At 47.0% G+C, this 71,350-nt stretch overlaps 2 protein-coding genes across 2 annotated transcripts; one reads left to right on the top strand and one right to left on the bottom strand.

Annotated features, from left to right (window-relative positions):
- Positions 1-30,397: 30,397 nt before the first annotated feature.
- DMBX1 (diencephalon/mesencephalon homeobox 1) lies at positions 30,398-37,233 on the top strand. Its single transcript, XM_031969186.1, is given in 5 exon segments — positions 30,398-30,549; positions 34,443-34,638; positions 35,238-35,604; positions 36,628-36,990; positions 36,993-37,233. Coding segments are annotated over 5 exon segments (1,263 nt in total). The 3' UTR covers positions 37,178-37,233.
- Positions 37,234-61,353: 24,120 nt separating this feature from the next.
- Positions 61,354-67,394, bottom strand: TMEM275 (transmembrane protein 275). Its single transcript, XM_031969185.1, has one exon. The coding sequence runs from the start codon at positions 67,331-67,333 to the stop codon at positions 66,788-66,790; it is 546 nt and encodes a 181-aa protein (XP_031825045.1). The 5' UTR covers positions 67,334-67,394; the 3' UTR covers positions 61,354-66,787.
- Positions 67,395-71,350: the final 3,956 nt, after the last annotated feature.

Raw genomic sequence — 71,350 nt, 5'->3', positions numbered from 1 at the left:
TGGAGTTCCTGCGTCCTGAGCTTCTGCCCAGGGTAGCCTGGGGAAGGGCCGTGAGTTCAACAGAGCCGCGTCTTTCTTTAGAGGAACCGGGTGGGGGGACTGGGAGAAGGGGCAGGGAGTGGGGACATATAATTCGGAGACGTGAGGTCCAGGAGGAGAGAGATTCGTCCAGATGTTTTGTGGAGGGAGGGGATGGAAGTGAGAGGTAGACGGTCTGAACTGGCTCGTAGTCTGCGTGCTTGCGCCTGCCTCTAGCCTTTGGAGTCCCATGCGGGCGAGAGGTAGCAGCCCTATCCGCCGGTGTAGACCAAGCTCGGTTCGTTTCAGGCAGAGCTCTGTTCCTCCTCCCGCCGTCCCTCCTTAGCCAGGAGAGCAACCGTAGGGCTGGCACGGAGTTTGGCTCTTTCCCTGGTCGTACGAATAATCCAGTCGGTAAGCTGCTCGCGTCGCCCATGGCGACCTGCGTAGATGTGCCCGGAGTTGAGGGCCGCCAAGCTGCCAGTTTGTGGCCAGTTAGCCCGAGCTTCCGGAATTCGTTAGCTTCTTGACCGGCCTGGACCCGGGTCAGACGAGGTGCGGACGCCGCCCTTAGCTGCGACCTTTCCTCGCTTCCAGCTCTCGGTTTCGGAGTCGGGTTCTTTTTTGCAGGTTCCCCCCGTACTCCGGACGGTCCCCATCAGCCACAGACTCTCCCCAACACAGCCGCGGCTGGAGGTCTGGGGCCGAGCTGGGGATAGGGACGGGAATCCCGGGGCCCGCATAGGAAATGAGGTTGGGGGGGTCTGGGAATAGGGGGCTCAAAATTGAGTCGAGAGGGGGAAAGAGAACAACTCCTGAGGCTGAGACCAGACTGAAGATAGGCAAAGCGAGGGACACTCCAAACAGGGGAACGGAGTCGGGACTCTCCTTGGATACCGGCCCGCTCCAAGGCTAGAGCTGGGGCCCGTTCGAACCTGAGGAAAGGAAAAGAAATCTGGGAAATGGGCCGTTCCAGAACTCCGGCTGGACCTCGACTGACCTGAGGAAAGGGACGGAACCGGAGTCCCAGGGGCGTTCCGAGTCGTCCTGAGCTCGAGGAAGGGAAGGAGGTGGCGATCAGGAGACGGGACCCACGACGGGGTTGAGGGATATGAGACCCGTTTCACTCCGTTATGGGACTGGCTTAGGGAAAGTGACAACAGTCAGTCGGGAGTAAAGTCCGCGGGCGGGAACGTGGCGCAGGGACCAGAACGGAGGCCCCAGATGAGGTCACGGCTTCGGAGTTCAGCCACCTAGCCTGGGGCTGGGGCAGGGCTCAGTGTGACCTAAGGGCCAGGAGTTCCTAGAAATCGGGGCCGAGCTTGGGCTGAAGGGAGAACAAGCCGGGGGGAAAGCAGCGGAAAAGCGGGGGCTCGAGGACAAGGCAGAAGGTCGAGCAGGACTCGGGCGGGGGGGTGGGGGGGGGGGAAATGGAAGTCCCCGTGACGAGGGACGCTGGCCTCTCAGGCCTATAGAAGTTTTTCAGAAATGCTGCATCCTGAATGAAAGATAGGGAAGGGATTCCCGGTCCTGACTGGGGCCCGAGGATTGAGGCCCGGGGTGGAGTGGGGCCGGGCCTCCTTCCCCTCTCTAACCCCGGAATGCTCCCGAGACCGTGGATCACTCCAGATTTCCCTAGTTTTCAGCTGAACTCTGCGAAGAAGGGGCCAGGGGCTTAGACTCAGGTTGGCAGCAGCTCCAGGCCGGCAATCGGGGTGAAGGGATAAGGGGCCTATTCCATTTTCCCTAAAAAAATCAAGATAGAACCTATGGAGGGAGTGCTAAGGGGTCACGGCAGACAGTGATTTCCTGGGGAGGAAACGGGGTTCGCTTAGCTCCGGGGGTCAGAGCCGGGGTGACTTTCGCTTTACCCAAGCGTGCGTGACCAGCGGGTTTGCTTTCCTCCAAGAGACTCCCCCGAGCCTCCCTTCTCAGGAACCGAAATTAGACATCAGGCAGTTGTGGACTGAGGGAGGCCTTTAGCCCTGACCGTTCTCGGATGTGTGCCAGTGAGTGAGTGTGTGAGTGTGTGTGTGTGTGTGTGTGTGTGTGAGTGTGAGTGTGTGTGTGTGTGTGTGTGTGTGTGTGTGTGTGTGTGTGTGTGTGTGTAGCAGGGCTGCCTCCTTCGGCCGGAAGGAACGAAGGCTACTCAGGGCTGTTCCGGGGGAGAGCGGAGCTTCGCAGGTTCCGAGCCCCATTCCTACGGGGCGCAGAGAGCGAATGAACTGGGGTTCAAGACTCGCAGCGAGAGGAGGGCGCAGAGGCGCTACGGCCGGGAACGGACTCCAGAGGTCTCCCGGCTTTCCCAGACTGCTTGGTGCACTCCGGCTCCCCAGGAAAGCCTGCGGGGGAGCTCCAGCCGGTTTGCGGAGTCTGCGTTTTCTCCTCCCGAGTTTGTTTCTCTTCAGACTCCACCGATCCGAGTTCCAGGTCGCCAAGAATTCCCGCCCTTCGTGAGCGGACCCCGGGTGGGTTCAAGTCCAAGTCTGGGGGCTGACCAGGGACGCTTCGGCGGAACGAGCTTCTTATTCTCCCTGCACCCCCGCCTCGGTGGGATCCCTTCGGACGTCGGGGACTGCGGCAAAGACCACACCTGGATAATCTCGGCCGCTGAAATCCAGCAGAGAACGCAGTACGAAATTTCTCCCAACTAAAGTAGCTACTGCGCGGAGACGGGAGGGGGTGTCACATTCTCTTGGCTGGGACTCCGACTGGACCGAAAGGTCCCGAGAATAGGCCCAACTCATCTCTCCAGTATCCGTCTGCTGAAAGTGCCTCCCAGGGTCCCCTTTAGTCTCGAAGGCTAGAGCTAGGGAGGGGGCCGAGGGAGCGGAAGAGCGCGATTGCGCAGAGACCCTGAAAACGAATTTTCTTCTCTGCCCTTCCTCAATTCCTAATTTCCCGTCTGCGGTTTTCCATCGCCCCATAGCCAGAACTTCGCCCCCCAAGGCACGTCCTCGGGTCAGCCTGCCCAGGAGGCAAGAGGAGAAGCAGGTTGAGGTTCCTCGCCCTCCCTGGAACCCATAGAAAAATTGGCCCCTTCTTCCCAATGTCTCTTCTTCACTCAAGAGTCTTGGGGTGAAGAGAGGTCCCCCGTATGTTCACACCCCAAATCATAGCAGGTCCCCTCCCCAACACACAAAACACAATCTACAACACTGGAGGTACAAAAAAGTACCACAGATAGCTGGTACTTTATATACCACGCCACACGCAATTATATACCACGCCACACGCAATACAGTCTTACATATTCAATACCCACAGGAGCTCACAGACTCACAAGGACTCACACGGTCCCAAAGCCACTTTCCTCCCAACAGACGGACCTTTTTACTCAGCCTACATCTCTCTCTCTCTCTCTCTCTCTCTCTCACACACACACACACACACGGCAAGTCCAGCTAAAACCAAAAACTTTTTTCTAGGTTTCTTTGCGTCCACCTTGTGCCGGAGTCGCCCTGTGGGTTTAGTCTGCCCTGCGTTTGGGAACTTCGGAACCTGGCCAGAGGCTGGGGGTGGTTTGTAGGTAGGGAGGAGGGTCAGGTGATCGGCGGCGGATCCCTCTGAAACCTCTCACCATTCTGACCTTTATTTTATTACTTCAAACCCTCGGAAGAACTGCCCGCGCAGCGTGGGTGAGCGCCACAGCCGCCCCCGTCCGGCTGGGCTCAGTGCGCAGCGCCTGCCTACGTCCGAGCCCAGACCGAGACTGCTTCGAGACCCGAGAAGTCATCCTCCCGCGCCAAGCCGGCACCGCCGCAGCGCAGGTCTCCTAACGGAGAACCCCCGAGAGCGTGCGTGGCGGCGGCTGCCGCTGAGATGTCCCGGCTGAGCCGGGCTGGGCGTTTGACCTTAGGTGGTTGTCGAGGCTGGGCCTCTAGGTGCTGAGTGAGGGGGAGGGCGCCGCTATCTAGGTGTTAAGCGGCCCTGGGCCTCTGACCCCCAATGTCCGGCACGGCCGAACCTCTTATTACTGAGCTGGGCTAGGCCCGGGGCGTTAGAGTATACTGGCAGTCGGGCCCAAACTGCCTCTCGGAGCTGGGAGCTGTCGGAAAGCTCTGGTTGAGAGAATGCAGCCTTCAAAAGAGAATTCGAAATCCACGTGGTCCCGTCACGAAGAGGGGTCGGGAGAGAACCTTAGCTGAGGCCACCCCGAACCTCCAAATAAGAGATCCGGAGATCCGACTGATTCCCGGTGGCAGGGTCACCCCCTCCCAGTCCAAGATTCCCAAGAAGCCCGAGTCTGCCGGTGCGTTCTAATAACAGTCCCACTGTTCGTCCGATAATCCTTTGCAGGGAGGAGACTTTTCCCACGGACAGAGCTTGCGACCGGTCGGGGTGGTGGGACTGAGGTGTCCGAAAGTGCACACAGTAGGACATTTGGTGCTCCAGCCTTTCGGGGAGCCAGAGCTGCGAACCATCCACCGAGAGTTAGGGGACATGAAGGAAGCAGTTGTGGGGATCCAGAGTGAGAGATTGAGGGTCACGGACGGGGAATGAATTTTGAGTGGCGAGAAGCAGACCGGGTTTTGGGAGGAGGGAGGTCTAGGCCGCCTCCTCCGACCCGACCACCGGCGGTCAGAGGGATTTGATGGACTATTGAACTGTAGCCCCACGCACTGCCTCAGATAGATCGCGGAGGCTCAGCCTGTCGGGAAATGCTGTTTCCCAGGCCAGAGGAGGAAGCCCAGCGGCCCAGCCTCCGAAGCTACACAATAATTCCTTGTCACGCACGTAAATCTGCTCACACGTCGCGCTCAGATCCGGACACAAATTCGTACGCTCCCAGGTCTCCAGTCTGATTCCCTCAAGTATGCTCTCGCATACACTTCCACGTACGGGAAGCAGCCCTCGACACTCCTGTGGACACACACAGACAGGCGCACACACAAACCCACGCAGGCAACACTTCGTTTCATACGCATACACCCAGACAGATAGACTCGGCCTCCCCGCCCTGCCCCCTTTCCCGGCCCGCAGGCCAGACCTTCCAGAGACATCTCTTTTTGGCGGTGGCTGAGCCACCGAGGCTTGGGATTCAGTCCTTTTCCCTTCCCTTCTTCCCCCACCCCCTCGTGCCTAGGCGCCCTGCCCTGGGGGCCCCCATGTAAATGACCGCAATAAATATCTAATCAGGGCCCGGGGCGATGCGGACTAGGTCTGGGAGTGTGGGAGCAAACCCATTAATAGAGGCAGTGAAAGCAGTTGGAGAGGGGCGGGGGAGATGCGGGGAGGTTGGACACCTGAGTCCCGGTCTTAGCTCCGTCCCTGACCTGCTGTGAGAGCCGCCTCCTCTCTCAGTCCTCAGTTTCTCCTTCACTGGGACTTCCACCTTCAGCTCTGAGCTACATGTTGAAAGCTGCGGGACGGTTGGGTGGGGTAGGGATGAAGAAAACACCCAGTCTTCGTGACAAGGGTCCCCACCCCGTGCACCGCCAGAGAGGCGGCATCCTCCGCAGAGCCCCCAATCTGTCCTCCACTCACCATCTCCATCTTTTCATCTCAGGTACATTACTTATCTCTACCCGTTTCCCTCTCTCCTGTCTTTCTCTCAGTGATTGCCTCAAATAGTAGGTGGTTAATAAGTGCCTAGTGTTGCCCTGATGACCTATTTCTGCTTGTCTGTGACTTTCAGCCCCTGTCTCCGTCTCTGGCTTTCGGAGTCTGGGTCCCTGTGACTGTCTCGATATCTCTCTGCTGATAATTTCTGCTCGATCTCTTCCTCCCCGGCGGTCTCTGTTCCCGTCTCTGCCGTATTCTGAGTCTTTTTCCAGTCCTCTTGGCTCCGCCTCCTGCTTCTGTGTCCACTCTCAAGTGACTGGCTGACCCCAAATCTCAGCGGCGGGAAGGATGGGATTGGGGTCCCTCGATGCCCCCTTAATCGTCCCGGGCCCTCGGCGGTCAAGGTGAAAAGCGGCTGCAGTCCTCTGGCTCTCCGGGTCCCTCTCATCCCACACTGAGCCGGGTGGGGCGGAGGGGATGTGATCTTCCCCCCCCTCCCGCGGCTCCATTGCTCATTTCATCTCTGTCTACGTTCTTACTGTCTCCCTGCCTCGGATTTGGTTCTTTCAACTGTTCTCTCCATTTCTGCCTCTCCAGCTCTCTGAACCTGTGGTCCCGAACCTCCCTGAACCTGGGTCCCTGGCTGTCTCTTGGTTTTTCCGTGTCTCTCGGGGCGATTCCCAGCCCCTTTCCCTAATGTCTCCAAGGAAGGGTCTTGACCAGTGGACGCTTTTTCTCCCGGGGTCTCTCTTAAAACGAGTCCGGGCCCCTCCCTTTGGCCCGCTGTTTCTGCTTCCGTTTCCCTGGGAATCTCCTGGTCTGTATCTCTGCTCCTCTCTGTTGGGGTCTCTGTATCGGGTGGGAGGTGACTGTCTCTCTCCTCCCAGTCGCTGAACTTCAGCTTTCTTTCCATCTCCCTCTCTCTGTCTGCCTCTCGCTTTCTCCCCGAGGCTCGTCTCCTCCCCTCAGTCCGTGTCTCTCTTCTCGTCCCCTCAATCTGTGTCTCTGCATCTCTCTTTTTCTCTCTCTGTGTGTGTCTTGGTTCCCTTCCATTACTCTCTGTCTCTTGCCACTGGCTGGTTTCTTCAAGCTCAGTCTCTGTCTCTGTTTCTGTGTCTCTGCATGTGTTTCTGCAGTGAAGAGGGGAATCAGGCAGCGACCCAGTTAATCCGGTGTGCGTAGACAGGGGGTCTGATCAGCTCGCCCCAGGAAGGTTGGGATGGACATTATCCGGCTAATTAGCTCAGTCTCCCCCTCCCCCATCCCTCCGTATTTCGCTGTTTTTTCTAAATACGCCGCGGGTTTTCCCCGGCAGGCGTAGGGGAGGTCCACACACCCAGGCTTCCTTCCCTTTTAACACCTAAAACTGGGGACCGAATAATCGAGAGCGGGGCAGGGTGGGAAAAGGGACTGGGCTAGAGGGAGAGCAGAGACTGGGCCCAGTCAGCACCCCGCCATCCACCCCACTGGCCCGCCCCATTAGCCGCGGGGTGCTAATTACCCCAATTAGGAGGCTGATTTATAATTAATGGCTCGGACCGAGTGATAATTGGATGTTAATGGATAACTGGCCCTGTGGGGGAGGGGCGCTCCAAGGCTCTAAGCCCAGAGCGGAATCGGCCTCAAGCCAGAGCTGCCCACTCCCGCGGCAGCCCCCGGACTGGCCCCAAGCCGCCCCCAGCCGAAAGAAAATGAATCTGTCATTAGAGGGTGCAGGAGGGGAAGACTGCCAAGAGAAGGGAATGGCTGTTTCAGCAGGGGAGCGTAGCCCGGAGGGCGCCCAGCCCAGCTGGGGTTTTGGCCAAACCTTTTACGACAGTCTCTCCTCACCTTGGGAGCCGGGGGTCTCGCTCCCTTTCTCACCCACACAACCCCTAAGTGCTCATTTGTGGCAGGTCAGGTAGTCAAGTGGGGAGAGCACGGCCCCTGGAAGCAGAAGCTCTGGGTTCGAATCACGTCCCTAATTCTAGCTCCTCTTGCCATTTTGGACAAATTATATAGCCTTCGTTTCCTCTTCTGTAAACGAGAGGAAGTAGATGGCTTCTTCTGTTTCTTCCAGGTCTAAATCATGGGGCCTCCCATCATTCTCTCCGTCTGAGCCCTGACATAGCACCCCTTTTTCTTCCTCCCAACCTACCTCCTCCCCAACCACAGATTACCTCACTATGAAGTATTTCTCACGGCCGGCCTCTGGCTACGGCACGCTGCAGCTGCGCTGCCGCATCCCCCACCCCGCCCGTTCAGACAATGCCCGAGTCCTTCCTCCCTCCCTCACCTTTGTCGTTTGGACACGACTCCTAGAGTCTCCGTCCTTTCTGAGCTTTCGTGTGTGAGCTCAGGGAAGGCGGACTCCGAGGACACTAGTCAGAAGGTGACCTGTTTGTTCTGATTATATAATATCAGGCCCGGGGCTGGGATTTCATTGATGTAGGGAACTCCCAGGTGAAGAGACACCCTTCACTAATGCAGGGAGTCACCTTCTCTACAATCTGGCTTCCTAGACAGTTGGCCCGGGGCTTGTGGGGCTTTTCCGATTCACCCAGAGTCACACCGCCAGAATGTCCGCAGTCAGCCCCTTCTGGCCCCTCGGTGATTCTACCTCTATTAGATATATTGTAACACGGGCAAACATAAAAGCAATAGCAATGATTATTCTTAATAGTCACGCTAAAGCCACACTGCAACATGTCCCCCATTTCTTAGATAGAGATTCAGGCTCTCCCTGTATTTGCCCAAACATAATCTGTGAGGGAAGTCAGGCAGATAGAACCTAGTTCTTCTGAATGAGGGAGCTGAAGAGTTATTGGATCCCAGTAGGCTTTAATAGGGACCTGTTCAGGGTCTCACAGCTAATCTGTTTCTGCGCCAGGGTTTGAATTCTGAATTCTGCCATTTCCTCAGGTGCTCCCCAAAGTCTGATAGACTCCAAGGAGAGGGCAGTGAGCAGAGAAAAGGATCTTAAAATCCTGTTATCCGATGCTCTGGCTTGACCTCTTCTGGAGTGAGATTTCTTCTGCTTGCTACATTTTAGAAGGAATATTGGCAGACTGCCTCACCCAAAGTCCTCCAGTGACAACTGAGACCTGGGCTCTTTCAGACTAAGCCAGCAACCTACGTGGTAGGAAGGCTTTAAGAATAGGCCCAGGGACAGGCAGAGTGTGTCTGTCATTCAGTGACCCAAAGTACTAATCAAAAGTAGGTTGATCACTGAGTCCAAATTCTATGGCAGTGTTAATCCACAATGGCAGCTAAGAGGCCGATGCTTCTAAGAAATCCACACTGTTTAGATTGCTTGAACGTGTTAATTTAATTAGTGCTATTCAAAGTGAGAGAGTTTGGTCGGGCGATCAGTTTTTGGGTGAAGTGAACTGCACAAATATTGACATTCTTACCATAAATATAGATTCTGAATGTGGACTACAAGAAAAGTGACTCCCGTATCCCTGGCATATCTGAGGGGTCTATATATTCACTCAAAAGTATAGCTTTTGAGGACCTTTTCATAGATTTTTCTTATTTTCACTCTCAGTCAGAGGTCACAAATAGATCAAAGAAAAGACATTTAATGATCCAGAGAAGTAGTCAACATGGTACTAGACTTTTCTTCCTGGGTCCTCAGATCTGGGTCGTATTCTCCCACGGATAAACACACCATCAATTGAAAGAGAGAATATGGGGGTCCCATAGGGGACCCAAACGTGGAACACACGTGTAGGAATATCTTTGGTGATTCATGCTGATAATGCTTTTGGATAGATTCATTGTGCTGCTCTTTTTCAGCTTGCTGCCCCAGTGGACGTCCCATTGCTGCTATCCCAGATGGCTATAAGATTGTTAGTTTCAGCTATACTGGTGGATCATCAGCGAGCAAAAGGGTTACCTATTCCCCTGTAAGAGGACTTGTCTCTGACATTTATTTTCTTTCAGTTTTTAAAAAAAGTGTAGTCAAGAAACTAAGCTTCAATTCATTTATTTTTAATATGTTTTGGGGTATTTTTTTCCTTTTTATAAAACATTATTATCACTTTCCAATGACTCCTCCCCCACTCTTTCTTGTACAAATTTGTACACACTTAGACAAAACAGATCATCACCATGACCAGCTCACATTTGAAACAGTATGCCTCATTTTGTACCTGTAGTTCATCACTTCTTTGTCAAGAGATATCCTTGTTCTGAAATCAATTAGTCATCACATCGATGAAAGTTTTTGAAGACTTTCCATATTGCTTTCCATTGCATTATTCTGTACATCATACCCACTGTTCTAGTAGTTCTGTTTTCTTCACTATGCATCATGTAAAGCTGTCTCAGAAATTTTTTATTTTTGTCAGTTTTAACAATGTATTAATATTCCATTGTGTTCTTATACTATGATTTCCTTAATCATTTCCATGTTGTTGGGGCATCTTCTTTGAGTATTTACTCCTTTAAAATAGGTTTCTTATAAGTATTTTTTATACATATGGGACCTTTTCCTTTGTTCTTGACTTACTTGAGGTACGTACTTAGCTATGGCATTGAAGGGTCAAAGAGCAGGAGCTGTTCATTTTTTTTAAAAAAGGATATTAAGCTCTTCCCCCCCGCCCCCCAAAGATCCTTTCATACCTAGTCAGTTAACTAGAGAAAGGCAGTTTTCTTTCCATAAGGAATAAAGCCTGTCATATTTCAGAAGTTAAATATATTTGCAACACAAAACAATCATCTAGCTAATTAGCTATATATTGACCTTTAGTCTATCTTTTGAATTTATTTCCTTCTGCCAGCAATATACATATCCTCATTCCAAGTTCCTCTCTGACTTATAGTTGGAAAAAACTCATGTTTGTCAATCTGAATTTCCTCTCAAAATATTTAATGGAGACTGCATACCCATAAAATAATAAAGGACTGGGTGGATCTGAAACATTGCATCTTCCTTCACCTGTCAAGATAATCTTTGAATTTGCCTTGGAAACGAACTAAAAGAATTAAAAAGGTATTATCCTCTACTTCAAAACTTTTCTCCTTCTAAATTCCCATCTTTCCCTTGCCAGAGTGATCATCTACATGGGACTGAGGTCTTGAGCTGCTCTTCATAACTGAAAGAAAATGTATAGAAGGTGCAATCAAGTGAAAGGATGGTCTACAAGTAAAGGACTTGGAGGAGCCATATTTCTTTACGTAAAGGCAACCAGAAAACATTGATTCATGGGCTCCTTGGTTGTTTTTTCTTACAGTGCCTAGCATGAGCAAAAAGACTGCCATGAAGATGACTGTACTAGTCCTGAGGGCTGATATCTGATGTAAAGGGTCAAGAAGGTGAGAAATGGGAAAAAGAACTTGAAAATAGCCTTCAAAATATAGAAAAGTACTACTTGGGAACAAGAAATCAAAGAGTCCAGAAACTTATAGGTTATTGGTGATAGGTACTTTCTTAAAGAGAATCAGAAGGTGTTAGCCCTAGTGAATGCCATCATCAGTGACATTTATTAACTACCTACTCTGTGTTAGGTACTATTTTGGATGCTAGAGATAAAAGTTCACAGCATGAAGGAATCTCAATTGATAAGCATCTTAAAGTCTAATGAAAAAAGACTACAAGGGCAGGTAGAGACAACCCAAATATACCCAGATAGCATCACTTCAATATTACAACTAATTAAAGTCACTGAGATACGATCTCAGTGATTACCTCTTTAAATGTGTCTCAATGTGTGATTCTTGTTAATTAGTCAGCACACATTTATCAAATGCCTAGTGTGTATCAGTCATTTTCCGAGTAGCTGAGGTTAGTAGGTCTATGTTTTTCTAAATGTCCTTCACAGAAAATCTCTGATAATGTTTGGGACTTTCTTTAAAGTTTTTCTACATTTTGTAGTTGTCAGTGATGCATGTAGATGACTCATCAATGATCAAATCTTCTCACCACGTGCCTGGTCCTCTTCTTGTTCTCATCATATGTGACTTTAGCATGTCCTTATTTCATTTCTGACCAAACAAGTGATTTCTCTGGGCCACTTCCTCTTAGGGTCACCCATAACTTTGATTCTTTACTAATAGAAGTGTCCAAGATGAATGAATGAATGGGAAAAATTTATTAAAGGCTTCTGTGACAAGATTCATAGCAAATCACCATTACAGGAAGAACATTTGTGTGGAAAAAAATAGGTCTTTGTGCTGTGGGGACAGAGGAGGGTGGGCAATTTGAGATCCTGAAAAGTGCCGAGTAATTTCTTCAGTGTAATCCAGTCTCCTATGTTCCTCTTAATCATTTCTTGTTTCTTAGTAGTATTTCTCTTAGATATATGTATTGATAGACTAACAAATAGCTTGACCATTCAACTGCATATCATTGTTTGGATGGCTGACATTCTTCATCCCAATGGATTCTGGGTCTTCTTGCCCTCAGCATCAGAGGTCCTTATCACTGATAGAGAATTCCTCTTTGCTTTGTACACTGTAGGAAGTATCCAGGATCAAACTGAACATCTTTATCATATTACATCTCCCTGTTTTGTGCCTTGTCTGATGATAGTTAGAGAATTGCTTAGCCCAGTTATCTTTCCTCTTTTTTCATTTTTATTTCTCTCTAATTCTTTCCTTTCATTTCAATGAGTTCTGCTTAATTTTAATACATGCGGGAAAGGCTCCTTATTGGACAAAAGCTTTAAAGCCAGAATTTTATTCTATAAAGTCCAATGTTATGTTTTTATTTTGCAGTCAATGAACAGAAAGTACAATTGAGTTATATTCTTTAGATTTTTCTATCAATCATGTGACTGTAGTAACAAGGCCTGCTCTAGAGAATTATTTTCAAGAACCTGACTTTCTATCATCAAGAATTCTCATACTTTCATCAAGGAGGCCTTTGATACTTGTGTAGATCATTCTCAAAAAGATTTTATGATGATCTTGGGAGGCAATAAGTAATGGGTTCCTTTATTGAAGTTTTCAAATAAGTGCTGAATAATCAGTCATTTTGTTTCGTGAATATTCTCTTTTGGTTATGGGATTAGAAGATTGCTAAAATCCCTTAGAACTCTGACATTAGTTCTGAAGTGAAAAGTTCGCAGGTTGATAGATAATGTCATTATCCTCTCAATTAATCTTTTTGAAGAGTAACATTATCTGTATTTCCACTCTTTCTTTTGGCACCTTCTTATCCCTAATAAAATTTGTAAGATAATCTCTCAACATTTGTAGGTCCTGTGCCAAACTTCCCGTGGACCTTCTGGCTTCTAGCTCTTTTCTTAGTTTTCATAAACTATCTTTATAGATATATTGCTAATAATTTCCTCCACAGTGTTTTGCACACTGATTAATTTGTACCTTAAATTGATGTTGGCCTTGAATGTCTTATCTCTCTTGGCAGGTGGATCAATGTCTACTGACAAAAAAAAAATTCTAGATTTGACTTTTTCAGAAGATGGCAATTATTAAGATCAATATTTTTGCCTTTCCCCCATTTTGCAGTTGTTATTTTGCACCAGTTGTTCATTTCAATAGATTAGATTGAAGTCGTTGGAATGGTTTGCAATATCTTATTTTGTTCCAATTTGTTGTTGATCGTGATGCTTGTTCTAACTAGCTGCGTTTCACCATGATACAATTCCCACAGCCATTTTCTGTCAGCTAAGTTATAGTCAATTTGATTTCCGGTTATGTAGAATGCTTACCCTGCTTATAACATTAGGCTTCTTTTCTGACTGTAAGCATCCATGATCTAGAGGCTGGAATCTGCTGAATAGCTGACATGGCTCTGATTTCCTTGATTTTTCAACTCTGAGACATATTTTCCAACATATAATATCATTGTTTTCCCCTATAACCACCTTGGATTGAGATCACTCAGTAATAACTTGGTTTGGAGAATCTTCTCAAGTATTTCCATAGGATTTCTCTGTCTCTTTACTTCTGCAACAGAGGTTAGTAGCCTTTGGGCATATGATAAAGACAATTTGGACAGCTCCTTCATTTGCTTTAGTTTAATGATCTTCTAATCAATATATAGCATGAGGTTGTGTTCACCAAAGATGTTTGTCTCTGTCATGGAGAATGTCCAGCCTGGAGTACAAAGAGCTGAGAGAATCTCATGGATAGTGAGGTGTTTGGAGATACGATTGTTCTGGATATCCCAAAGGCTGAGATTCACTTGGTTTTCTGATAACACCTGAGCTACTTGATGGCATCAAAATCCATCTCCTCACCTCCCCATTTCTTCCAGTGATGCCAGATATGAAGTATCATGATCTAAAAAGAATTGGAATTATGGGTAATTTCAAAGGATCAGGGAGAGATGCATTGTAGACAAGAAACTGGCTTCGACTGATGATCCAGGTTCCAGGAGGATTATAAGAAAGAATGTCAAGGACTTGATTAGAAAAGGTGGACCCAGCAGATGGGTAGCTTTCTTTTTGTGTTTTTTAGTGGCAATCACATTGCATGGAACAGTAAATAGCAGGCACAGATGAGTTGCAATCTGCTCTGGTGGGAGGAAATTTCCTCACTGATGAGGTCATAGGCCCATCGAAATTTATTGCCAAGGTGGAGTGTTTAAATGGATTAATCAGGATGATGAGAGATGAATCTGTATAAAGATAGGCTAAATCAACTAATTAATCAACAAACATTTATTAAGGCAACTGGGTGGTTCAGTGGATAGAACAATGACCCAAGAAGATCTAAATTCAAATCAAGCCTCAGATACTTTCTAGCTACGTGGGTAAGTCACTTAACTACTCTCTGCCTCAATTTTCTTAACTGTAAAATGGGATTATTGTGAGAATCAAATGAGATGATAATTGTAATGTACTTAGCACAGTGCATGGTACATGCTTTATAACTTATTGCTTCCTTTCCCTTTCCCCTGTGTGCTAGGTGCTAGGGATACAGAGATAAAAATGAATCAGTGTCCTGCCTTCAAGGAGCTTACATTCTACTACGAGAGACAACATGTATGTATCTAACGATATAAAGATAAAACACAAGATAATTTTAGTGAGACACTAACAGCTGAGGGATAAGAAAAGACTTCATGTAGAAGATGATGTTGGAGATGAACTTTGATAAGATAAGACTTCCTGTGCAACAATCATTTTATTAAGCACTTACAATGTGCAAATCCCTAAGCCAGGCTTCAGGGATATAAAAATATGACACAATTCCTGCCCTTGAGACATTTGCTTTCTGCCCAGGGGAGGTTGGGATACACATGAGATAGGTTCTTAAGTCAGCTTACCACAAGGTGTCAAGTTATAGAGACACAGGAGAATGGCATACAAGGCTTTTAGGGTAATCTGAAGAGAGAAAGCCTCTTTGCAGTGGAGAAATCAGGGAAGACTCCCTTGTAGAGGCAACCTCAGAGATGAGAATTGAGAAAGGGAGAGCTGAGAAATGATTGTGTTAGAGACAGGTAGGAACAGTGTAGTAAAATGATACCTTTTCAGCCAAGTCTTCCCTGGTTCTTGAAGCTGAAAATGCCCTTCCCCTGGACTAAAAGACTTACTCTCAGAATCCTGGGAGACATTGTCTCCACCCTTTCCTTCCTCCCTATCTTATATTTGTCTGTGCTCAAGACATACACTTCACCACTCCCCTTCCTCCAATTCCCCAGTAAGAGCAGAAAACAGCACATCACATACAGGGAATAATTGATCACAGTCCAGATTGGCTGAGTTATTAAAAGCATAAAATAATGGGAGTCATGGGAAATGGGCCTGAAGATGGAAATTGGAGCCTAATTGTGACAAATGCCAGATGAAGACATTGTAGTTTCTCCTCAAGGCAATGTTGAGCTAGCAAAGATTTTTGGTCAAGGGGGAAACGCGGTCAGACTCATGCCTTAGGAAGATGGCTTTGGCAGTTGTGCTCTGGAGAAACATTTGACAGTTTGAGTTCGAGAGGTGGGAGAGAAGAAAGAAAGGAATTTCTCCAAGGTTTTGAACTTGAGTGACTAGAATAATGATGGTGCCCTCAATGGAAATATGGAAATTAGGAGAAAGAATAATTTTGGGGGAAAGGTGATGAGTTTTGTTTTAGACTTACTGAGTGTGAGATGACTCTGGTAGATCCTGGCGAAGATATCCAGCAAGCACTGAAAATGGGCGACTAGCACTGAGGGAGAGATGAGGACTGAAGGGGTAGATCTGGGAGGGATCTATCTAGGAAAAAAATTGAAGCCATAAAAATGAGTGAAATCATGGAGAGAGCAGGAGATAGAAGATACAAAAGGTCAGGACCCTGTGAATGGTGGTGGTGTGGAGGGAGACATGACCCCATTTCCAAGAATCTAAAGAATTGGAGAAGAGAAGGGGGCTCAGCTTTGTTCTGTTTATCCCTAGGGGGCAGAGCCAAGAGGAAGGGGCAGAGTCTGGGACAGGGAGTACTTATGGGGAGGTTAATTTAGGTTGAAATCAGGAAAAATTCCTCAACAATTAGAGCTGTCACAAAATGGCAGTGATGGTTCTTGTATTTGTGGACTCCCCCATTAGAATCTAAGATTGTTTCAATCTTTGTTTGTATCTTCAGTGTTAGCCTTCTGCCTGGCACAAAGCAGGTGATTAATCAGTGCTTGTTGCATCAGTAACTGATTGATTCAGGCAAAGACAGCCATTTGTCAGAGATGTTGTGAAAGAGTCTCTTGTGGGCTGAATTAGGGTACCTATGAGGTTCTCCTCTAGCTCTGAGATTCTGGGAACCCCTGATTTTGGAGAGAGTTTTCCCATTCATTTCTTGTCAGTACTCAAGTCCTGTGGGGGCAGGATCTTTACCCCCATTTTATAGAGGAGCAAACTGAGTGCCCGAGAAGGAAATTGCATTGCCCAAGGACATAGAACAAATCAGAAGCCAGGTCCAAGAATCATTTCTGTGACATTATGAGTCTCTTTCCCATTCAATGGGCCAGGTTCCTCACTGGCACAGGGTTAGGCCAGTGTGACTTCTGGGGTCATTTCCATCTGTGTTCTATGATCCTAGAGGAAGGAGTGGAATAAGACTGGGGAGGATTAGTCAATGAGAGGAGTTCAGGAACAGCGTTCAACCCCAGCCGAAAGAGAAGTAGGGCTGTAGTATCCCCCAGAGTTCCCTTCCAAGAAGATTTGGGTCCATTGTAGGCTCAGAAATGTGAATATTCAGCTTAAGTTCAGGGCAGCTAGGTGTTGTAGTAGATAGACCAGAGACAGAAAGCTAGGTGTTGTAGTAGATAGACCAGAGACAGAAAGGGCTGAAGTCACTCCGTCTTTGCATTTATAAAATGTGATAATAATACCATCTTTCTCCCAGAGTTAATGAGGATCAAATGGAATAATGTTTGTAAAATGCTTTACAAACTTTATATAAATTCTAACTAGTTTCATTTTTATTATTATAAAATAGTGAACTCGTATGCTATAATGGGACATCCCCCTCACCCCCAAGCCCCTGCCCTAAAAACATCTTCCCTTCTTTTCCCTGCCTTGGGACCTGAACTTCCCTCATTACCTATGCATCCTCCCTAACTCCTCAGTCCTTCCCATTTGAGTCAATATGCAGGGGTGGGGGGGTGGAGTGGGGTGGGGTGGGTGGGATGGAGGAGGAGAAAGAAGGGCAGGGCAGCTTGTAGCTGTTTACCTGAAGCATGACCATGTGGTAAAGTTTAACCTTATTGTCTATTGTCTCATGTGAATTATCTGTCTGAGGTGTTTATCAGGTCTGTGGGGATTACTCCTGATACAGTGGAGGGGAAACAGGGAAGTAGGGAAAGAGAAAGAGACACATGGAGAGACAGAGAGAAGAGGGGAGGGAGAGAGGAATAGAGAGAGGGGGGAGGGAGGAAGAAAGATAGAAAGGGAAAGGGAGAGAGGGAAGGAAGCAGAGAGAGGAGGGGAGGAGGAGGAAGGGAGGGGGACAGAAAGAAAGAGGAAGGGAAAGAAGACTGGGGAGAGAGAAAAAAGAGTGAAGAGGAGAGAGGTGGAGAAGGAGGAGAAGAGAGGAAGAAAACGGGGAAACTGAAAAATCGTTTGACATAAGAAATTTTCAGTTTGAAGGCTTGGCCTGCCTCTTCCTAGTCATGTGACCCTGGTTATGTTGCCCTCTCTGGAGCTCAGTTTCCTCCTCTATAAAATAAGAGAAGTGGACTAAATGATCTCTTTTCCAACTGACATTTTGTGCCTGTGATTCTATCTGTGGCGCTAAGTCCTTGTGGTATCTATTAGGTTTGATGTTTAGTAGCTGAGTGACCTTAGAAAAACATTTCACCTGCCCAGGACTCAGTTTCCTCCCCTATAAAAAGGGACTACTTGCACTCTTGGCTTGCCACATTGTTGTGGAGGGAGCTCACAGTGCTAAGGAGCTGGGACCTGCCATTCTTTTTTTAAATGTGGTAAAAATATATATATTAAATTCAATATATGCATACATATTCATACAATTATCTTGTTGCACATGAAAAATCAAATCAAAAAAGGAAAAAAAAAGAAAAAGAAAACAAGATGCAAGCAAACAATAACAAAAAGTGAAAATGCTATGTTGTGATCTACTCTCAGTTCCCGCAGTCCTTTCTCTGGGTGTAGATGGCTCTTTTCATCACAAGATCATTGGAACTGACCTGGATCATCTCATTGTTGAAAAAGAGCCCCATCTATCAGGATTGATCATCATATAATTTTGTTGTTGCCGTGTACAATGATTCACTCAGCATCAGTTTCTGTCAGTCTCTCCAGGCCTTTCTGAAATCCTCCTGCTGGTCATTTCTTACAGAACAATAATATTCCATAACATTCATACACCATAACTTATCTAGTCTTTCTCCAACTGCTGGGCAGCCACTCAGTCTCCAGTTTCTTGCTAAAGCTGCTAAAAACATTTTTGCACATGTAGGTGGGACTGTCATTCTTGAACCTTGCTTCTGCTCAGGGCATGGCTGATCTGCTTAAGGGCTAGCCCATCTTGGTGCTGCCAACTGGTGAAGAGCAGCCAGAGTTATACCAATACTGGCTGGCTTGGAGGTACTGTCTGATCCTGGAGGGATTGGAAGCTGAGGGCAAGGGCAGGGTTACTTACAGTAGGGTCATTTCCTGGACAGGTTTCACTTCAGAGCCTGATTTCCCTAGCCTTGCTCTCCTTTCTGGCTTCTTTCAAAATTCAACACTAAATCTGTTCACCTACCTACTCACCCACCCCTTGCAGGAGGTCTTACCCGTTTCTTCCGGCTTCAATTGTCTTCCTCTCTGAACGAACTTTCCATCTAATCTGTCTATATCCTATATGCAATTAGATTCCATTCTATCTTCTCTTTCTCATTTGTCACATTTTCAAATGAGAGCTCCTGGACCAACAGGGATTTTTCTCCTTTTTCTAAATGAATGAATGAATGTGTGAGCAGGATTAATACGTGCAAACATATGACAAACTGCTCAGAACAGTATTTTGCATACAGTAATCACTTAATGAATGCTCATTCATTCATCCACTCAATCAGAGAAAAACTTGAATGGTCCCTGCTTTCAGGGAGCTCACATTTGAATGGGAGAGATAACATCTGGGGAGTCGGTGGTGATTTAGATAAAAAAGGCCCCAGGGAGCTGGGTACAGGTACCCATACAGGTACAGCATTCTCTTTGATACTGCTTCCATGGGTGAAGCCATATTAGTTTCTGATGTTGGTGATAGTTGGTTTTGGTGATAGCTCAGTGGTAACTACAGTGGTTTCTCCTTTCAATGGTGGTTCTGGGGTTGGGACTGGAAGCATGGCCTATGATTTGGAGTTGTGGGAGGCTAGCAGTGAGAAATATTGGAATAGGGATGTCCCAGACTCCTCAGATATCCTGAGGACCTCTTAAGAGTATTCTGGGATCTTGATGTAGAGTTGACCTAGGTTCTTCATACTCATGAATTATGGGAACCATCAGTACCACACTTCTCAATTATAATTAGGTGACGTGGAACTCTCCCCCAAAAAACAAATCCTCCTAGAATTTCTGGGGCTGCCACCCAACCAGTAGAACATACAAAATGACTCTCACTCCCCCATCCCTTCAAAGAGAGAAGAGGTGCATGGGTGGGCTTTCCACGTCTTCCTGTAGGAGGCAGACAATGAGGAAGGAAAACATTTCAGGTATAGGGGAGAGCTAATGAGAATGTGTGGAGCTGAGAGATGGAGCATCTTGTTGGTGGGAGATCAAGGAGGTTCTGAATAAGGATCTTCAAGGCTTCTTTTGGTAACTGGAGTGGATCCTTTCATCCTAAGCTTCTTCCTCATTTTATTTGGGATGATAGCAGTCACTGTGTCAATCAGCAAACATTTATGAGGCAACTGCTTTGTTCAGGGCACTAGGGAGACAATGACACGAATGGAGCAATTTGTAGAGCACTTTTAGAATGTTGGGAGCGTCTTGCTTCTTCCTTCTCCCTCATCCCTCACAGTTTGTTTATTAAATCATCCCTGAGGTGGAAGGGGTCTAAGAGGCATCTAGCTAACCCACATGCAGCTGATGGCTCAGGAAAACCTGAGTTTGAATCCTACCTGAGACAGTAGCTGTATGACCCTTGGTAACTCACAAACTCTCAGGCTCCCTTTCCTTTTCTACTAAATGGGATAACAATAGTGGGAGTTGCTGTAAGGCTCCAGTGACATGATGTATGCAAAACGTTTTGCAAATTGTAAAGTGATTTATAAATATGTCAGTCCAACTAGAATCCTTGCCACAACAGCCCAACACGTGGTCACTCAGGCTTTTGGTAAAGATGCCCCACTCCAGTGAGGGGAGCCCCCCTGTCTCCCCCAAGGAACTCCATTCATGTCTAGGGAGTTCTCATTGTGAAGGACTTTCTCCTGTCCAGATTCCTGGATTTGATTCTTTACAACCTCCCCCCAATGCTCCTGGCTTGTTCCTCTGGGGCCAAGCAGACAAGGCTGAGTCCTTTACCATGACAGCCCTTCACTGATTATGTTCCTCTTGAGTCTTCTGTTCTCCGAGCTAAACATCCTCAGAGCCTTCAATCGATCTTTATATAGCATTCAGCATTATGGCTGTTTGTTCTGAGCACTCTTCCTCAATGGCCTCCCAACTGCTGGGTCCAGAATTGAGCATGTTTAAGCAGGGCAGAGGAACAAGAGAACTATACTCCCCTCACACCTCTTTTTTCTCTTTCCACCTTTCTCTCTCTCTTCTCTCCCTCTCCTTTTCTCCCTCTCTCCCTCTTTCACTCTTTCTCACTTCCTCTTTTCCCCTTCCCTCCTCTCCTCTCCCACTTCCTTTTCTCTATTTTCCTTCCCATCTCCCCCCCTACATTTTTGACACAATAAGCATTTCCCCAATTGCATTCCCATAACACATAAGACTTTCTAATAAAGGGACAACACATTTATAGGGGCATGATGGCCAAGGAAGAGTGAAGTTAAAAAGATGGTGAATAGAGCACAAAATGATGCAGTGGTACATCCCTTCCAGACACGTGTGCTTCTGAAATGTGCACTTTAACTTAGTAGGGCACTAATACCATCTGTTAAGGTTGACAAGTTTTGACAGATTTAGTGTGTTGTCTTTATTTGTATTATCACAGTCCTTGCACACACTGGGGGGATCCTGGTGTAAAAGGGGGGAGAAAGGCAAGGATCAATCCCTTCTCAAGGGTCCTTGTTTTCTCTACAGAGAAGGTTCTCCTTCCTGTTGCTAGGGAATCAAACTTCACAGCGATTTCTTGCCTCCACTGGATTGACTCTGATTCCTGAGAACTCTCTTGCCTACGGTCTTCCCAGATAAATAATGTTTTCTTTTTTAAAAGACTACTGACCAGCCAATAGTTCGCTATTCTCCAATTCCATTTACACTTAATAAAGGAGATATAGAATACAGGCATCTCTTTGTCTTTTTAAAACACATGCCCAGTTCCCTTCTCTTTCTTACACTTTTATTCAAATTGTTAAGATAAATATAAGTCAGTACAAAGCCAAGCCTAGCCTTGGGAGACTCTACTGGAGCCCCTCCAAGGAAGTTCTCAGATTTATTTGTCCAATTCTAATCTCTCTTCTGACCTCCAGTCTTTAATCCCCAACAATCTCTGGATAATTTGAACTAGATGCCCATAAGCATCTAAGCTCAACACATCCAAAACTGAAGCCTTTTATCACTCCATCCTAAACTGCTCACTTTTCTTAACTTCTCCATTACTGTGGAGGGTGCCACCATCTTTTTAGTCACCCGGGTTCCCAATCTATTGTCATTTTCTTCTTTTTTATTGTCACTTATCATATTCAATCTGTTGCCAAGTCATGTCTTCTCTATTTTTGGAACGTCTCTCCAATATCCCCCTTTTTCTGAGACCACCACTACTCTGGTACGGACCATCATCAACACATGTTTGGGCTATCAAAAGAGTTTACTGATGGATCTCCCTGTCTCAAGTCTCTCCCCACTCAATTGCTAAAGTCTTCTTTCTAAGGCTTATGTCTGACATGTCATCACCTACCCTTCCCATTCAACAGATCCCAGTGGTTATCATTTCCAGGATGAAATAAAAAATCTGTATGGCATTCCAAGCCCTTCACAATCTGAACCATTCCTACCTTTCCTGTCTCCTTACATTTTCCACATCCTTCCAGATACCCTGTGGATATGGAGTGACCCCAGCTTCCTCAATATTCTTCTAATGTAACACTGTAATTTTGGGTACCAAACATTTCTCTGCTTCCTCGTGCCTAGCTCGGAGGCCCTGATACTATAGAACTGGCAATAATCCTATGCCTAAATTCATATAGCATCAGAGACTGAGAACTCAAAGAGACCTTAGAGGCACTGAATCCACATCTTCCCTCCCCCATTTTACAGATGAGGAACTGAAACATAGAGGTCAATTGCCTTGACCAGGATCTCTCAGAGAAAGTAAGTGTCACAGACAGGATGCATATTCAGGTCTTCTTCACTCCGGTTTCAGAACTCTATCCACTCCATCATCCTGCAGGGCCAAGAGACTTAAATTTATCAAAGACAGCTTGGTGATGTCTTGCTGCATTATTATTAATCTTGGACATCAACTCCCTATCAGCCATTTTTTGGTGTGTATAGAAGCACCTTAATGTCTTACTCCTTTCCGTTAGGAGTCAGGGTCACTTTTGGGTTTCCAAAAAAATTTTTTTAAAGAGGATTTGATCAGATTCTCTTATCTATATCCCTGCCTACCCTTATTGGTAACCACTCCCTAAATGAATGACTCTGGGACAAAGTAACCACCACATTCAGAGGTGAAAGAAGCAAGAAATGGGCCCTTACGTGTTCTAGGGAAACTTATTGAGGACTTTTTTTTTTTTTTTTAACTAGTAGAAGTCTTGGGAAGGTTGGAGTTGAGATGGATCTCCACTAGCTGTCTTAGCATACGTGTAAACTCATGTGCATCGTATGTATATTAATGGTCTAAGTGTGATCACGTGGTATTGTATTGGGCAAATTGTGTTGTGAGTGTGTATGTGCAGTAATTTCTCTCAAGTTTTCTATCGTTCTATGTCAGCAACCAACTTTTGATCTTGACTGATCAGGAGGTTTCATTGTTAGGTTTTTTTCATGTTTTGAAAAATGAAACACTTATTAGGGGAAGTTAAGAATTTTACTAAGACTCTAAGACCATATTTTATTTAAAATTTTATCTCCTCCAGTTTCCAACTTGGAGGGGAAGGAGGAATCTGAACAAAGTAGGTACCTAAGAAATAAATTTGACTGAAACCTAGAAGGTAAAAGGGATTATGGATCTGGAATGAATGAGCTGATCTTGATGACTATGACAATTCTTTGATTCTGTGAATTCACTCTTAACTAAAGTATCAATAGGGATAGGGATAGGGTGTGGCTCATTAATCTAGTTTATTCCATTACTGTTCTATAAGAAATGACCAACAGGATGATTTCAGAAAGGCCTGGAGAGACTTACAAGAACTGATGCTGAGTGAAATGAGCAGGACCAGGAGATCATTATATACTTCAACAACAATACTAGATGATGACCAGTTCTGATGGACCAGGCCATCCTCAGCAACGAGATCAACCAAATCATTTCCAATGGAGCAGTAATGAACTGAACCAGCTATGCCCAGAAAAAGAACTCTGGGAGATGACTAAAAACCATTACATTGAATTCCCAATCCCTATATTTATGCCCACCTGCATTTTTGATTTCCTTCACAAGCTAATTGTACAATATTTCAGAGTCTGATTCATTTTGTACAGCAAAATAACGTTTTGGTCATGTATACTTATTGTGTATCTAATTTATATTTTAATATATTTAACATCTACTGGTCATCCTGCCATCTAGGGGAGGGGGTGGGGGGGTAAGAGGTAAAAAATTGGATCAAGAGGTTTGGCAATTGTTAATGCTGTAAAGTTACCCATGCATATATCCTGTAAATAAAAGGCTATTAAATAAAAACCAAAAAAAAAAAAATCTAGTTTATTCCATTACAGATGTATTAAAAATATGATTCTTAAATTCCCTGTTGTGACTTTGGACTTTAAGAGTCTATAGTCTGACTATTCTGTGATTCTATGGATCTGTTCTGTACAGTTCAATGTGCCAAACATTTATTAATTTTTATTTTTTTAATTAAAGTTTTTTATTTTTCAAAACATCTGCATGGAGAATTCTTCAACATTAGCCCTTGCAAAACCTTGAGTTCCAATTTCCCCCCTTCCCCCACCCCTCCCCTAGATGGCAAGTAATCCGATATATGTTAAACATGATAGAAATATAGTTACAAACATTTGTTACATATAGGAAGAGACACCAGGGATACAGAAGCACAAACAAAAATATCCCTGCCTTCAAAAAACTTACATTTAAGTGGAGATGGAGGGAGAGAATCAAAATGTAAATTTGAAATATAAAATTGGTGATACAATGTAATTTTAATAGGTAGAGAGCATCGTCAGCTAGGAAGACCAGATAAAGGCTCATGGAGAAGGCAGCTGGGGATTCTGGTAAGGAAGGAAGGAGCACATTCTAGTCATGGAGAAACCATCCAAGCAAAGACACAAATGGAAGAGAGAGTAACCAGCAGGCCAGTGGTGTGAACGGCCGTAAGGCTGGAAAGGCTGTTGGGATGCAGGTCATGGAGAGATTCAGTACCATGTAGAAGAATTAAATTTCACCCTAAAGGCTCTACAGAGCTATTGAATGTTTGCAGAGAGGGTTGTGATGTGTTCAGATCAGTATCACATAGATACTATAATACTTGATTAGACATAGTGAGGGAGACGATGGAGAAGGAAGAGTTAATGACAATGTTGAGGTTTAAAAACTGGATGGTGGCAATGATAATTGGCGATGACCTTGACAAAACTAGGAAAGTTAAGAAAGGGGATGAGTATAGGACATGCAGAGGTTGAAATACTTAAAGGACACCTGAAGGACATGTCCAGCACCTTTGAGGCTGGAATCTAGCTTGCAGCAGCTTCCAGGATACTGATAGACCTCCACTCTCTTGCTGAGCCTGCCCATGGCCTCAAGGAGAAATAGAGACCAAGATTCAAACTCGGGGACCAAATCCAGCTGCTTGTTCACTGGAATTTCCCCCCTTATCTCTCTGTCTCTCTCTTGAATTCTATCTTTTTTTGTTTGTTTGTTTTTTTTGTTTTGCTGAAGCAGTTGGGGTTAAGTGACTCACACAGCTAGGAAGTGTGAAGTCTCTGAGGCATGATTTGAACTCAGCTCTTCCTGACTTTAGGGCTGGTGCTCTATCCACTGCCCCACCCAGCTACCCTGAATTCTATATTTTCTTCTTTCAGATTCTTTGAAAGAGAATCCCAAATGTTCCTCTGCCTCCCAAATGTTCCTTCATAGATTCTCTTTCATTCTTTCTCAAGATCCCATTGTCTCTCATTTCTCTAATGAAACAACTTAGTGCCCTTTCCTTTACTGCTATCTCCACTCGATTTTTAAAGTCCTCATCTTTCTGTCTCTCTTTCTCTGACTCGGTCTCTGTGTTTGTGTGGGTCTCTGTGTCTGTCTGTCTGTCTTTGAATCTGCTCAAGTTAGAGAGCCAATTTCCAAATTTGGAGGCTATGCCAGAGATGCCCTTTGCAAGCCTAGGGACCCCGAGTCTCATTCCTTGTGAGTCTAATCTGAGGCTCCAGAGATGTGTAGAGTGTTAGATTGTTGTTGTGGTGGTCGTCGTTTTTTGTTTGTTTGACTTGTTTTGTTTTGTTTGTTTTTACAGGGGGGAGAGAAAAGTGGAACCTTAATCTGCCCTCCTGATGCTCTGTTCATCTATGGCCTTGCTCTGGTGACGGGGCAGCCCCACTGAGGTTTCATTCTTAATAGCATTTGCAGTGAGCTAAGCTACTTGATACTTGGGTACATGAAATATATGCTAGTCTGGATAGCAAGAGTCAAATCCTTGCTTGGCCTTTCAGGGAGCTATGTGACCTTACTATTCCCCTGCCCCATCATGCATGGCTGATTGAAATTTGAGGAGAAATAATGTGTTTCTGAATTATCTTCTTCTTTTTTTTTTTTAAATAGCCTTTTATTTACAGGATATATGCATGGGTAACTTTACAGCATTAACAATTGCCAAACCTCTTGTTCCAATTTTTCACCTCTTACCCCCCACCCCCTCCCCCAGATGGCAGGATGACCAGTAGATGTTAAGTACATTAAAATATAAATTAGATACACAATAAGTATACATGACCAAACTGTTATTTTGCTGTACAGAAAGAATCGGACTCTGAAATATTGTACAATTAGCTTGTGAAGGAAATCAAAAATGCAGGTGTGCATAACTATAGGGATTGGGAATTCAATGTAATGGTTTTTAGTCATCTCCCAGAGTTCTTTCTCTGGGTGTAGCTGGTTCAGTTCATTACTGCTCCATTAGAAATGATTTGGTTGATCTCGTTGCTGAGGATGGCCTGATCCATCAGAACTGGTCATCATATAGTATTGTTGTTGAAGTATATAATGATCTCCTGGTCCTGCTCATTTCACTCAGCATCAGTTCGTGTAAGTCTCTCCAGGCCTTTCTGAAATCATCCTGTTGGTCATTTCTTACAGAACAGTAATACTGAATTATCTTCTAAAGGTTCACAAAGCACTTTACTCATAGCAACCCAGTGAGGTGGGTTCTATAAGTATATATATGTATAATAAATATTTATATTATATAACATATTTATGTAATATATACTTATATATACATATAAATTATATATATTGTTCAGTTGTGTCCTACTCTTTGTGATCTCATTTGGGCTTTTCCTGGCAAAGATACTGAAATGGTTTGCCAGTTCTGTCTCCTACTCATTTTACAGATGAGGAAACTGAGGCAGATAGGGTTAAATGACTTCTCAGGGTCACCCAGCTAGGAAGTATCTTTTTTTTCTTTTTTAGGTAGGAAGTATCTGAGGTCAAATTTGAACTCAGGAAGTTGAGACTGGCCAACTGCAGGCCTAGCGCTCTGTCATTTTGCCACCTAGTGTCCCTCCACCTTACAGATGAGAGGAACTGGACTCAGACATGTCAGCGCAATTGCCCAAGGTCAGGCTAAGCCCTGGGGCTAGTATTGCTGATAGAGCACAGTGGCCTTTCTGAGATGGGCCTGCAGTGCCAGGCTGTGCTGGATACTCGGGGGCCTGGAGGGAGAAGAAGCTGTGGTTGGAGCTCCTTCAGCCCCAGGAGCTGGTGCCGGCCTCTCCCCTACTACTACCCAGGCATTGATGCTCCAGTCCCCCTCCCCAAACCCTTCACTGGCCACTTGGCTGGCTCTTAAATTCATTTTCCCTTCATACTTTCTTCTGATTCCTCCTTTCCACCTAAGACTTACACACTCAGACAGACAGACAGTTCTTCCAGGGAAAGAATAAGCTAGGGAAAGAAAGGATCACAGGTGCTGAGAAGTCATTAGCCCATTTATTCCCCTCCTCTTAAAGATGGAGAAAGGGCGTAGGATCAAAGTCCTGAGAAATCATCAGCCCATTTATTCCCCTCCTCTTAAAGAAGAGAGGGCTGAAGGCCGGGGGAATTAAGTGACTGGCTCAGAGTCTCACAGAATAAAAGGCAGAGATCGGGTTTTGGACCTAGAACCCCCGACTTCCAATTCGGGACTTTTCCCTCCGTATGGGGAGACGGGAAGATGACAGAGAGGGGGGGGCTGAGGGGGAAGAGACAGAGATAGAGACACACACCCGCAGAGAGAGCCAGAGAGAGACTCGGGGAATTCGCGAGCGAGGCAGGAGAGCCGAGGGGGAGCCGCGGCGGGCCCGGGCGGGCAGGCCAGGCGGGTGCCCTGGGAGCGGCGGCGGGGTGAGGGTTCACTGCCCATTTAATCAAAGACAAGTTAAGCCGTGCTCCTTGGCCGGCTGCTGTTAATTTATAAAAAATACCCCCTAATAAAATTCGACTTGATTCTTCGATTGGCTGGGCATTAGCCTCCTCCGCCTGGGGCGACGCGGGGACATAACGGATGCATTTGCAGATTTGGAAAACGAAAGCCATCCGCCCAGCGCCGGTGGCGGGAGATCCGCCGCTTTGCTTGCTTAATGAAATATAAAGATTCTTTTAACCAATGTAAGCACAATTCGACAGCTCGTGAAACGCCGCGGCGCCGTGATGAATGGCCTGCCCGGCTCCCCAGGAATTGCTACGCGGCACCTTTTAAATATTTAATTGATTTTATTTGGAGTGCGCAGTGGGCTGAGCCCGGCCCGGCCCCCGGCCTCCGGGGGCCTCCCGACGCCTCTCGCCCTGCCCTGGCCGCCCCTGCTCCTCGCCCCGGCTCCCGGGGGGTGGAAGACCCTAAAGGAGGACGGACGCACAGAGACGGACAGAGACAGAGAGACGCGGTCAGGGCCAGAGAGACAGGCAGAGACTGGGAGAGACACACACAACAAAAGAGAGATGGCAAGAGAGCCAAGGAGGGACTGGATGGAGGCAGACAAGGAGAGGAGAGACAGAAAAAAGAGACGTGGGGATACAGAGACAATGAGAGGCAGGAGAGAGATGGAGAGAGAAAAAGTGACAGAGAAAGAGACAGAGAGACAAAGAGAAAGACAGAGACAGAGGCAGAGAAAGACACAGAGGGATTGAATGATAGTGTGAGACACTTTCAGAGCAGAAAGAGGCCAAGAGCAGAGCAGACAGAGTTCTGATCCAGGCACAGAGAAAAATCTGTGGGGATACTGCAGGAAGTAAATTCCCCCAAATGTTGTGAAGACAAGTAAGCAGCTGAGCTCAGATTTTGATTTAGCTCAGGCTGACTTGGTCTGCTAGGTAGGTGGAACTCGAGTGAAATTTAAAATATAAACAAACCAACAACTTAAGGAGGTTTCCAGGGCTGAGAGAAGGTGTGAGGGATGGAACCCAGAGTTGAGGAGGTTCTGAGAGGAGGCTTCCCAGACGTTGTCTCCTGGAAGACATCCCAAGCTACCCACAGAGGCAGCAACAGTCAATCAGGGGACAGCTCTGCTAGCTAAGTTTTTCTTTTGAGCTGAAACCGGCCTCCCAGTCCCTTCTGCACGTGGTTTCAAGTTGTTCCTTCTGGGGCCAAGCAGAACGAGGCTAATTCCTCTTCCCCATGAGAGTCCTTCAGAGATTTGAAGACAAGGAACACCTCTCCTCCTCTTCCCCCTCAGTCCTTGTAACGTTCTTTCTCCTGGTGCTATTAGGACAGTGACCTGTGGCGGTCTCAGCTGGAGAGTCGAGTACCGGACAGATGGTGGGAAGTGGATTCCCAAGGGGCTGAGTCTGAGCTTTGACCTGTATTGCCTCATTAAGTCACTTTAATGTATCACTTCCTCGGGTCTTGTTCTTGATGTAAGATTCTTCTCTCAGCTTCTTCCAGACGCTGACATCCAGGACAGGTTGTCTGTTCCACTTTAAGTACCACTTCAGCTCCTTCTTTCTCTGTTCTGTTCTGTGCTTTAAGACCCAGTTTCTCCCAGGTTTACAATCCCTTTTGTTCCCAAGTTCCTCTGTCTGCCTGTCTCTCCTGTCTGTCTCTCTCTCTGTGTGTTTCTCCTGTCTCTATCTCTGTCCTTACATCTTCTGTTATCTATTCTAAAGCCAACCCCCCCTTTTGACGTCCTATAAACCTGTGAGACTATAGGGGTGTAGAGTAGATGATTAAATCTGAGTAATTTAGCACAAAATAAGGACAATGTGGTAATGAATATCACAGGGCTCCAGGCTTAGGCACTTCTCCCATGGGGAGGAGCTGGGGTTCCTCATGCCCGGCTTCTCTGGTTTTATAGATATAAGCTTTGTACAAAGAACTCAGGCTGAGGAAGAAGGAGCTCTGAGTTTGCAATCTAGCTTTATCATTGCCTACCTGTGAGACTTGAAGAAAAGCGATTCTCCAGACCTCAGTTTGCCTCTCCTTAGAATGGAAACAATAACATCTATCCTGGCTGACATGGGGCTTTTGTGAAGAGAGCAAGATTATGAAAGACTTTTGGAAAGTTTAGACCACTGATGTTATCACAATGGTTAAATGGGTTCCAGATAATACTTTGGGGGTTGGGGTCCCCCAGTGACCAAGACTAAATAAGCCCCAGAACCTTTTTGTCTTCCTCTTCTCCTCCTATCCTTGTGGAATTAAGGCTGGCTTTGGTGAGAGGGGGCAGCAGATGGTCCCGTTCTGGGAATGAGCTGCCCTGACACACTGCTCCCCTCGTGGGCCTGCCTTTTCCTTGCCAGTTTGTGTGTTCCTTCTGGCTTTCCCATTCCCATCTTGCCCTCTCCCCACACTGTAAGCTGGCAGGAGCCATGTCTTATCTAAGCTACAGGAGTTTTGCCTCCGCTCTCAGTCTCTGATTTTGGAAGGAAGGGGGTGAGAGGGGAGAAGAGGGGCAGAGAGAGGGCAGTGGGGTTTCTGGGCGTCTGCTCATGGCTCCCCTTCTGCTTCCTGTCCCCCCAGGTGTTTGCCGGAATGCAGCACTACGGTGTGAATGGCTACTCGCTGCATGCCATGAACTCCCTCAGTGCCATGTACAACCTCCACCAGCAGGCAGCCCAGCAGGCCCAGCATGGGCCTGATTACAGGCCCTCTGTGCATGCCCTCACCCTGGCTGAGAGGCTGGCTGGTAAGATCAATTTGGGGATGGGGGGGAGGGAGCGCATGGGGGAGGGAGGGGTCCCCCTGGGCCATGCATCCCACAGATCTGTGCTTCCTCATCATTCTCTTCTCCCACACCCACCTGTAATTACTTTTCGAGCTTTACCTCATGACATAGAGAGTTAGTGTTGAAGCTGTAAAATGGACTTGTGCCTCAGCCGCTTCCTCTCTGGGTGATCTTAGGCAAGTTCCTTCACATCTACGAGCCTTGGTTTCCCCTTTTGTAAAATGAAGGGGTTGGATGCCATGACTCCCTGCTCTCTGTCTGGGATCCTAGGTTTCTTAGCCCACCACAAATATCCCCTCTTTTTAAAAAAAGAACTTGCTCACCAAATTACATTTTTAACAGATGTAACAGGAAAACAAAATAAAACAGAAACGTCCATCTTCCCTGCCTTCCTGCTAGGAAGGATTTTCTCCAAGGAGCTTCCAGAGGACTCTGATCCCATCTCTCTGGTACATTTATCATGTGATATTGAGTTTCTCCTCCTCCTCCTCCTAGAGCCACAAGATCAGGGACTTTAATTTTGTAAAATTAGCTTTCTCATAGCACAGGACCCAGCATCCTGAACCCAGCAAGTACTCAGTCTACATTTATTGGGTTGAATGGCTCCCTGTTGCTGGGTATGAGACACTCTGGGGTATTTCCTTCCATTGCAGGCCACCCATATAGTCTTTAAGAGCCAAGCTCCTAAAATGGGGTGGAACTACTCAGCTGAGAGGTCCAAGGGGTCTTCGTGGACTCCAAAGTGACCCAAAATTGAGTTCCTGGGCCGCCTTCTCTATGATAGTTCTTTCCTGAGTTCTCTTTGTTCTCAAATGATCATTTTCCCACTCTCCCATTTACATGTAGTATTACTGTTCCCTTCCAAAAGAAACTAGGCAATTACTTGGAAGTAATGACTGTCTCATTTTGGTTTTGTGGCCCCAGAGCCTGGCACACAGTGGCACACAACCTGGCATAGCAATCCTGTTGAATTGGCTTGAATTGGTTAGAGCTGTTCCATGACTTCAAATTTAGCAAACATGAATTAAGTGCCTACTGTATACAGAGCTCAAGGAGGCCAACAGAATAAGACTAACACAGTCCCTAGCTTCACAGAGCTCACAATCTAAGAGAGGCTGAAGCTCAGTTCTCCAACACACTGCTTTGGGAGGATTTAGGCAGAAATATGAGCTCAAAAAGAAATGTCATTACAGATGGCGGAATCAAGGAGGGCTTCCTGGAAGAAAGTACCCTGTAGCCTAATAGATAGATAACTGGTTCTGAAATAGAATGTAAAGGGAATGGGGTGGTAACCACAATTATGTGACTTGCCTAGGGTCATGCAGTAAGTGCCTGAGGTCCTCCTGACTCCAGGGCCGGTAATCTTCCATCTCACCATCCAACTGCCCTGAGAAGGAATGATTTTTAAACATTTTTTATTATTATGGAATTATTAAAATTATTATGAACTTGGTAAGCATCCACAAACTTGCATACTTCCCTTCCACAAAAAAGAATGGAAATATCCCTTAGGTCCAGGTTTGTATATTTTTAAAATTATAATTCACAATTAATATGGTACCCCCAACACTGCCCAGCTTGTCTATATCTCCTTTTGACCTCTGGGGGGAAGTGATTTGAAGGTAAGCTTTAAAGAATGGGCATACATTTACCAGATAAAAAAGGAAAAGGGAGAAAGCACTTATTAAGTGCCTACTGTGTGGCAGGCACAATGCTAAATCTGTTACAACTATTGTCTTTTGATTCTCACAAAAACCCTAGGAGGTAAGTACTATTATTAGTCCCGTTTTACAGTTGAGGAAACTAAGGCAGACAGACTTGGTCAGGATCACATACCTAGGAAGTATCTGAGGCAGCATAGGCCCAGTGTTCTATTTACTGTGCCACCTAGTTGCCTTTCTAGATAGATAATTAGGGAGGCTAAATGTTCCTGCCAGAGAGAATTATGGAGAGCAAAGGTTCTGAGCTAGGACAGTTGCACAGGGCATACAAGAGAATCAACTATGACTGGAGCAAAGCTCCAAAGCTTTAAGCTTTCATGGAAGGGACTGATCTAAGATGCAGCTGGAAAGTTAAGGTGATCCTGGGTCTTAAATGTCAGACAAATGAGTTTAAATCGAAAGGGAGGCAATAGGGTCTCCTCTAGGGCTTTGAGGGGAGGAGTTCCACGGCCAGTTCTGTGCCTAAGGAAGATGGGTCTGGTAACAAAGCAGGGGATGAATTAAGGACAGAATAGACTCAGGGGGTTCTATTAGGAGCCTATTCCAACAGGCTAGGTGGGTGACATTGAGGATCTTCACTAGGGAAGTGGGATAGGGATAGAGAGGAGAGAAATGGTACAGGTGGAATCCACAGAACTTGGTCACTAATTGGAGATGACAAATGAGAAAGAGGAAGGAGTCAGAGACCACCCCCAGAGACTGGGAGATGGGATCAATGGGGGGGGGCATAAAAAGGGGAGCAAAGTTTCTATGTGAAAATCACAAGATGGTGGACTCTCCGATCTTTTCTGGCCCTTATATGAAGAAGTCCTCTGGGAAAGGATGGATGTGGAAGCTAGGTTAACCGAGGCATGCGTGGAGAGATCTGGGACTCCAGCTGAGCTCCTCACCTGGCTCTCCAGCACTCTTATCCTTACACATCCATCTTGTATTCTCCTGCTCCATAAGCCATTTGTCCTTCTTGCAGGAATCACAGCATCTCTATTCTGGAGGCAGTAATTCTGCTCCGTGGGGAGCCAGATACCACTTTGAGTGGTGACTTCTGCAGTGAGGAATATTCTCTCATCCTGCTCTCCTTTATGACCAAATGCAATTTTATGGGATAATCTGTGGGTTAGGAGTCAGTCTTTGGATAACTGGGGCTCAGGCTGGGTTAAGGCTCAGAGTTACTTTTTCAGGTGATTATTTATGGCGTCATTGGCCTAGATTCAGTGACCTCTCAGCTTCCTATGTCCTTCAGCCCAAAGGGATTTTAATTACCCTGAACATACCCTCTTCTGAACAGTAATGTTCAGACTATCACTAGAACTGCATATTCTACTTGAAACTTGAGCAGTAATCTGATTCAGAGGTGATCTGCTAAGGCTAAGAACAACAGTGGCCTTTCCCCTGGGGTTGGTCATATGTCCCCTGGAAAACATTCTAAAAATAACAACAAATTTAGCAGAAGAGCATTGATGAGCTATCATGTATCCAGAAGAAGGTAAACAGAATAGTAAGGAGAAGTTGAAGGAACTTGAGCCTAGAGTCACTTAACTTCTGCCTGCCTCAGTTTCTTCATCTGTAAAATGGGGATAATAATAGTATCTACCTCCCAGGATTATTGTGAGTATAAAATGAGACAATATTTGTAAAGCACTTTGTGTAACCGAAGCAGCCATGCTCACCCCACCCCCACCATCATGATTCTTCTTCTCCAAGACAAGAAGAATGTCCCAATAAGCAGAAAGGATGGCAAGAGAGGGGTCACACTCTCTGTCACTGGAGGTCATGATTTCATAAGTTTTAAGCTAGGAGGGCAGTTAGAGGTCATTGCAAATCCCCTTATTTGATAGAGGAAATTCAAAAGGGAAGTGGTTTCCTTCATGATGTATAAATAGCAACTAGCAGAGCCATAGCTGGGTAGTTCGTGACCATCCATTTTTTATTAGAATCCAAAAGGCCATTTGGCCAGGAAGACTCCCATTCTGCAATGGGTCGGCCTGGATCGTGGCTGGCATCTTGTTCAGCTTCAAGACTTTGATTCTAAGTTGGTGGAGGGCTGGCTTTGGGAAGTGGGGAGCAGGCAGTCTTGTACATGCTCTTCCCTAATTCCCATAATTAAATGGGCCCCCCTCTGTTTACCCTCCAACGGCTGTACATTTCAAGACATCATCTTGGAGGCCCGCTATGGCTCTCAGCACCGAAAGCAGCGCCGCAGCCGCACGGCCTTCACGGCCCAGCAGCTCGAGGCCCTGGAGAAGACCTTTCAGAAGACCCACTACCCGGATGTGGTGATGCGGGAACGCCTGGCCATGTGCACCAATCTGCCAGAGGCCCGAGTGCAGGTAAGACTCGCCACCCTCACACTGCCTTCCCACCCTCTGCCCATCTCCTTCCTCCTCTGCTAGCTCCCCTGGTTTTTCGGCCAAGCATCAGCCCGGTCTTCCATTTGCATTTTGTCCCTTTTCCGAAAGACCGAACTTCCAATTTAATAAAGTGGGGAGGGAGGAGGGTAAAGGCCAGCTGTGTGAGCTGAAAGTGGGTATAGAGCAAGATCGTAGGGAGGAGGGACTGAGCTGGGGAAAGGACTGCTAGTGATGCTCCCTCTCAGCCCTGCCCTGCCTAATTCCTATTTACTAGACACCTCTCTCTCTCTCACTCTCTCACTCTCTCACTCTCTCTCTCCCACCCACCCCGTGGGTCCGTCTCAGTCTCTCTTTCTCTCTCTTTATCCCTCTCTTTCTTTCTTTCTCTCTCTCTCTTTCTGTGTGTGTCTCAGTCTCAGTCTCGCTCTCTCTCTGTCTCTGTCTCTCTCCCTCTGTCTCTGTCTCTCTGTCTGCCTGTCTCACACACATTTCCAACTCTGTTCCCACTGCCATTCTTCTCTTGGATTGCCTGTTCACCTCTTCTTCCCCTTTTTCTCTTCCTTCCTCTCACCTGCAAGGTATGGTTCAAGAACAGAAGGGCCAAGTTCCGTAAGAAGCAGCGGAGCCTGCAGAAGGAGCAGCTTCAGAAACAGAAGGAGACCGAGGGCGGGCACGGGGAGGGTAAAGCCGATGTCCCCAACCCAGATGGCCAGGCTCCTGCCCTGCCTGACTCTGAGCAGTCCTGTGTTCTGCCTGGCGAGCCCTCCGCTGAGCTACATCTGACCTTGTCTGAGCAATCAGCTGGCGAATCAGCCCCCGAGGACCAGGCTGACCGGGAGGAGGAGGAGGAGGAAGCTCGGGGAGCCATCGAGCAAGGCAAAACTGAGAAGAGTCCAGGTCTGGACGGCAAGGGCTTCAGCTGCAAGAGGAGCAGCCCCAAAGCAGGTGAGGCCCAGGGGGAAACAGGACATAATGCAGGAAACAGACCCATCTTTGAGAGGGAAACTGCACGGGGCCTCCGCAGGAGAGCTCCCGGTGCTGAAACTCTTAGAGAGAGTATGAGGCCCATTGTTTGGGAGTCAGCATCAGAAGGGAGGGTGAGTCAGAGGTTACACTGTCGAGAGAACAGTGGATGTGGGAGAAGCATCTTCATATCAGGAGAAACTATGAGAGTATATGGGATAGCAGAGGACACGGGGCATCAGAAGAACCTAAATGAGAGAAAACAGTGAGAGAACCTGGGGACTGGAAAGGATGGTGCTGGAGACGACCTACGGCAGCCCACAATGCATCAGGGAAGACAAGCTATAAAGGCAGACAGCGCACGGGGAGTGGACTATGTATCAGAGCAGACAGGGTATTTCTTCGGTGAGCGGGGAGGAGGGATACACTTTCTCAGGGGAGAAAGTATCAGAGGAGGTACTGCGTCTGAAAAGACAGTCTGTCTGTCAGAGGAAACGGCCTATTGGCAAAGACAATGTATCAGAGGAGACAGGCAGGCTATTCGAGGAAACTGTATTGGAGGAAAGGAGGAATCGCTCTTAGCTGAGACGGTGGATCGAGGAGAGAGAGTTATCTTGCAGGGGAAAAAATGTAACGGAGGAGATCATTGCTCAGAGGAGACGTTACTTAGAAGAAACAAAGTATCCGGGAGACACCGTGCGGGACCATGTAGCAAGGGGATATAAAGGGAGGCTTTATCGTGGAAACAATGTAGCAGAGAATTTTTCGGGGAAGTACTGCGTGGGAGGGCTTAGGGGAAAGGGGTTAGTGTGCCCGCCCACCACCATTTCCACCCCCCACTCTTCCCCCATTCGGCCCAGGATCCTGCCTCTGCAGCCCCCGGGCTGACCAGTGTTCGGGAGACCTCGGGGAGCTGGGGGAGGGAAGGGGTGAGGGGTTCGGGCGGTCAGCCGGGGTAGCTTTTGCGTCGCGGTTAACGGGCCTCCTCCACGGCTGTTCTTGCAGACTCACCGGGCGGCACGGCCTCAGGCCCCCTGCCGCCGCAGACCTCGGGCGCCGGGGCCGGCGGGGGCGGCGGCAGCGTCCTGGGGCCCTCACACTCCTACTCGTCTTCGCCGCTCAGCCTCTTCCGCCTGCAGGAGCAGTTCCGCCAGCACATGGCGGCCACCAACAACCTGGTGCATTACTCATCCTTCGAGGTGGGCGGCCCGCCGCCCCCAGCCGCCGCCGCCGCCGCCGCCGCCGCGGCCGCGGCCGCCGCCGTGCCCTACCTGGGCGTCAACATGGCCCCGCTGGGCTCCCTCCACTGCCAGTCCTACTACCAATCGCTGTCGGCCGCGGCGGCCGCGGCCCACCCGGGCGTGTGGGGTCCCCGCTGCTCCCCGCCGCCCCCGGCGGCCTGGGCCCCCCGCCGCCGCCGCCCCCAGCCGCCGCGGCCGCCGCCGCCGCCGCCGCCTCAGCCGCGCTGAACAGTAAGACCAGCAGCATCGAGAGCCTGCGGCTCCGGGCCAAGCAGCACGCGGCCTCCCTGGGACTGGACACGCTGCCCAACTGAGCGGCGCGTCCCCAGGAAGGCACACCTCCACCCAGGCCCCTCCCCTCCCCTCCCTAACCCCAACCCGCCCGCAGCCTCTCTCTAGGCCCGGGGCCCGACCCAGACCCTCCTCAGATCCACCCTGGGCAATGGGACCGGCCCTTCCCGGCCGTCTCCGCCCAGGAGGTCCTGCAGACCCCATCTTGGTCCGGAAGAGACGGACCTCCCAAGGCCAGGGCGGCCCGAAGCCCCGTCCAGGTCCCTTCCGGGGTCCAGGACCAGGTTCCCTTCCTTACCACTCGCCCTCCCCGGACGCATCCCGGAGAGGCAATCCCCCTCCCTCAGACCTTCCTGGCGCTGTCTCCACCCGCGCCGGGACGATCCCTGCCTCCTCCCCGTGGGGGGTGGGGGTGAAGTCTACACCTGCTGCCCCCCTGCATGGCCCTGGGAGGGAGCTGGTGCGGAGGGGAAGGAAATCTGTCTCTCCCCTTTGAACTCAACTTCCCCCACTTTCCACCCCTGACAGCCCTAGAGAAGGAGCAACAGCCTTCTACCTTTGACCCCCAGCTCCCTCCCTTCGTAACTGGATGTGTGGAATGTGATATAAATATAAATATATAAAGCTCTATTTTCAGTCCCCCCCCCCCCCCCCCCCCCCTCTTCTCGTTTCCTTTCCCACTTCCCCATCATCCCCCAGCATTGGCTCCCAGTCCCTCTGGCTCTATGTCTGCCTTCTCGGCTGTGTCTCAGTGCCGTCTGTCCCACTTGTGGTTCTAACTCCTCTCTTTTCGGGTCGTTTTCGTCCCCTGCTAAGGTCCCACAGTCATGTCCACCTGGCATCAGGCAACTGGGTCCCCCCTCCCTCCTGTCTCTGCCTCCGCTTTTCCTTCCTCTCCCTCACCTTTTGGTCACTCTCTCTCCATTTCTTTCCCTTTATCTCCCCTTCAACCTCTCTCTATTTTTCTGAGTCGCAGACTCTCAGAGCCCGAAGGGACTGAAGGAGTCCTCCAATACCATATGGACAGGAGGAAGCTACTTGGGTTCCAGGGCTGCCACCTTTGCTTGAAGACCTCCAGGAACAGGGAGTTCACTACCTCTGGGGCAGGTCATTCCACTATGGGACAGCTCTTTCTTCCCTGTCTGTTTCTTGAAATCTCATCTTTCTCTCATGTTTTTCTCAGCTTCTGTTCCTCTTGGTCTTTCCCCTTTATTCTCTTTTCCTCTCACTAACTCTCCTCACCACCCACTTCCTCAGTTTTCCCAGATGGCAAATGTGGTCCTACCTGCCTGTTTTGGTGCCCTCACCCCAACAGTTAAGCTTCATTTTGATTATGCTTGTGCTATTTTTTGGATTCTCCCTTCCGATCTACTCCCATTCCCCCCAGCCAGGGTCACTAGCCCAGCCCACCCCACCTTACCCCATAAAAACCAATCTCTGGTGTGACTGTGACCTTAGAAAAGAAATCTTGAGCAGGAGAAAGAAGTGGCAAGTCCTGAGACAACTGTGCTCCTTAATTTTCCAGAGCAGGCAGTAGTGGCAAAGTTGCTCCTTGTGTCTCAAATATAATTTTTATGATGTCAGGCTGAAAGGGACTTTAGAGATCATTTCTTCTAATCTCTTCATCTTACAGATGGGAAAACTGAGACTCAGATGAAATAAGAAGCTTGTCCAAGGTCATACAATGTCAAAACTGGCAGGAACTTCAGAGATCATTAGCTTCATTTCACAGATAGTTAGAAAAGGGCCCAGGGATAGTAAGAGGGATGAACCAAGGCTATATAGGACTTCCTCCCCTGAGCTCTTATTCTTAGTTTATTTGAGGGTTCTTGAAGTAAGGTATAACAGACATGAAGAGATTTTGTTTGAAGTGGGGTTGGGTGGGCAGGAACTGGATATCCAGCCTGATATGACCTCATTTGACTCAGTTCAACCAATAAGGCCCAGAGCTCTTCCTGTTCTTCTCCAACTCCTAGGACAGAGAAACACACATGCTCAGAAGGCCTGGGTGACGGTGGGTAGAAATACCTTACTGGACTGAAGAGCAGGTAATTTACAGTTCTTCCTGAGAATGAGAATGGGATTGAGATTAGAGGATAAAGGGGGTTTCTTGTCCTCTGAACTAAGGAGCTGACTTTTCCACTTAAGGGGAGAAAACCTCAAAAGGCAAGAAAACAAAAAGGGAAAATAGAAACTCGACGTCTAGCTTTTGGTTCAGGAAAGATCTGTTGTCTACCTGAGACCAGTTGAACAAACCTTTACACAGCTCCAGTGATGCTAAACTAGGTCTGGGGATCCCAGAGTTCAATTTGGCTTTGATGATTAATCATTGTGTGACCTTGGCAGCTTTTCCCTTGGAACTGTTGGCCACTGGTAGAATTAAAAGGTGACTTCCCATCTTAATGATCCCATATTTCCATGTGTTCCCATAGCTCTGCAGAAGCCTTTACTTAGAGAGATGAGAATTCAGTGCTGGAAACAGAAAGCTAAGTAGAAACACAATCCATCGATTTGAAGACAGATGGAGCTTGGTTTTTGGCCATGATCCATAAGCATCACATATATATGCAGCCTACCTTAATGCGATCCCGATGGGGGCTGAATTCTCTCAGACCAAGATGTGAGCGTTTCCCTGAAGAAGAGAAATTTTGAACTAGGTCCCTCCTTCCCTAGATGCTTTGTGGTTATCAGGACCCTTCTTTGGGGCCTAGCCTTTCTCTGACTTCCGGAAATTCCAGTTCAGAACGATCTTGAACATGCACCTTTCACTTTTCAGGCCCCAGGTTTTATTTTTTTTCCTCCATAAAAGAAGAGAGTTGGACTAAACGGTCTCTCAAGTTCCTCCCATCTCGAAAGCTGATGATCCTCTTATTATTACCATACCATGAAGCTTTCCAGGAGCTCCAGAATTATGCCTTCAAGGCCTCTCTTCTTTGTCCCTCTCCCCATCTCAATTTTCCTAGAACGGGGATCTTCCTCCTGGGTACAGAGGCCTGAAAGCCCTGTGGGGGCTTTGCTTGAATTATCCCTAACCCTTCTACCAAATGCCAGCAGAGATCCCCAGTCCAGGCAAATGTTTCTCAGCCATATTCCTCCCATTTACCAGAGAATGGCTGAATTAGCCTCTTGGGATAATGAGAGGTAGTCACTGTAGTCTTAGTGGCTAGGAATTAATAAGGCTGTTGACTTCCCTAAAGTTGGTTGACTTCCCTAAAGAGTTGGTGTTGACAAATGTGTATTAGCCAGGATTCCTCAATTATTCCTCTTCAGATCTAAACTATCCTAGCACCTGAGGCCTTTCCCCTGATCCAATTGCTCCAGCTCCCTCAGGAAAGGCAAGTTTGGGGGAGAGAAAAAAAAACTGGGTTGGAACCACTGGGTTTAAGGAGGGGATCTGTGCCCAAGAGGAAGGCTGGTCTGCTCCTCCCAGGTTCATATCCCTTGATTGGTCAAGGATGGGGTTACCCATAGGACTTGTAGGAGGAAATTTAGATCAGGGATCCTTAACTTTTCACCCCAGAGGAGTCCATGGATAAATTTCTGAGGGTCTAGGAACTTGGATGGGAAAAACACATCTTTATTTTACACCTAATATGCCTGTCAGTTATATAAAAACATTCTGAGGAGTCTACAGATTTCATCAGAGTGCTCAAGAAGTCCATGATTTAAAAAAAAAAAGATTATGGATTCCCAACTTAAAACCTATCTAGCCCAATTTACAGAGGAGCAAACTGAGGCCCAGTGAAGGCAAAGACTTACCCCAAATCATGCACATATTAGGTAATAGAACAAGGATTCTTTTGTAGAACCCGTTTACTCCAAATCTAGTCTCTGGTAAGAGGGAGTTAAGGTTGCCAGGGACTTCCCACCTGACATAGCTAGGGGGCAAGTAGCCTTCTGGAAAAGTTAGGGAATCAATTTGGGGGGAGGTGATCTGTCTACCTTCTCACTCCTTGCCCCCTCCATCAGTCTCCTTTCCTGAGCTTCTTCTAGGGTCCATGATCATGAGCTGAACCGCTGAAGATGGGTTAATGAAGAAGAGGAGGCATCAGTCTTGAGTTTTAGGAGCATCCAGGCTGATGGGGGAGATTAGAAGAACCTCCAGGCAACCAAAGCTAAAACAGGAAAGAAAAACTCGAGGAAGGTTTTGAGGGCTCAGAGGAGGGAGTGATGAACAGCTGATCTGGTCTGAGGAGGCCTGGAGAAACAGGGAAGAAGAAGAAGGATCATCAGGAAACAAAGAGCTGGAGGTGGGGCTGACTTTAGAAGGCGTCTGGAATTGTAAGGAATCTGCCTAGCTGGAACAGACTGAGTTAAGGGAATTAAGGCCAGGAAGGGAGTTTGGGACTGGGTGGCAGAAGGTCTTAAAGTCCAGGCTGGTGAGCATGTACTCTATTCCATGGGACATAGAGAAGGGGTCTGAGGGATAGAGTTCTGAGATGTTCTGACATGATCAGAACTAAACTTTAGGGAGATAATTGGGGCAACAAGAGGAGGTTGGGGCAGGGAAAGTTTCATTTTTGTATTTGGATCCTGCAGTGCCCAGAATAGGAGCTTTGCACATCAGAGATGCACAATAAATGTCTAATCGGTCAGATTTTATTTTAACTGAATTCAGAAAGTGGAGCTAGAACCCAGACAGTAAGTTTCCATTTTTGGTATTTTTTCCCCACCTACTGGAAAAGTGGGAGTGGAAATAGTAACCCAGAGGCGGGGGCTCTAGGGGCCTGGCTAGATCTTGGGGAGAAGGAGGAGGGTTTAGCCACAGAGTCTAAGAACTTTAGCTTCTGTACTTGGGAGACTCCAATCCCAGTAACCAGTAGTACTTGCTCCCCCAAACTCCTGTCCCCCATCTCTGTGAACTCTAAGTAGAGTTCCATAAGATTAGGAATCCCAAGGTGAGGAAGGAAAGCCTGTGCAAGTTTCTGACTCTGGTGTCATTGGCAGATAATGGTCACTTCACCCTTCCAGGGAGGGGGTGAGCATAGAGACCATTAAATCAGGGACTTAATTGAAGGTGATGTTCAATGTTCAGTGAACCCAGCTAACTCAGGCTTGACTCAAGCTTTTGACCCTGTAGGTGTAGTCCTTCTACACTTTCCAGCTCGATTCAGTCATTTTTGCCTGAGTTCCTGAGAACCTAGTCTTGCTTGGGCTCAGCTCCTCCTCTGAGGAGGAGGGCACATCCCATCCATAGGATCAAGAGATATACATGTGCTCACGTGTGTGTGTGTGTGTGTGTGTGTGTGTGAGAGAGAGAGAGAGAGAGAGAGAGAGAGAGAGAGAGAGAGAGAGAGAAAGAGAGAGAGACTGAGGACTTGGCAACCCTATTCCCCAAAAGACTTATACCCCAGTTGTCCTGAGTATATATGGATTGCTACTTCTGACCCCAAGAAAAGAAGTCAGGCCAGCCCAAGGGAAGCCCATTCCCTGCACTGCTCAGTTATCACTCCAGCCTCCTGATATATCCTTCTTGGGTCTCTGCCCTTAGTCCTGCCTTTACCCTTGCCTCCCAGTTTTGTCGAAAGTTTGGAGTAGAACCAGTCCCCAGGTGATGCCCAAGAGATCATTTGTCCCTAAATACCTGTGAACCTCCAGACTTTCCCATCCCCACCCTCAAGCCCCTTGGCTGGCGGGCTGTACAAACTGCTGTAAAAACCGCTATTGTGTGACAATGTGTGCTTAGAGATCATGGCCTTCCCATGGCCAAGACACTGTAAGGTACAATATTTATTTATTCTGTTAGTTGGAAAACCAGACCCCAGGCACATGCCCTTGCCATTGGCCCCACTGCTGGGCTCCCATGTGCCGCATGCCGCTCGCTCTGTGCTGTGTCTTTTCTGTCTGTCTGTCCAGCTTCCTGTGACCTCGTGGCTGTTTTTCATACTCCATAAATAAAAGGCAAAAGGCCCCAAGAGAAAGGTCTCAGGTTCTGTTGATTGGGGGTTGGGGAATGGGGATGGGAGTGGGGAGGGAGATGGGATTTTTGTCTTAAAAGTTGCTGTAATGAATCAGTATGATCTGGGGAGTGGGTGTGGGGTAAAACACAGCTCCTGTTCTCAGAGAGCCCCTAGTGGCAGGTGTGGGAGGATCAGAGATTCACACAGATACACAGACACATAGACACACACATACCACCACCACCACCACCAGAGATAGAAAAACAGCTGAGAAAGATGAGAGAAGAATTGGGCAATGAATGATTTGACAGGAAGCCTGGGGAGGCTCTGAAATGAAAGAAGTCATAGAAAAGGAGGTGAAACAGGCAGGGCTGGGAATTATTTCATGAGGAGCAACTGGTCATCATAATCCTAGGGCACATTTCTAGAGCCGGGAAGAAAAGCAGGGGCAGAGACAGGAACTGGGCCAGAGATTGGGCCAAAGATAGCCCAAGGATTATGAAACTCATTTTAAAGATCCCAAAAGATCACCAATGGAAGGACTACAGGGTCATCTGATGCCAACTTGTCTTTGATAGAGATTCTTTTGGCAACATTCCCAACAAATGGTCCTTCCAGACATGCTCCATCGAAGCAGACTCCTTACATCCTGTGACAGTTCCCCCTCTTTGGGGGCTGTTATTCATTTTAAAGGAATTTTTCCTCAGTCTACCTCTCTGAAACATTCGCCCATCCTTCTGAGTTCTAGCCTCTGGGGCCAAGCAGAACCAATTAAATCCCACTTCCTGTATAATGGTAGCTCCTTCCTTTATAATCCCCCCATCACTTTTCTCTTCTGGCTAAACATCCTTTCCTTATTTCTGTCGATTGACCCTCACCTGACATGTACTTGACGTCCTGGTCACCCTCAGGATCCTCTCCAGCTTCTCAGTGTGTCCTTAAAGTATGGGGTCTAGAAGTGACCCCAGCATTCCTTTTGGGTCTGATCAAGTGAGGTTACAATTGTGTCACTGGTTCCTCAGGCCTGGATCCTGGGCATTTTTAAGGGCAGCTTAAAGTGACATTAGCTTTCTTGGTTGCCCCAGCACAGGGCTGACAGACAGCTGGAAGCCACTAAAATCCCCGGATCTGTTTTAACAAGAAACCTGTTGTTCAATTACACTGAACAAATCCTCCTTTCTGTTCTTGTGAAATCGATTTTTTAACCCAATTTAGAATGGGACATTTCTTCCATATTTCTTGAGTTTGGGTCCATTATTTCTGGTCTACAGTGATCTTTGCTTATTCTCCCACTCTGCCTACAGCTTTGTGTCACTGGCATTTTCCACAAGTATGATGGCACTGCAATCCAGAGGGGTGGGGGCAGGAATGAGCATTGATTAAGCAATTATCGTATTCCAGGCAACTGTCCTAAGTGGTTTTTGTTTTTGTTTTTTAAATAAATATCTCACATGTTGGGAGGTAAGTACTATTATTATCCCTATTTTATAGTTGAGGAAACTGAGGCAGAAGTTAAATCATTTTCCCAAAGTCAGATAGGAAAGAAGGGGCTGAAGCCAGAATGGGGGACTCCAGTTCTTTCTGACTCCAGGCCACACTGCACCACTGACTAGAGAGAGGAACCAATTTGTCCAGGATTCAGACAGCTGTAGTGATGAGCTCATTGCCATCAGGCCCACCTCATTCTGTTTCCCCAAAATGCTTGGTTCCAGGTTCAGATGGAATTCAAAAAGGATCCAAAAGGAAAGGCTCCAGAAGATCAGCACAGCCCCTCTCAAAGGGGATTGGGCTGCTTTAAGAGCAAGCAAGTTCCTCCCATTGGAAGTCGTGGAGTGCTTGCTGTACGTGGCCATAGTGGGCATCTTGTCAGGGGGATACTGAACTTGGTGTCCTGAGGTTTTCCTTCCCACTCCCATTTTATGTGTTTCTAGGATTTTACAGCTAACAAAACTGAGGCTCAGAGAAATTAAATGACTCCATGAAGTCCCAAAGCTAGGGAGTAATCAGTGAAGCTGGAAAAGCGAGGGGCTTCTGCCTCCCCCCTAAGGCTCTTTCCATTGAATCGCCAGCCAGAAGAAATATGCAGTCCCCACCCCCCACCCCCGTGGGAGTGGGAAGAGGCTGTGTGCACAACTAACTCCTCTTGGTCCAGATGTGAAATGGAAACTCTAAAATAAGGCAATAACTGGATTTTGTTGGCAGGGGATTTCTCCATGGGAAATGCAGAAAGGAGGAGCCTTTGGAGACAACCCGAAGCTTGGATGGCAGAGTGGGGAATACACGCAGGAGGCCACAAACAGCCTCCCCCCTGCCTTGCTCATAGTCCTTCCTCTCACCACCTGGAGGAGAAGCAGCTGATGAAGAGAATCCCATTTTCCAATCATTCCCAGGAAAGAGTGGAGGTGGAATGTGGCAAGGAGGGGTCAGCAGCAGAAAGTTGGGGACTTCTGGGTAGATAGGGACCGTCCCTTTCCAGGGCCTCTTTCCCAGGGACCTCCCACTCCCATCCCCAATTGCTTTTGGCTTCTGGGCAAACAGATGAGGAGGCTACACTCCCTGCCCCGCCCCTCTCCGCCCCCCTGCCAGCTCTGTCTGAGCTTCCAACAAAGACCACTCTAAAGGGCTGGGGGTGAATGTTTGGGGGGGGGGAACCTGACACCTGAGGTTTCACCCACCCTTATCCTCAAGCCCAGACCGATGGTCTGCCCCACCCTAAGGCAGGAATGTGTCTGAGGGGCCCAACCTGACTCACCTTCAGCCCCAGTTGGGGACCAGTAGTCCCTGCCCAGACATCAGCCAAAATAGACATATCCCACAGTCACAGTCTCACATAGATCAGTGATGGACTGGAAGAAATGAAGGAAGGAAACAGACATTTCAGGGTCTAATGTGTGTCAGACACTGCTAAGTTCTTTATAAATATATAATTTGATCCTCACATCAACCCTGAAAGTTAGGTGCTATTATTATTTCCATTTCACAGTTGGGGAAATTGAGGGAGGCAGAGTCTGATTGAGGATACACATACAGGAGATTACTGACAGCTTTGCCTTATATGCCCTGTCTATATTTCTCCCACTCACCACATGGAGGAGAGACAGCTAGGGAAGGGAGCTCTAATTTATTTCCCATCATAATGGTGCTCTTCTTAGGAGTAGAGATTGAATGAGGCTGGATTTTTTCCTGGTTGAGTCTGGATTTGAATTCAGGTCAGGTTAAGTTCTATATGATTCTCAGAGAATAAATAACCTCCTCACTAACTATGGCTCTCTCTGGGTAACAGTCCCACTTATTAGTTTAGCAATTTATTTTTGAAAAAAAGGGGAGGGGGAGAGGGAGAAAGACAGAGGAGGAAGAGGAGGAGGAAGAGGAGGAGGAGGAGGAGAAAGAGGAGGAGGAGGAAAAGAAGACGAAGAAAAAGAAGAAGAAGACGACGAAGAAGAAGAAGAAGAAGAAGGAAGAAGAAGAAGGAAGAAGAAGAAGAAGAAGAAGAAGAAGAAGAAGAAGAAGAAGAAGAAGAAGAAGAAGAAGAAAGAGGAGGGAGGGAGAAGGGAAGGAAAGAAGGAAGGGAGGGAGGGAGGGAGAGAAAAAACAAGCTGTTTTGGTGAACTCTCCATAACTAGATGAGTTTAAGCAGAGGAGAGTTGACCAGTACAGATTGATTTACATCAAAATATATTTAATCCCAACTTCTCCTTACAGGAAACCCCATTTTCTCCCTGAACCTACAATATTTCACCAAACCATTGTCCCATGACCTTGGAGCCAACAAAGTACACAAACAGGAAAGAATCTAGAAGTATTCAATGTTTTAATTCTTTACATAAAAGAAACAATAACGCACAATAGCATCTCTGCCACATGGCTGCATACCAATGTTTTCTCCCAACCAGCATGCTTCCCAGGAACTTATGGATGCAGTTCAAGGTAGCTAGGCTGAACTGGGCCTTCTGGATCAGAAGCTCTCTAATACAGGAGTCAGCTAAAGCTCTCTCAGTGCAAGAATTCTGTCTTCAAGTATTTATCCCTGGAACAAGGATCGGACGTGTTCTTGGTTCTAGAGCAATGACTGGAAATGGCAAAAATTCAGATTTATGCTCAACATTAGGAAACCATCTCCTCATGGTGCCAGGACTTTTTGGATCCTCCCAGTTAGTAGTTCTCAAATGGAGTTACATTGAGGTTTTATTCAGCTCCTTCTCACACTAGAAAGCTTTCCTAGGTTCTAAGTACTTTATGGGTCAACATACTCTCAAAACCATAGCTCCTGAAGCCCCCACTGATATGTTTCTTTTCATATCAGACCAGAAGTTATATTATTTCAAGCAAAAGATATTTCACTAAACAATGGAACTAAATAAGTGATAATAAGATTTACAGTCCCTCCCCTCCCCCTCAGACACCCAAAGATGCCATTTCCTACAGTTACTGCAACATCTGAGGAGAACACAAGTCTGGAATTACACGATTCTTACACTTGGAACTCCTTGGGGAGTTAAGAGTATAGGTGGGGAGAAAGATATAAATAACACTAACATAATTCAGAGTAGCCAGGCTAATGCTCATAGAAGGGATTTGCCTAACAGGAGAAGATGGAGTGTTGCTGAGGGCTTTGGTGGTCATGGAGGGCTTACTGTTGGAATTGGGGGTTGAATAGTCCTGTCAGGGTAGGCAGGATTTTGATGACATCAGCAGGAGTGGCTGGAGAGAGTGGTAGAATATTCAAGATCTGGACATAGATCCAGGCCTATAAATACAGCGTTCTGGCTTTGTCCTTGTCTCATGATGACCACAGTGACCACAGCAGAGTCCTCCCCCCATCCTTAGCTCCTCCTTACCTCCTAGAACTGGAATCCTTCAGCTCCTCCCCAGGCTTCTAACTATCCAAAGATCTTTCATCCCACACCCTGCAGACCCCTTAGGTTGGTCACTCCTTGTTAGGAAGGCTTTGGAGGTTGATTCTAGTTTTGGCCTGAGGCTAATCCAAGTGTCTGAGAGACTTTCCACTCTTGAAATTTTATAGCTCAACCCACCCAGAAGAAATCTAAGGCTTAGGAAGCATATTGGAAAGTATTGAGTAGGAATGTCCTTAAGTGGTTAACAAGCTTCCCCGTGTACACGTCTATTGATGAGGATCTAACAAGGAAGTTCTCTTTTTGTAAAGGACAAAAATGATCGGAGGTTCTGTCCTATGTCAAGCTGAAGTCTACATCCATAAAACTGCTCCATTTTCATTGGGCTTAATTTTCCAAATGTTTACTATCCTAAAAGCTCCGTCCCTTTCCCTCATTGTTGCCTTAGCAAGATAACACCATATAGGGGAGGGCTTAGGGCAGGAACAGGGATGGTGACAGAGGTTGGGTCAGATAGCCATAAAGACTGGGGCAGAGACTGGCAGAGAGAAAGAGAGTGGGACAGACTTCGAGATAGAAGCAAAAACAAAGACAGAACCAAGCACTGGTTCCCAGAGGCAGACACAGAGGCAGGTACGGGGTATGGCTGAGGCAGGAAGGGATGTAAGGAGAAGCTCCCTTCTTGCTTCTGTTGCTGAGGATCCAGAGTGGGTTTCATAAAATCCCTTACAAAGAGCAAAAGGAGGCCCAATATTTCCTGTTTGAGTGTGGGACTAATGGTCTCCTTTATCTCTGGGAAACTGGGAGAGGATTCTTCCCACCCCCATCCCACCCCACCCCAACCCACACATTTCCTTCCCTCTCCCCCGACTGACGCCTATTCTTGGAAAGGGCTTGTGTTTCACTCTAGGCTCTTGTATGGGTGTAAGTATGAAAGTATATGTGTGTTAGGGGGAGGAGAGGAGGTGTGGGTTTGGTCCCTAAGCACAAAGTCCCTCATTGTTCCCTCACCTGCCTCAGGAAGACCTACCTACTGCCCACAATCCCACAGGCAGAATAGCCACCTTTGGGTGTCAAAGGACAAATCCATTCTCCTGCTCCCATTCAGAACATTGGGGAGGGGGAAGAGAAGGTAGCCAATGTGTGCCCCACCCCATCAATATATAATTTTGGGGGAAGAAAGAAGAGGAAATGTCTCATTGTATCAAGAGTCTCAGAAATGTCAATTAGAGCCAAAACAAGTCTTAAAAGTTCTTTCCAGAGGGAGGCACAGAAGCTCAGGGGGAGAAGGCAGTGAAGAATTCAGTTATACAGGTGAGAGATCTGAGAATGCTTTCCAGGTTCCTGAAGCCTTCCATCCAATGTGTTGTCTTTATGTTGTTGTTCAGTCACTTTTTTCAGTTGGCAGAGACACTGGAATGGTTTGCCATTTCCTTCTCCGGCTCATTTTCCACATGAAGAAACTGAGGCAAGCTGGCTGGGTGAAATGACTTGCCCAGCTAGTAAGTATCTGAAGTCAAGTGAATTCAGGTCTTCCTGACTCCAGGTCTGGTACTCTCTACCAGCTAGCTGCTCCTTTTGCCTTTCTGGTCGATCATAAACAAAGAGTTTCCCAAAGGAAAAGGATTTTGACAGAAAGGGTGATGTGGTGGAGTCAGGTGAATCGGAGGACAGGTTCAAGGACACTTCCTGTGACATGCTTCTGCCCGTCTCAGTTTCCCCAACTGTAAAGAAAGGGGGCTGGGTAAGGTTCCTTAAAGTTGTTACTAAGTTCTAAGCTGTGACACAGGTCCTGAGACCACCTCCACTTTCCTCTAGCCCTCTGGCTTTGCTCCCCTTCCTCTTTCTCCCATCCCTTAACCCTTGGCCCCAGATCTTTCTCAAGACTTTCTAAGGGGATTTACCCTGATGATCTTCTGCACCTCTTCTGAAATCGTCCCTCTTGACTCTTGGGGACCCTTCCCCATCCCTAAGGTGAATCTCAGTCTCCTCCAGTCTTTTCCACCCCAACCTGATCTCAAGATGCTAAGATTCTCAGATTGGGTCCTTCAGATACTGGGGTAGTGTAGATCTTCCTGCACATTATTTGCAATAGGGAGAACATCAGCCCAGAAATTCACCCATAATGGGGATGACAAACAAACGCTCCCTTGCCTGGCTTGGGGGCATATTTGGGACTGTGATGTCCTGGGATTCATTGCTCTGAGTCCCTGAGAAGGCCTTCCCTCCAGGTTTCCTGGCAGCACATGCCTCCCCTCAGCAGGCCCCCTACCTGGTGCTCCCCCCAGGGGCTTCGTCCTGTTGGGTGGCCCCATCCTAGGTCCCTCAGGGGTCAGCCCCTGTTACAGAGATGTGGAAAAGTAGATAGGCACAAAATGTGGAGGCATACCTGCGCTCTCACACATGAGCTCCTCATACATACATCTGGGGCACCCATGCCCAAGACACATGTGACAGACACATACAGGAGGAGGCGTAATTAGACCAACAGTGGCTGGATAATTTCTGATTGGGGGTGGGGAAGGTTGGGCTGGGTCTATTAAGCTGATGGCTGCCGGCCCTAATCCCCTGTGCCAGCCTGGGTGTGTGTGTGTTGGGTGTGGGGTGGGGGGGGATGGGGCCCCGCTGGGCTGTAATTTCACGCTGAAGGGCCTGATGGCGCTTCCCGGGGACTGATCCTTTCTGGATCAGAAAACGCACTTCCCTTTGTTACAGGGGGAAGGGAAGGGGTGTGTGTGCTATTATCTTCTTAACTCTTTGTGTGCCAGTCAAAAGCAGCCCTCCTTTCCTCAGTTCCTGTTACCCTCACCCAAGTCTCCATCTCGGCCTCCATTTGGATCTCCACCCAAGCTCCCTGAGACAGGCAGGTGTAGACCCCACTAGGGATTTCCAGGCCGTTCTCATCCCTCTTCATGGATGACTCTGAATCTTAATGGGGGAGTTTTAGGGTGGAATTGAAGACTCCTGGAGTGTGTGTGTGTGTGTGTGTGAGAGAGAGAGAGAGAGAGACAGAGACAGAGACAGAGAGACACACAAAAAGAGATCTTAGTATATCATCCAGTCCACCTCCCTATTTTATTGTGGCCCAAGAGTGACAATGAGCTGCCCCTAGCACCACATTCCCATCCCTCTGGCTGCAGTTTGAATCTGAGCCGCCCCTTCCCCATTTTCTGTCCCCTCCTCACCTCAGACTTTATCAAGGTTTCAGCTCTTCTGGCCCAATGATTCCAATTCCTGTTCAGCAGGTTCCTGCTGACCAGCAGGGGAAGACCCAAGACGTGTGTGTGTGTGTGTGTGTGTGTGTGTACATGTGTGCGTGAGCGCGTGTGTGTGTGTGACAGCACTCCAGAGAGATAGAATGTGCAAATTGTTCCTACTGTGTTCTCATTGTCTCTCCCACCACTCCCCCTCCTCAGCTCCCACCCCATCCTCCAGCCAAACTTTCCTATCCTGGCCCAGTAGGAAGGGTACTGGATTCCAACAGAGGAAACAGTTTCGAATCCTGTCTTTTGCCCTGACTAGTGAGTTATTTGCGGAGGAAAGCCTCTCCCCACCTCCAAGACTCAGCTTGCCACTGTAAAATGAAGGCGTCCAAGGTGATGGATTTCTAGAGATATTTCCTTATCACTCATTATTCCCTAGAAACGTGTATAATCCACACACTGGATAATTAGCCCAATACCTTCTCCTTCAGGTATTTATACTCTCCTCCAGCCCAGGATCCAGGGTTCAGTCAGTCAATGGCTGCTTCCAGTACCCCAGGACCCATCTCAGCCGAGCATTGGGAAGCTCTGTCTCCCTTTCTCTGTCTCTTTCCAACCCTCCCTCTCCAGTCTCACAGATCTCACCTCATGGAAGACACAGCCCTGCTCTCCCTTTTCTATTTTACCATCAATTCCTCCTCCAATCCGGAACAGGAGAGTATAGGAGGTGGCGGTACCAGGGTTGGCGAAGAGCTCAGAGGTCATGAAATGCAGGACAGGTTGAAGGCACTGGCCATGTTTAGCCTGGAGAAGAGCATTCTGGGGGCTTGAAAGCCATCTTCTAGTATGTGAGAGGCTGTCCTGGCTAGGAAGGTCAGTCTTCATCAGCTGGGCCCCAGAGGGCTGAGCAAAGTGCAGAAGTAGCAGGGAGGCCGGAGGGCAGGAACCCTGCCTGACGCTCAGAGCAGGGCAGGGCCTCTCTGCACGGAGGGGGTCCCCTGCACGGAGGGTCTCTCTAGGGGAGGCTGTAGAGGGATTCCTATGCAGGTTGGGGTGGGATCACGTGCCTTAGCAGACTTTTCTGGTTTTGCTCTTTGGTGACCTGAAAATGTAGAAGGTTAGAGACCAGCGAGACTTGAGAAGGTATAAAAACCAAGATCCTCATGTAATTGTAGGGAAACTGAGGTCCAGAAAAAGGTGGACGATCGGTTGTCCGGAGAACAGAGGCAGCGCCGGGACACTCGAACTCGGGTCTGGGGAGTCTGCTGAGGAGTACTCCCCCCGCCCCCTCCCGCCCTCGGCCCCTCTTCTCCCGGCCTCTCTCCGGCTCTCTGGGGGCTGAGCCGCCGCTCCCTAAAACCCAGGCCCCATTAGGAGAAAGACCCTAACTTTTATTTACACTTCCGAGTCTTAAACACCATTAACAAAAGCCACTTAATTCAATTATATTCCCCTAACCGGTTGTGGCGGCGGCTGAGACGGCGGCCGAGGCGGAGGCGACGGCGGCGGTGGCGGCTCAGCTGCCTCGGCCCCCTCCCCCCCCTGCGCCTCCCCCCCCCCCCCCTCCGCCCCCTCCTCCCGCATTGTCATTGTGTTGAGCTAATGAGGTAAACTCAAGCGCTGGCTGTCCCCCTCGACAGGTTTATGAGAATTTAATAAAGCGTGGCCGGCCCCAAATGAGCTGCCCCCGCGTGCGAGCGAGAGCCAGAGCCAGAGCGAGAGCGAGAGCGCGAGCCAGAGCGAGAGCGCCCAGAGCAGCGAGCCCGCGAAGCGCCGCCCGCCAGGCCGGCCTCCCCGCGCCAGGCCGCCCCGGCCGCGTCAGCGTTTTTTGGCCGCCCCGAGCGGCGGCCTCCCTCCGCCCGGAGCTAGCCACCCCACCCCCGGGGGAGGGGGGGAGGAGCGGGAGGAGGGAAGGGAGGCCCCGGGCCTGCCGCTCCCGCTCCCGGAGTCTCCGGCCAGCGCCTTCCGTAAGCACCGGGCCGAAGAGCGGGGCAGTCCGGCAGGAAGCAAACGCGGACAAAAACACGGTCTCTCCCCCAGCCCCGGCTCTCGCGTTCTAACGGGATAGACGCCCGGGGATCTCCGGAACGCTCCGCTGTGCACGGGAGGCAATCCCCTCCCGAGCGGAAGCCACTGGCAAGAGACCGGCTGAGGCAGAGCCTCCCGCCCGCGACAAGTCGAGATCTGCGTGGAGTCCCGAAGGCAGCCAAGGAAGGCCGGAGGCCGAGGGGAGGAGGGAGAGCATTGGAGTCAGGGAGCACAGTCAGGGCAAAGGCCCGAGATGGGCCCGGCTCAGGTGCCACTGGAACGTTCAGAAAACAGAATGTAGGACAATCCAACACCCACTATGTGTCAGGTATTGGGCTAAGTCCTTATGAATATGATCTCATTTGACGAAGGTGCAATTATTAGCCCCATTTTACAGCTGAAAAAACCGGAGGACTGGGTCTGAAGTCAGATTGGAACTCGGGTCTTCCCTAGGCTCGTCTAAAACTTTGTCTACTGTGTCACCTAGCTGCCTAGGAGTGTAAAAGGGAATCAAATTAAGAAGACTGAAGAGGGAGGGAGGAGCCAGGTGTTGATGAGCTTTAAACGTCAAACAGATGACCTTCTATTTAATCCTGGGGGTAATAAGGGTCAACTTGAGTTGATCAGGGACAATGACATAATATCTACATGTTAGAAAATCAATTTGGATTGGGCTGGGGAGACAGGTGAAAGAGAGAGACTAGTGGACCACTACCCACTAGTCTAAGCTAGAGGTGACAAGAGTTTTCATCAGGGTGAGAAGGGGACACATGTGAGATGCTGTGGAGGAAGAAATGATGTGATTTAGCAACCATGTTAGGTGTTTAGGAGAAAGGATTGTGAGTCTGGGTGACTGGGAAGGCAGTGATGCTTTGGATGATAATTGGAAGAGGGCAGGGTTTGGGGGAAAATAAGGAGAAATGTTTTAGACACTGAATTTGGGGTACCTACTGAACATCCAAATGGAAATGCTCACTCCATAGTTAGAGAGAGAATAGGGCTGCATATATAGATTTGGGAATCAACTGTTCTATGCTCATAACTGAACCTCTGGGATCCAATGAGATCACCAAGTGAGAGAGTGTAGGAGGAAAAGAGAAAAGGGCTCAAGACAGAACCTTGAATCAATGTTCATCATTAGCGGGCATGAGATGGATGAGCAACCAGGGAAGGAAATCAGAAAGAGTGGTTAGATAAATAGAAAAAAAAAACCAGGTGTAAATCAAAGAACCAGTTATTATCCAGCACCTTCAGCTCACTATCTACTGAGGAAATACCTGAGGACGACAAGCAGAGCTCTGTTTCATTGTATTGACCCAAACTCTGACTCCTAGGAACCTTCACACTTTCTTCTGAAATTATCCTCTGGAGAGTCCTCTGCCACATGACAATAAGGTAAAAAGCTCTTATGGACTCCAAACCTTTTCCTTTCTTCAACCCTCCCAAAGCCATGGTTTCCAGGCCTACCATATTCTGGTCTTTCCAGATCCTTGGTGAGCTCTCTAAAACCCAGTGGGGGAACTGCATGCACTCAACTCAGCTGGGCTGGGCAAGAAAAGAAGGAAATCTTGGCATGGCGGTAGGAAAGGGGCTTCCATCTTGGATCTCCTGGGATGCTAAGGTCCTCAGTCCTACCTGGTAGTGCACTGGGAGTGCACCCAGAAACTTGGGGGCCGGGACTCTGGTGAATTGGAAGCTCTCCTTTCACTTGTGAAAGGCTATTTGTTTCTGGTTTTCAGGATGACTCCCCTTTTACCCATATGCAAATCATGAAGGGAATGTGTTGCCTTCTTCAGGGCTCTTTTCTTAGATTCCCAGAATTCCAAAGCTTATTTGGTTCTATGCCTCCATTGAGAACAGTCCTTGAAAGGCAAAAGCTCACACAATGTGTTATTGACAGAGCAGGACCAGAATTAGAACCTAGGTCTCCTGCCCACATGATCTCCAGTATTTGGAACTAATTAACACTTTCTCTCTGTCTCTGTCTCTCTCCTCTTTTTCTCCCTCTTCTCACTCTTTCTGTCTCTATTTTTCCTTCTCCTCCTTTTCTTCTTCTTCTCCTCCTCCTCCTTCTCCTCCTCCTCCCTCTTCTCCTCCTCTTCCTCCTCCTCCTTTTTCTCTTCCTTCTTCTCCACCTTTTCCTCCTCCTCCTCCTTTATCTGCTTCTGTCTGTCTCTTTCATCACAACTTGTAGGGCTTAGAGCTGGAAAGGATCTAAGAGACCTCCTCTTCCAAACCATTCCTTTTACAGAAGACAAAGCTTGAGTCCCAGGGAAGGGGTGGGCCCCAAAGTTGGACAGCAGATGAGGTGGAATTCAAACCCACATCTTCAGATGTCAGATTTATCCTTCCCCCGAATGCCATATTCTCAGTGGACAAGTTTCATGCTCTGTGCTTCCTTCATATCCTGACTCCAGGCTGCCCTCTTGGCCTTTCTGCCCTCCTCAGCCTTCACTTTCCTTTCCTTCATAAACCACCACCAGTCAGCCCCCGGAGTCCAGACCCCACTTAGCCATTGGCATTTATTTCATTCTTCTCCAAAGGTGTCCAGGTGATCGTGCTCATTTTACCCCAAGTTGGAAATCCCTTCTTCCTGTCCTCAGGAGCTTGGAGCTGAGCCTGGCCAAGCCCAGCCGAGGATTCAACCCCTAGGGCTCTCTAGCCTTGAAAGATTCATGAGCTTTCCCGTTGACATCTCCTTCCCCACGAAACTGTGCTCTTCCAAGAGCAATGTAGACTCTCCCAGATTTTGTTCTGGACAGTATGCTTTGTGGCACAGAGCAGGGGCCCTGGAATCAAAGATGCTGGGCTTGATTTCCATCTCTGATCCTTCCTCCGTGGTCATTTTTATGATTACCTCTCTGACCCTCACTTTTCGGTATGATGAAAGGGTGGGGATAGCTGGTTTCTGGGGCCCTCACCAGGATCTGATAGCTGGGTGACCTGGGCCAAGGATTTTCTCTTTTTTGGATCTTCATTTTCCTCATCTGTAAAATGTGAAAATTGGATTGATTTTTAAGATAACATTCAATAGTTCCATGAGTCCTCCATGGCTTTTGTTTCTGTTATTTATTTATTTATTTATTTATTTTTGCTTTTAGAAAGCTACATCAATGGAATTGAACGCTGTTCCAAATCATACTAGATAATTTACAGCATAGATTTGGCAGTGAATATCTTTATAATTAAAAAAAAAATTCAGAGGATTCTTCCTCCCAGGTAAAAGTTACACTTTGGTGACGGTCTTCTCTGAGCAGACCAAGAACAGCCTTGTGGTTAGCCTATGAGTAGAATTAGGGCTCAGTTTTTGTTCAGAGTTTGGTTTAGGCTTCCTGGGACCAGGGTCAGGATTTAGTTTCAGTCTGGGATTTGGGGAGATTTACTAAATTTTTTTCAGAATTGGAATAGACCCCAGAGACCATTTGGTCCAACCTATGTCTGAACAAGAATTCCCCCTCACCACGAAGTTCCCACAAGTGGTCCTCCCACCAACAGCTCTAGGGAGAAGTGCTCCACCTCCCTCCAGGGGCTGCCCCTTCCATTCTGGCACAGCACTCATTGTTAGGAAGTTTTCCTGACTATACTCAAGGGGTTATCAAACCGTGAGACCCTTTGACCCAGCAGTGTTACTAACCGGGCATATCCCAAAGAGATCTTAAAGGAGGGAAAGGGACCCACATGTGCAAGAATGTTTGTGGCAAGAAACTGGAAGCTGAGTGGATGCCCATCGGCTGGAGAACGGCTGAACAAATTATGGGATATAAATGTGATGGAATATTATTGTTTTATAAGAAATGAGCAGCAGGATGATTTCAGAAAGGCCTGGAGAGACTTACATGAACTGATGCTGAGTGAAATGAGCAGAACCAGGAGATCATGGTACACGGCAAAAAAAAAAGACCATACAATGATCAACTCTGACGGACGTGACTCTTCAACAATAAGAGGATTCAAACCAGTTCCAATGGTTCAGTCATGAAGAGAATCAGCTGCACCCAGAGAGAGGACTGGGGAAGCTGAGAGTGGACCGCAACAGAGCATTTTCACTCTTACTGTTGTTGTTTGCGTGCATTTTATTTTCTGCCTCACTTTTCCTTTTTGATCTGATTTTCCTTGTGCAGCAGGATAACTGTATAAATATGTACACATATATGGGATTTAACATGTACTTTAGCATATTTAAATGTATGGGACTGCCTGCCATCTAGGGGAGGGGGTGGGGAGGAGGAGGGGGAAATTTGGAACAGGATTTTGCAAGGGTCAATCTGTCCCCCATCTGTTTTTTAAATAAAGAAATAAATTTTAAAAAAATTTCCTGTACTTTCCCTTTTTAACCCCTTCTGGGATTAGAAAAGACAATTCCCCCAGCCTTTTTTAAATAAAAGCTTTTTCCTCCCACCCCGCCCCTCCCCCGCCCTCCCTCCCCGCCGCCCCTCCCCCCCCTCGAAGCCTCCCATCTGAGCACCCCCAGGGCCCGGGCTCACCCCCTCCCCCCCAGCCCCCCCCAAAACCCACAACCGGGCCGGGCCCCCCCCTCCCCCCGCCTCCGGGCCCCGGGCCTCCCGGCCGGCCCTGGGCCCATTGGGTCCCCTACGCCCCTGGAGGGCAGTACGGGCCCGGGCTAGGTTAACTTGGGCCCCCTTGAAGGTTTTTCAAAGGAGAAACTGGCCCCACTGGCGGCCTTTCGTTTCCTTTTAGACCCCTCCGGGCATTCCAACCCAATCAAGGGCCGCCCCTGCCCCCTGCCTGGGCCCCGTCCTGGCCCCCCCCGTCCCTAGCCCCCCCCGTCCTGGGCCCCTCCCCTTCTGGGCCCCCCCCCTTAAACTGCCCCCCCGCCGTTCTCCCCGGACCCGGGCCTGGGGGGGCCTGCTTGACGGCATCCTTTCCTTCCCCCCGGGAAGGGTGCCCCCCGGCCCGATTTTGTACCGGGGGAGAGGCAAGTGCTAACTGGGCAGCGCGGGTTCTCTCAGGCTGTTTGATGGGATAATTCGGAACCGGCCCCGTCCTGCCCACGTCCCGTCAGTCAGGAGGCCCCCCCCCCCCGGCCGCTGCCCCGTTCCCCTTCCCCCCCCCTTCCCCCCCCTCCCCCCCCTCCCCGGGCCCTCCCTTTCCCTTTCCCCCTGGGGTCCAAGACAAAGTCGGGAAATGCGCAGGGGAAGGACCGGGCTCCCGGCAAGCAAGTAACCGGGCTCACCGCGCAGTCAGGCCGCCAGGGGGCGCACTGCACAGCGCCCTGCGCTGGAATCCGAGTCGGAAAGGTCTGGAAAGCAGCGGACGCTGCGCCGAGCGCTGGGGATGCAGATGGAGGCGAGGACTCTGCCCCTCAAATGACAGCGGTGGCGGGAGGTCACCGGGGCCGGAAGCAGCCGCGGCAGCGGCTCCCGCATCACAGGCTGGCTGCCGGCCGGGGCCTGGGGCAGCATCGAGAACCTTCGCTAATGTGGCCAAAGAGGGAGAGACGCTGACTGGGGGCGTGTGCGGGGGCGGGCCGGGCAGGAAATCATGTTTAATGGGGAAAAGGGAAAAGGAGGGGAGGGAGACAAGACAGTAGAGACAGAGACATGAGACAGAGACAAAGACAGGAAGGAGACAGGACAGGAAGGACAGAGACAGGGGGAGACAGGAACAGGAGAGAAGAGAGGGCAAGAGACAGGACAGAGAAGAAGGAGACAGAGAGGACAGGGACAGAGACAGGAGGGAGAGACAGAGACAGGAGAGAAGAGACAGAACGTGGAGAAGACAGTGAGGGAGACGAGACAGGAGACAGGAAAGAGAGAAAGACAGGAGAGCGCAGTGAGAGACAGAGACGAGAAGGAGAGAGAAGGACGAGACAGGAGAGACAGAGACAGAGGGGAAAGACAGGAGGAGACAGAGACAGGGAGACAGAGACGAGAAAAGAAGGAACGAGACAGGAAGAAGGCAGAGACGGGGAAACAGAGGAAGAGACTGAGGGGAGACAGAGAGAGAAGAGACAGAGAGACAGAGACAGGGGAAGGAGAAAGAGACAGTGGAAACAGGGGCAGAGAGAAGAGAGAGGCAGAGAAAAAGAGAAGAGAAGGAGAGACAGGACAGAGAAGAGGGAAGAGAGAAGAAGGGAAGGAAGAAAGGAGAGAAGGAAAGGGGGAGACAGAAAAGCAGGGAGAGGGGGAAGAGAGAAACCCAGTTAAAGCAGCAAACCAACATTTAACCCCCAAAAGAACACATTTACCCTTTTTCCCCCCCCCCCCCCCCTTTTCCCCCCCCCCCCTTTTCCCCCCCCCCCCCCCTTTTTCCCCCCCCTTTTTCCCCCCCCCCCTTTTTCCCCCCCTTTTTCCCACCCTCCTTTTCCCCAGACAACAAACCAACCAAAAACTTTAAGACAAAAAGAAAAAAAAATTTAAACGAGAAAACCAACTTGGGCAAACATTACCCCAAGAACAAATGAGGAACAGAAGTAGAAGGGCAAAAGGCGGAGAAAGGGAACAAGTAGGCAGGAAGAGGAAATGAAAACCCGCAAACGGTAAAACCACTGGGAGCCAGCGGGCCCAAAGGGAAGAAAATTTTTTTTTCTTTTTTTTTTTCTGAGAAAATTGGGGTTAAATGACAGCCAGGAAATGTTAAATGTCTGAGGTCAGATTTGAACTGGGGTCCTCCTGACTTCAGGGATGGTGCTCTATCCACTACACCAACTAACTACCCCTGGAAAGGATATTCTTGAACCAAATGTCTAAAAGAAAACAGCAAGGGGTCCCCAAGTTCATGTCACATCAGAATCAGCCTGGGGATGTTTAACCTGAAGCAGATTTGAGGGAAACATAATTATTTTCTTCAAGAAAATTCTTCAAGAAAAAATAGATTTAGTCTGCCTGGTCTTAGAGGGCAGAACAAGAAGCAATGGGTAGAAGTTGCAAAAAATAAAAAAAAAAATAAAAAAAAATTTAGGCTTGAGATCAGGAAAAAAATTTCCTAAAAAGTAGAGCTAGCGTAGCTATTTAAAGCCTCCAGATATGTGGTGAATCCATGTGCTCAGTCAATCTCATTGTCCCTTTCTTGATTCAGAGAGGTGTCCACATCTCAATAATGAAACAGATTACCTCTGGAGTCATGGTGTGCTTTCTTCCCCACTAGATGTCTTCAAGCTGGATTCTGTGGCAAATGGGATTCTTTCCAACTGTGAAATTTTCTGATTCCATGTATAGTAAGTCCTCTGCATTGCTCCCCCAATTTGCTTTTGAGCTCATGGGTCCTATCTCTAGGCAGCGGCTATTAACTCCCATTCTAGGAGTAACTCTATGACTCAGTATAGCTTATGAACTTCACCGGTGTACTTTTCATGAGTTATTATCCAAAGGCTTTCTGAGAGAAGGAGGGATATAGGGGAAAATGTTGGAGATGTAAATCAAAATATTAAGAAAATTTATTTTTAAAAAACCAGTAGACAAAATTGCTATTAATTAGAGAAATGTAAGTTAAAACAACTCTGAAGTACCACCTTACACTTATCAGATTGGTTAAGTTGGTAATAAATATTGAAGGGGATATGAGAAAACTGGGACACTAATGCATTGCTGGTGGAGTTGTGAAATGATCCAACCATTCTGAAGAATAATTTAAAACTATGCCCAAAGGATTATAAAACTGTCTGTACCCTTTGGTCCAGCAGTGTTCCTACTGGGTCTGTATCCTAAAGAAACCTCAAAAGAGGAAAAAGGACTCATATGTGCAAAAAATGTTTGTAGCAGCTCTTTTTGTGGTGGCAAAGAATTGGAAAATGAGTGAATGTCCATCAACTGGGGCGTGGGTGAATAAGTTATGGTATATGAAAGTAATGGAATATTATTGTTCTAAAAAAATGACGAATAAGCTGGTTTTAGAAAAGATCTGAAAGATTTACATGAACTGATGCCAAGTGACACAAGCAGAACCAGGAAAACATTGTACATAACAACAAAAAGATTGTGTGATGATCAACTACGATAGACTTGGCTCTTCTCAGAAATTCAGTGATCCAAGGCAATCCCACTAAACTTTGGACAGAAAATGACATCTTCATCCAGAGAAAGCACTATGGGGACTCAATGTGGATTAACACATACTATTTTTACCTTTTTTTTTGCCTTGTGTTTTTTTTCCTTTTGTTTTGATTTTTCTCTCCCAACATGACTTATATGGAAATATGTAAAAAATGCACATAAAACCTAAACATTAAAAAAAACCCAATAGACATATTTGACTCTTAGAAAAGGTGTTTACTAGTACAGTGTTAAAAACTGAAAGATTAAAACATTTCCCTTATAAACCAGGGACACATTCTTCCACAAATACACATGATTTTCATTGAAACAATAGGCTCCAAATCAGTACAATGGCAGTGAGGCACAGGTGTAGAATGCATGAGTGATAAAAAATAACCTGGAAATCCTTTCTTCCTAAAGTTCTTTTTTGATGAGTTGCTCGGTTAAGTTTCCTGGATACGCTTCTCTCCAAAGTCAGCTCTCTTCTCTGCTGCCAGGAATCCTTTTCCTCAAAGCTACTTCTTCCCTCTCTATATTCTTGTCTGTCTGGGAATGCTAGTATCTGTTCCTTGCCGGAGGCGATGTCTTCTCCTGGTCAAGTAATTTCCTTTCAAAATAACTTGGTGGAGGAGAGAAAAATTCATTCCTTCTGTCTTCAAGAGTCTCATTCATAGGCAGCTCCCTACTCTGTTTCCAACTCTCCATCTCACTAATAGGCAGAATTGTGGTAACTTTTTGCTTAGGCAACCTCATTATTCCCTTCTTGATTCAATCTGAGAAGCATTCATATTTCATCCAAGGGTCACAGGGTGTTATACTTGATTAACGCTTAATCCTCATTGATATATGACTAAATCCTATACATTCTATCAGCTATTTTCTGAGTTGGGGTGGGAGTCAGTCTCCTTCCTTATGCATGAGCAGAAATAGTTTTTTAGCTCCTCTACCTTCTCAGCTATGCTAGTGGAGTTTTTCCTTTGTCCTCCATACTTACTGAAATCTCTGGTTCTCAGTGGTGATTCCTACTAATCCTTGTTGCAATTTCCCAGTATTTTTGTTATGTGGGGGGCTCTTGAGGAAATCCTTTTATAATAATATTTTCTTTCCTTTTTTTCAAGCTATATGACACACTTACTTAGGTTCTTTTGATTTACACAAGTATATTCTTTGAATCTGGATCCCTTAAGATGGGTGTTCTTTGAGGTCTTAACCTAGCTACCTTCCCTTATGCACTCTCCTTCATTTCCATAGCTTCAGCTAGCCCCAATCTCTCTTAGGAATATCAGTCCCCTGTCTCTACTTACCTCTTGGAAATCAGTGCCATCTGGATTTTTCCTCAGTTTCTCAAACTCAACATGGTCTGAGTTGAGTTCATTATCTTGCCTTGAACTATTTTCTCCTTCTAATATCATAATTTCTGTCTGTGGCACCAACATTAACCAATCTCCCACATTAAACCCAAACCAAAGCAAGCCCTGGGGTTTACCTTTGACTCTTCTCCCTCTATTTCATACAGTTTTAACCATGAGAGCCTTTCGCTTGCAAACACATGAATACATTCATGGTGAGTAACAGGAGAGAGACCCAGAATCATCCTGATGATTATATATTCCATTCAATATCTGCTTAATGGAAATGTCAAGCTCTTTATGGTTTTCACAGAACTGGCAAGATCCACCTCCTCTCTCCACCCCCACTTGCCGAAACACTCTGTGTGTAGATTTGTTGGATTAGTCTCTTGATTCAGCTTCCACCTACTGGAAGATGATGCTTTTTTCCCTTGTTTAATTATAATAGGCCCCCATCATATGAGTTTGGTATAATGGAAAAGGGATACATGCATGGTTTCAATATTTATAGTTCTTTCTCATAACTAAAGGAGCAAAAAGAATAAAATAAAAGATATTTAGAACAACTAGCTGATAGGCTGCATAAATGTAGCTCTTCCCAGCCTGAGGTGGTCCAGGCTATAGGGAGGCCCAAATCTCACAAGTCACAGGGACATAGTTCAAATGCTCAGACTCAGATCGCCCCATCAGTGTCTCCTCCTAGAAGTTCTCAAGCATTCCTAATAATATCTCATTTGCAGCCTTTCGGAAAGTCAATATCATTCATTCGAGGGAGCTCAGGATCCAAGAAACTGATTCTTCTTCTGCACTGATTTTCCTCACTCTTTTCTCTGTTTGTGGCTGAGATCTCAGCCCCCAACTTGCACCTGCTCTCCCAGAGGGCCGACTCCTCAAACAGACTGAATAGAACTCTTGAGTTAAGCCTTGAGATTTGTTCATGACTTCTCAGAAGAAAAATTAAGTCATTCATCTCTTTTGTCTTTGAAGTCTCTTCAGTCATGCTAGTTGTGTTCTATATCATTTCTATGCCGGGCCTGTTAGTTCTTTTCTTACCTTTCTCAAAAGCAGAAGCTTGGTGGGCAGGGCCTGTGGATTTATGGCAAATCCCACTCACTCTGATGCCTTCCTTGACATCACGGAGGAAAGCAAGGAGAGTATCCCACAAATCTAACTCTTAGAGATGTCATCTCTGTAACATCTCTCAGAACTTCCCCACACCCATCACTCTCCACTCCCAAGGCTTCCACCCTGGAAGCCCTCAGAAGCATTCGCTTGAACTATATCAGCAATCTCCTAACTGGGCTGCTTCAGTCCCTCCTGTCATCCACCCTTCATGCCTGGCCAGATTAATCTCATGCATAGATCACAATCTATGTCAGAATTCTTTCCTCAAAACTCGCCAGCGGCTTCCTATCATCCAAGTGCAAACTCCTCTGTTTAACTTTCAAAGCCTTCCTCGGTTGGACACTTCACTTTGTTTCAGCCTTACCCTGGCGTATTCCTTGCTACAGACTCCACTCTTTGGACAAACTAGACTGTTCTCTGATCTGGAACCTGCTTTAGGCTGCTCTTTGCTCGTGATCTGTTCCTCTGTCTGGAATATCCTCCTTTCTTCTTCTTCATAAATTGAATCTCTAACTCTTCTTTAGGTCCCAACTGGAACGTCCCCCTCCAGGAAGTCTGCCACAGCTCTTCCTGGCTGGCAACCACCTCGAGATCTCATATGGAATTTTGTTTTGTATCTCTAATGCATTTGCTGTTAAATATTGCATCTTCCCCACCTCTGTGCATTTGCTCATGTCATTCTCCAATTCAGAACTACATGTGCTCCTCATCCCTGCCCGTCAAAATCCTTCTCTTCTTTTAGGCTCACGTCAGGTGCTGCTTCCTTTCTAGAGCTTTCCCTAGTTTTGCTTACTGAATGGCTTTCCTTTTTCCTTGGCTATTCCTGAAACCCTTTCTCTTCTTTGTCTCCTTCTTTGGCTGGAACTCATCACCATTATGCAGAGACAGCCTGTGTCATGGCTGACAGCTAGGAGTGAGCTACCTCTCCCTCCAGTTCCAGCCTCCCAGCATCCACTTCCACAACAGCGTTGAATGCAGTCTTAAAACGTTTGAACAAATGCACTTTACAAAATTTTGTCAAGTAAGAGATGGAAAAGAGACCTGAGCATTTTGCTCATCCCAGGAAAAGAAGAGGGAGTGAGAAAATGGCAGGTGAGAAACAGCAGCAAGAAGCTGACCCAGAAGACTAAAGAAGGCAGATAGAGGTCTGCTTTAGCCAGTCAGAATCCCAGACTCTCAGGGGTGGAGGGCTCTCTGAGGCATACAGCCCAAGTCTGAATTGAACAAGAAACCCCTCTAGTGCATACCCAATTAACAACCCCCCAGCTTCAGCTTGAAGACATTCAAGGAGAGGGAATGCCCTGTAACCTATGGGGCTGCCACAGTTGGATTTGGCGGCTCCCATTGTTACAAGTCTATCCTAATTTTCAGCCTCAGTTGACCTCTCCAGCTTCCCCTTGACTTCTGGTTCTTTCCTCTGAGATTGAGCAGAACAAAATTAATTTCTCCTGTTCAGGACAGATCTTCAGATACTTGAAGACAAGTCTCTTGTCCCTCCTCAAGGCTTCTCATGCTGATTGTTCCTTCAGCCGTTATTCCAATGTTTTCTGTAGGGTCTCTTCCCCTCTGGTTGCAACCCCTTCATTCTTGTGCTCTTCTCCCTCCTCTTCCTTGCACCCTTCCGATTCCTCCTCTCCCCGACCCCTGCTCGAGAGAAGAGAGTGTGAGAAGGGCTTAGAAGTCAGGGAAGGGAGGAGGGAAGGTTGCGCTATTCCAGGGATCAGCGAGTTGGGCCAGGGAGGGCCTTAATAGTTTTATAAAGGAGGACTGCCTCCATTGGGAGGAAGAAGAAAGGGAGATGATTCTGAGAAGGAACAGAGATCCCTAAGGGTCCAGGAAACACAACTTCCTTGACGGCGGGGCCCCAATGGCAGGGTGACCGCCAAGATCCCCAGATTCACTGGGATCCACTGGCCAGCTGGAAAGACACATAGATCTGTTCAGGGATCAATAAAGAAGCTTCAGGACACAGGGTCTGGCAGGTAAGGTCATGGACCCCCCAGCTGTGCCAGGGGAAGTGACAATTCATCGTGGTAGAGCAGTGGGCAGTCCCCTCCCCCACAAAGCAGCTTGTAGGATTCACAGAACAATCAATGAGATCCATGGATCTGCTCCGAAGAGGGAGGGAAAACTCAAAGCTGTGACCCATGGGTCACTCATTCATAGACTAAGAGACCCTCCCAATCGATGGGAGGCAGGGGTTATTAGACAAAGATGAAGAGCCGGATGCAAATCAATGGCCACAGAGGAATTGAAACGAGCATATCCACAGACTCTGATGGAGATGGATCCATGCAGTTATTAGCAGACTGGCAGAGGCAGAGGGGCCCCAGACTTGGGTGAGATCAGTAGTCAGAAACCTGGACTCAATTTCTCTGTGCAGATGGGACCACGGGTCCCCCATTTCCCTGTAGAACAATTGCACTGGAGCTGATGGGTGAAGATGACCGAGGATTGTGTGTGGTAGATGTGACAATATTCTCTAAGAATGTCTCTATGTACGCAGAAAAGTTTGTGTGGGTTTAACTCCTTCCCAGGCTCTGAAGATCCCTTCCTCCAGGAAGCCTTCCAGGATCCTTACTCCAAGATAACTGTCCTCCCCCTGGGATTTCAGGCAGTACTCACTGTGTGACCTACAACTGCAGCTGGTCTTTTTGCTGGCATCATAAAAGGATCTGGCACTGGATGTGACCCTATCAGCTACCAATTTACAGAGGAGAAAACAGATCGAAAGGGAAAAGGCTTTGAAGACAAGACTCTCGGCCCTCAAGGCTTCTCCTTTTGCAGCTAAATGGTCTTCAGCAATGCTTTCTGTAGGTAACGGTGTCCAGAGTCTTCTGATCCTCAAGCCTGGTGTCTTTGTCTCTCATCAGGCTGCCTCAGAGAGACAGGAAAAAGTTTTTGGGTCCAGTCTCTCTGCCTTTAAGCAGAGGAAGGAATAAGGGAAAGGAGGGGACTCGCTTTATACAGATTCAGCCAGGGACAAGTAGTAAATAGTAGTGTAAGTTTCGAACCCACGTCTGGAGGTTCCCAAATAGTCCTAAATCACCAGACCACGTGGTCCCCCTGTTTCCTCTCTGGGTTTCCAGGTCACTTCACCTCCCACCCCCGACATCCTTGGAGGACCCTCTGTACAACAACTCCTTGTCAAAGTGCAGTTGGTATGTTCCCTAGGGTGGCCCTAGGAGGTGGAGAGCTCCTGAGGCAGGTTCAGCTGGACTCCCTCTGTCCCGGGTGCATCACTGGCTCCCACAGGCTCCTCAGGTTCCAGGGTGAAGAGGCCACAGGTCCGAGGACCCCCTTCGGGGGCAGGGCTGGAGCGGCGGGAGGAGGCAGGGGACGGAATGGGGCTCAGTTGCACAGCCGTGGTGTCTTGGACCGTGTGTTCACTGGTCTCCATCTCAAACGTGGCCCGGCCTAACCGACCAGGCCCTGGCTGACTGCCTGCCTTGGCGTGGCGAGCCCCCGGAGCGGGCGGCCGGCGGCTACAGATGCAGCAGGCCCCGAAGAAGCCCAGAGCCAGCACGAGCAGGACCGGGCCTATGATGATGGGCGGGTTGTGGCCCGGCAGGAAGGTGGCAAAGGCCCCCACCAGGGTGATGTTGATGCCCGCAAGCATGATGCAGAGGCCACAAGCACAGCACAGTGCAGGGGAGGGGAGACCGGCTGGGCGGGTTTTCCTCAGCACACTGGGGGCCTGAGTGCCCAAGCTCTTCTCCCCGGCCATTGTCCTGGGACCACCAGTCACACATCAAGGCTCTTCCTGCCCTTCCAAGGCCAGGGGCTGAGGGGCTCCTGCAGGGAGATGGGGAAAATCATAGGATCACACAAAGATAGTAGGAACCTCCAGACTATTCAGACTATCTATTCTACCCTTTTTTACATCATGGATGCTTTAGGCAGCATAGCAAAGCCTGTACTCAGTATAACATTTTTATTTGTTTGTTGTTTTAAAAACTTTTTATTTTTAAAACATACATGGATAATTTTCCACATTCACCCTTGAAAAACCTTGTATTCCAATTTTTTCTTTCTCTCCCTCCTCCCCTAGATGGCAAATAATTCAATATATGTTAAATATGTGCAGTTCTTCTATATGTACTTCCACAATTATGCTGCACAAGAAGAATCAGATCATAAAAATGACAATACTATCTAAATTATTCTACTTATTTAGTGCCATACCAATCAAACTTATTTTGCAAAAAGAAGATTTTATTTTGCAGATTATTTTGCAGATCTAGGAAAAAATAGTAACAAAGTTCGTCTGGAAGAACAAAAGGTCAAGAATTTCAAAGGAATTAATGGGAAAAAAAGCCAGTGAAGGTCCCTAGCTCTGCCAGACCTAAAACTATATTATAAAGCAGCGGTCATTAAAACCATTTGGTACTGGCTAAGAAACAGAGTAGTTGATCAGTGGAATAGGTTCAGTTTATAGGACAAAATAGGCAGTAACTATAGCAATCTAGTGTTTGACAAACTCAAAGACCCCAACTTTTGGGATGTGAACTCACTATCTGACAAAAAATTTTGGGAAAATTGAAAACTAGTATGGAAGAAATTAGGGCTTGACCCACACCTAATACCACATACCAAGATAAGATTTATTTATTTTTTTTTTCACATGAAACTGCAAATTTATTATGTACAACTTGCTATTCCTTTTAAATATATAATAGTTATCATGTAACTTTATTTTCCTTTTTTATTCCTTTTTTACTCTGTCCTAGAGATAGCTACTATTAGGCACAAATTGGATGTATGTGTTTGTGTATACAATATACATATGCATATATTTATATATATATGTGTGGGTATGTATATATACATACATGTACACATATGTAAAATCATTCTATCCATGTCTTTTTAGAATTGTTTTTTTTTTTTTTTTTTAATAGCCTTTAATTTACAGGATATATACATGGGTAACTTTACAGCATTAACAATTGCCAAACCTCTTGTTCCAATTTTTCACCTCTTACCCCCCCCCACCCCCTCCCCTAGATGGCAGGATGACCAGTAGATGTTAAATATATTAAAATATAACTTAGATACACAATAAGTATACATGACCAAAACATTATTTTGCTGTACAAAAAGAATCAGACTCTGAATTATTGTACAATTAGCTTGTGAAGGAAATCAAAGATGCAGGTGTGCATAAATATAGGGACTGGGAATTCAATGTAATGGTTTTAGTCATCTCCCAGAGTTCTTTTCTGGGTATAGTTAGTTCAGTTCATTACTGCTCCATTAGAAATGATTTGGTTGATCTTGTTGCTGAGGATGGCCTGATCCATCAGGACTAGTCATCATCTAGTATTGTTGTTGAAGTATATAATGATCTCCTGGTCCTGCTCATTTCACTCAGCATCAGTTCGTGTAAGTCTCTCCAGGCCTTTCTGAAATCATCCTGTTGGTCATTTCTTACAGAACAGTAATATTCCATAATTTTCATATACCACAATTTATTCAGCCATTCTCCAACTGATGGACATCCATTCAGTTTCCAGTTTCTAGCCACTACAAAAAGGGCTGCCACAAACATTCGTGCACATACAGGTCCCTTTCCCTTCTTTATAATCTCTTTGGGATATAATCCCAGTAGTAACACTGCTGGATCAAAGGGTATGCACAGTTTGATAACTTTTTGAGCATAGTTCCAAACTATTCTCCAAAATGGTTGGATTCGTTCACAACTCCACCAACAATGAATCAATGTCCCAGTTTTCCCACATCCCCTCCAACAATCATCATTATTTTTTCCTGTCATCTTAGCCAATCTGACAGGTGTGTAGTGGTATCTTAGAGTTGTCTTAATTTGCATTTCTCTGATTAATAATGAGTTGGAGCATCTTTTCATATGACTAGAAATAGTTTCAATTTCTTCATCTGAGAATTGTCTGTTCATATCCTTTGACCATTTTTCAATTGGAGAATGGCCAAGATAAGATTTAAATGGGTTCGTGATTTAGACATAAAGAGTGATAATATAAGCGTATTAGAGGAATAGCTTACCTCTTAAATCTGTGGAAAAGGAAGGAATTTGTATCCAAAGAAGAACTAGAACTCATAATTGAACACCAGATAGATAATTTTTATCATATTAAGCTAAAAAGTTTTTGTACAAATAAAACTAACGCAGACAAGATCAGAAGGGAAGCAATACATTGGGAAATCATTTTTACATTTAAGGGTTCTGATAAAAGCCTCATTTCTAAAATATAGAGAGAATTGACTCTAATTTATAAGAAACCAAGCCATTCTCCAATTGATAAATGGTCAAAGGATATGAACAGACAATTTTCAGATGAAGAAATTAAAACTATTTCTAATCATATGAAAAGATGTTCTAAATGATCAAAGAAATGCAAATTAAGAGAACTCTGAGATACCACCACCTACCTCTCAGAATGGCTAAGATGACAAGAAAAGACAAGGATGAATGTTGGAGGGGACGTGGGAAAACTGGGACACTGATGCATTGTTGGTGGAGTTGTGAATGGAGCCAGCCATTCTGGAGAGCAATTTGGAACTATGTTCAAAAAAGTTATCAAACTGTGCATACCCTTTGACCCAGCAGTGTTTCTATTGGGCCTATATCTCAAAGAAATCTTAAAGGAAGGAAAGAGACCCATATGTGCAAAAATGTTTGTGGCAGCCCTTTTCGTTGTGGCAAGAAACTGGAAACTGAGTGGATGGCTGAATAAGTGATGGCATGTGAATGTTATGGAATATTATTGTTCTATAAGAAATGATCAGGAGGATGATTTTAGAGGCCTGGAGAGACTTACATGCATTGATACTAAGTGAAATGAACAAAACCAGGAGATCATTGTACATGGCAACAGCAATATTATACGATGATCAAATCTGATGAATGTGACTCTTTCCAACAATTGAGATGATTAATGCCAGTTCCAATGATCTTGTGATAAAGAGAGCCATCTCCACCCAGAGAGAGAGGACTGTAGGAACTGAATATGGATCATAACATAACATTTTCACTTTTTTGTTGTTGTTCACTTGCATTTTGTTTTCTTACTCATGTACTTTCTTTTTTTGATTTGATTTCTCATGTGCAGTAAGAGAATTATATAAATATGTTTATATATATATATATGATTTAACACAGATTTTAACATGTATAACATATATTGAATTGCTTGCCATCTAGGGGAGGGGATGGGGAGGAGGAGAAAATCTGAAACACAAGGCTATGCAAAGATCAATGTTATCAAATTATCCATGCATGTGTTTTGAAAAGAAAAAGCTTTATAAATCAAAAAGGAAAAAAATGAGAAAGAAAAAATGCAAGCAAACAACAAAAAAGTGAAAATATGATGTTTGTGGTCCACATTCAGTCCCCACAGCCCTCTCCCTGGGTGCAGATGTGTCTTTCCATCACAAGACCATTGGAATTAGCCTGAATCATCTCATTGTCAGCATTACATTTTAAAATACATAAAAATAATGACTAGGATTAGGAAAGAATCCAATTACATTCAAATATAGTTATAAAATATACTAAAATAACTAAGTTCATGGACCATAGTTAGATCTAAATCAAACTCATTTTATTGAGGAAAAAACTGGGGCTCAAAGAAGGTGAAAGAACTTGCTGACGTTCACACTAGCAAGTCTAATGAGGAGAAGGGCCAATAAGAGGGCAGGATTGGGAGCATATGTATTTGGTGGAAATGATTTCAAATGGAGGGTCCTGCCTCCTACTTCAGAGCCC

The sequence above is a fragment of the Sarcophilus harrisii genome, chromosome 4 (genome assembly GCF_902635505.1).
Source record: "Sarcophilus harrisii chromosome 4, mSarHar1.11, whole genome shotgun sequence".
Taxonomy (NCBI): Eukaryota; Metazoa; Chordata; class Mammalia; order Dasyuromorphia; family Dasyuridae; genus Sarcophilus; species Sarcophilus harrisii.
Note: the sequence above shows the minus strand (reverse complement) of the source record. Positions and strands in the feature narration are given on the sequence as shown.

What these genes read in the sequence shown, in the direction of transcription:
- TMEM275 (XM_031969185.1), bottom strand. Translation starts at nt 67,333, where the DNA reads ATGGCCGGGGAGAAGAGCTTGGGCACTCAGGCCCCCAGTGTGCTGAGG.